Source organism: Conger conger, chromosome 17, assembly GCF_963514075.1.
Source record: "Conger conger chromosome 17, fConCon1.1, whole genome shotgun sequence".
NCBI lineage: Eukaryota > Metazoa > Chordata > Actinopteri > Anguilliformes > Congridae > Conger > Conger conger.
Window position 1 is genome coordinate 31,509,950 of NC_083776.1, and position 72,089 is coordinate 31,582,038.

A 72,089-nucleotide genomic window follows, 5' to 3' on the forward strand; every position below is an offset into this window, starting at 1 on the left:
GGGTGTAGAGCCAGGTACGACTCCCCCCCCCCCCCCCCCTCCCCCGCCTGGGCCCCCTCTGAACTGTGAACCCTACTCTGCGCTCTACCTGTCCAGAAAAAAAGAGGGTGGGCCGTGTGAACACGTTGTCAGTCAAACTTCAAGGACATACTAGAGGATCGCAGGGCCGAACGTCCCCTGGAAGCAGAGGTGGTCTAACGTGGAGGCACTCGGAAAAGAAAGGGGAATTCTACTGGCCACTGAAGCTGAAAAATACCCTGAAAATGGGCAGCGCTTGATTAATTCAATGAGTTTTCATCCCACAGTGAATTAAAGAACGGTGTTAACGCCCCAGTGTAGCTCTAGGCTTCATTTTGGAGGAAGCAGCTGAACGCAAACAGGCCAAAAAAAAAAAAAGGTTCATTATGTCTCCCAGCTGTAAATATCCTGACCTTGGTTTCCTGAACAGATGGACCATGGAGCATTTTAGTGCCGCTATAAAGCACGTCCCCCAGTCCCTTCCTCTCAGACCTGTCACAGATGTACCGTCCATGGAGAGTGAGTGTACTAATAAATACAAACAATAACCAGCATTTATGGGGAGGCTCCTCATATACAGAAGCCACTGTATAATGTACTCTGAACAGTTTGTGCGTGCGCGACTGCGTGCGTGCGGTAGTGTATGTTAACTCTAGCATGTAAGAAATATATGAAAACAAATTAAATGAAAATACAGAGGCCAACAAATGAAATCGTTTATTTAATTTCAGGGATACCTCACCAATACCTTCAACCTCTAAAAGCAGGGAGTCTGCCAGCTAGAGAATGTGGCTCAGCCTTCATTTTGAGCGAGAGATTTAAGAACACATTCTTCTTAAGGGTACTTAGGTCTTCCGGTACAGTTAGGGAAAAAAAAGTAACATTTGTTTAAACAAGTTACTCAAAGTGAAAGATAAAGAGGTCCTGTGAATGTTAAGTGGGCTGAAACTAAAACGTGCAGCACTGCCTTGAAAACACACATGCTGAGACAGCCAAAGGCATCTTTTGTAGACTCTTTGCAGCATAACTGAACTTTTAACAGTGTAATTCTCAGGAGGAAGCCAAAATCAATTAAAATTACACAAGTCGCAAGTCTTCTTTTATTGGCTGAATGATTGGGCGGAGCCAGTCGTTAATTTTAAATTGGTTTTCTAATATTTAAATCTGTAACCTTGTGTCCGTGATGTTGTGGTTTTGGGGAGGTTACCGAAGAGGTTGCACTGAATAAGTTGCTACTCCATGTTATTGATCTGATGCAGTTTTGATCCGATCTACATCCGATTTACATGTTGACCGAGTCAAGGCCAATACCGCATTCTGATATAACAGAACCACACATAGCAGGTCCCCTTGAGAAAATCCTACTGTACGTTCCACTTGAAGTTGCATTCTGTTTAAATACTGTATACTGTAACAGGCAAATATCATTCCAAGATGATTTGATCTTCTTTTTGATCAGCCTTTTCAATGGCGGTTTGAAAAAAAGCTACGCGTTACGCTTATCAGCGCCAGGCTGTTTTTTTCTTCATCATCATCCCAAAGCCATCCAGATTTAATGGACATGGGAGCATAGACTTCTGAAGCCAAGACTGGTCTTTGGAGGTTTCTCTCATTCGTTTGAACCCTGGCCCCAGGACACCATACCTGCTGCATTTGAAGATAAAAGGACAGCCAATGAAGCTTTACCACATAAAAAGCAAGGTTAGATAATGTATATTCATCGTCATAGCACATGCATTATTCACCGTGATGTTGTTACCAAAAATAAAAACTCAAAACAGATTGAGCATCGCAAAGCCAGATCAAGTACCTTGTCAAACCATGCTGCGATGAGCATGTTCTGAAACTGTCAAATGCTGTTAATTTCTTGTGCAGTCGAGCAATATGACAATATTTTTATGGAAAGAGTGCCTGTGAGCATAGAAGCTGTTGTTCCTGTGTGACTAGGTAAGATTATCCATTCATCTGTGTAGACAACCGCATGGGACCAAAGTGTATAAAACCGAATTCAGAATTCAAATCTCGGGTTTGTAGTAGGCTATCTGCATACCCTAGTTCATCCTTGCCAAACTCATGGTTAGCAATAAGTGTCTATTAAAATACATATGTGTTTACAATTTCAGATTCCAGGATGGGTTTGCCTATGTGGGGCACAGCAAAGACACAACCAGCCCCCCAAAAAACGTATGTAATAATTTCACAAAAATTTAAAGTATTTAGGTTTCCTATTTAAACTGAGCATTTAACTCCTGATAGAGATTTGCTGCTGCAACCAGCTCCAGGGCACTCACCAGGAAACCACTTTCTTTGACCTCATACTGCTTTAGAGTTGAGAGTGTTAGTCTTATTATTGTAGCTGTAGACCAGTGGCGGAGTTGGCATAAACTGCCACCTCCAAATGGACCCCCACTGATTCAAGATCATGATTCATGCCAAGTCGTTCCTAATGGTCTATTAGCACATCCCCGCCAGATGAGTGGAGTCATCGTCAGAGTGTGTACCAGGCCAGACTCATAGCACCATTAGGTTATGAGCAGCCTGGTCAGACTCATAGCACCATTAGGTTAAAGGCAGCCTGGTCAGACTCATAGCACCATTAGGTTATGAGCAGCCTGGTCAGACTCATAGCACCATTAGGTTATGAGCAGCCTGGCCAGACTCATAGCACCATTAGGTTATGAGCAGCCTGGCCAGACTCATAGCACCACAAGGTTATGAGCAGCCTGGTCAGACTCATAGCACCATTAGGTTATGAGCAGCCTGGTCAGACTCATAGCACCACAAGGTTAAAGGCAGCCTGGTCAGACTCATAGCACCATAAGGTTAAAGGCAGCCTGGTCAGACTCATAGCACCACAAGGTTATGAGCAGCCTGGTCAGACTCATAGCACCACAAGGTTATAAACCAAACACCTTATGCTAGGACATGACCATGGCCAGCGGCCATCATGCTGAAGCTGCACATGACAAGTGTCTTCCTCATACTCATGTCTGCCCAGGCTGGGCTTGTGGGCGACGGTGTGAAAGCTGCTGGCATTACATGATTTAGAGCAGAGCGTCTGCTCCTCTACCTCCCCCCATCACAGCATCATCTGTGGAAACGGCAGCATGAGGAAGGCTATATACAGCTGGCTGTTCCGTATTGGGGAGAAAACAGGGGGCGCACACTAAAAAATAATTAACGGGCTTTAATGTTGTTTGCATCTCCAGAATACACAAAATGACCATTAAGAATCACACGGATACTGCAGCCCACAATCTCACTCCTATATTACCACAAAGCAGGATGCAGTACATCCGTCAAGGGCACTCTGGGATCTGGAGTTTTTTTGTTTTTTTCCAGGGGACACAACTGTTGTTTCAGCTTCAACCAATTATTTTCATTAGACAGATTTATGATCACATTTTTGTAGTGAGCGCCTCATTTGTCACGTAATGATGCCACTCAAAATACTGGGTGGGTGGGGGGTGGATTGGGTGTGGGAGGTTACCAGTTGGCTTGTGAAATAAGAGGGTCATGCATACCCCGCTCTTCAATTTTTTAATCTCATTAAAATGTTATCGTTCGCAGAGAAGAGCCAGACATGTCAATCAAACAAACCTGTAGTTCCTACAGCACCTCCTGGTTCCGTTCGCTGATCAATACCGTGGGCCACATTTCCCCATTCCCACCAAATAAAGCAGCAGGTTTAACAGCCGGGGGGGGAGCACACCTGCCAGACTGCGTAAGACTGACAGCAGGGGCCCCAGGAGCACAGCGACTCGGTCTTCCACAGTCACAGCCCGGCCCCAGCACGGAGCAGAGAATCCAGCAGGGTATCGACCAGCCAGCTGACCTCTGACCTCAGCACGCACAGCAGGGCCGGGGTCATTTCCATTTCAATGCACACAATTGATTGAAACAAAAGAAACACGAACAGAAGAAATGGCCGTAATGTTTATTTGGGTATTTTTTCCAAGTCATATATTGAATTTCAATTCATTTCGGGATTTGACTGCAATAGAAAATTGCCTCAATCCCCTCGCACAGCAGGCAGCGTTTTCCTCACAGCACCAATTGGATTTACACTTCCCCCACCCCCCACCCCTCGCAACCCCCAATCCCCCACCCAAAATTCCCTCCACCCAACAAAGACAGATGATTGATGACAAGAACGACAACCAGACATTACACCACACTAGGCGGAGATTGCCTTTCCGATAGACATTCTCATGTGACCAAGGCTTCAAAAAGGCCCTCTTTGCTCCAAGTATGTTCTGGTTGAAAGGTGCAAGAACTTGCAATCAGCAGCAATTTCTCCAGACCTCCAACTATCGCCTGTTAGCACTCGCACAGAGTTATTATTACAGCCGACGCTGCCCCGGTCATTTAGAGGCTCTCTGCAGTCAGGGATTTGCCCGATGTGCCCATGTGTTTCACCCCAACGTGTGCTTTTCGCCAACATCACGCGGGGTACCGCTCCAAACGACATGGCATCCATTTCAACGGTAAAACACAACTCCTAAAAACAGGTTTCTCCATCAGACAGCTCAAAAGAAAAACTAGTGCAGAGTAAAGAATCCTGCTTACAATTTTCTCTATTTTTCCAGGAAGTGTGTGGATGGGTGCATTCCGAGAAAGCTTCAACCATCTGTTCCCCGAACATACCATTATGGAAGAACTATTTTTTCCTTCCCCGACTCCTACACACTGGGGTGAGCGAGTACTCTTCACAACGATAACATGAGCGACATAACTGCCTTTCAGAAGATTCAATACAGCGGATATTCAACTGGCCATCCTGTGTGAAGCCCCTCCAATCCTTCCCTGTCTCACAGTATAGCACAAGTTTCCACATTTCTGAAAGATGCATTTTATTTGTACAAGAAAACATTTCTGCTACCTTTAAGTAGATTAAGCACACAGCATGAATCTCGAAAGCCAATCTGTTTAGCTTTGGGAGTTTGTCGAGTAAAAATTATAAGTGAAAAATAACTGCAAAAAAGAGGTTCAAGCCATTGGGTAAGCTACTTTCTGAGCATGAAGTTTTCATTTTAAGCATCAAATATGCCGCCTCTCTGGAATGTGTACATTGTCACATCATGCCATTATGCGCATAATCTAGCCTTGCCTTAAGGCTGGTGCCTATAGTTAATTTAAAGCTATTATCACCCAACACCAATACAACCCCAATTTTACTTTGCAGTGTTAAAGGCTACACCCAGTGTCTGTGTGTCGGTTAAAACACTGAATACCAACAAGATAAAAATCAATAGGAAAAGTGCCTGTCAGGTGGTACATCCTGTTAAAGCTCTGGTTTTCCATGCAATGAGGTCTGGTACGGAATCTGGTGTCAGAACCGAGTGTCTGCCAGCGACAGGTAACAGGTAATTAGCCACAGAGAGGATGAGCTGCAATTAGCAGCACCTCATTACCTGGTGAGCAGACTGTCGGCAACGGCCACACAGATTACGTGACCGTGTTCTTCCCTACCAGAGACTCTGGCATTTCCTTAAAAACATCACAAAAAAACCTAATGTTTTTGTTTCTCAGCGGGGAGACACCAAACATAAATGGCCATTACCGGTGGGTGGAAAAAAAAGAAGGAACAAATTGAATTGGATCCTATGTTCCGTGGGCTGCACAAACACAGAAGATTAGTGTGCATGAGCTCTTAGAAAACAATGCCATCTATCCTCTGCATTCTCGCCTCTCCTTATTAAAAAGATCAAAAAGAAAAGGGGCACTGCATTCAGAGATGCCCGCTTACAGTGTTGATATTTTAGAGGATTGTTTATCCAGAGGAGCTGGAAAGAGCAGCGGTAATTTCTCTCTCAGAAGCAGAGGCCCCCGCCGGGAATTCAAATCGCTGCGAGAGGCTTTTTTTTTTTTTTTTTTTTTTTTTTTTACAAGGCATTCCTTTGGATTCTTTTTTACACTACAGCAACCGCTAAGAAGGGAACAGAGCCGGAGACAGGGGTTGAGGAATTGATTCACTGGCAGGTTGAAATTCCAAACAAATCTAGTTGAAAAAGAAAAAAAAAAAGAAAAGGAGAAGACGACTCAACCGCTGAGCCAGCAGGGAACGCTTCTCCACATAAACTCGACACCCCAGTGCTGCGGGCGTATTCCGCCCTGAGGTTGTGTGCAGCTCAGAACCTCTCCGAGCTTCACTACCGCGGAACAGGTACCACATCTGAGGTGTTTTGGTACACTGTGACTTGCCTCTGATGTCAAGCATAACCACTCAAACCATACAGCAACAGGCCACGAAACCGCATGCACGCGTGTTCATTGAGCTCGGCTCAGAGTAAGATTGTGTGGTTTTATGTCAGGGTGTTTCTCAGGTGAGACAGGTTACCAGTTACCCATCACAGAGCGATGACACCTCTTCATCCAGTGGTGGAATAATGAGGTGTCAATCATGACCCGTGACACCACAAATGGGTGGAGCTGCCATATGCTACAAGTAACTGTGAGATCTGAATCAATAGTGGTATTTTGTTGAGAATGAAAGGTCAAGAACAATCAGGGCAGTGATTGGCAACAGTAAATTGCCGTTACACCCATTTTTGACATCATGATACATCGCATCATTTAGCAGACACACATACCCAGAGTGACTGATTATGTGGGAGAAGACTTGGTTAACCATAATCCCAGACCATTGAGCATGCATTGCTAAAATCATTGAAGCACCGCTGCAAATTAACAGAGCTAAACATGAACCAATATACAAACCTCTAATACATAGAGTTACCATCCATAACAGGTCCTGCGAAGAAAGGCCAAAAACTATAGAAATCCCATGACTTGGGGCAACAATGGCTCAGGTGGTAAGAGCAGTCGTCTGGCAGTCGGAGGGTTGCCGGTTCTAATCCCACCCTGGGTGTGTCGAAGTGCTCTTGAGCAAGACACCTAACCCCCAAATGCTCCTGACAAGCTGGTTGGTACCTTGCATGGCAGCCAATCGCCGTTGGTGTGTGAGTCTGTGAGTGTGTGTATGAATGGGTGAATGAGAAGCATTAATTGTACAGCGCTTTGGATAAAGGCACTATGTAAATGCCAACCATTTACCATTTACTTGAACTAGTACAGTAGAGGGGAACCAAGATGGTCTGTAGAGCAGGGTCTTCAGTTTGTCTGATACCTCACTCACCACCGAACACGATTTAAAGACTTATCTATACGGTCGTACTAATACTGCAACTTTACCTTGCATAATACATTATTCATAGTAATATAAAGGTAAATTAAATAATAAAAAATAAAAGTTATACTGTGAGATTGTTTATGCAGCAACCACTTGGCCGGAAAAATAGATTTTATATCTTGATGGAACTTGCATATATGAATAAAGGTTGAATAACAAAATAAAGGGATCCCTTGCCATACAGATTTGGGCATACAGAGGAGTTTAAGTATTTGGACAGAGGTACCTTTTCTGTTCTTTTGGCTCTGTAGATTGGATTTGAAATGAATGAGTTTAACATGCAGACTGTCACCTTTAATGTGAGGGTATTTACATCCATATTCAGTGACTGGTGTAGGAATTATATTCAGGTTACACCATCTCCCCTCAACAAAATGAAAGCTAAAAAATATCAACCACTGATATTAAATTTGTCAGATTTAAAAGTTCCAATACATGCAAACTTTGTAATATACATAACTAATGTAATATATCATTTACTGAAATAGTGTCATCTTTAAAACTGCTGTAATATGCAATAATTAGTTGGTGTTTTGTTAATGTGTTTATTTTTCCTCAGATCAAAGAGAGTACAGTCCAGTCCTGTTTTTTATCATGACGTGTCAAATAGATAAAGTGTCATTTCTGTGATATTACTAAGCATTAATTTTTCAGTCTGTTTTTAATGGGCCATCTAGGTAATTTGTAATGTCTGCATCAAACAAATAATGATTCAATAATAGATTACAAAACTGGCCATTAATCATGCCGGCATGACAATTAGTTCTGCTTCTGATGCACAGTAATAACATCACAAAGAATATCCACAGTTCAAGATGGACACGATAATATATGTAGCTGATAAATTGGTCGGCAACTGAACACATTCTGGATCTCTTGAATCATTTTACACAATAGTTTCAAAGCAAACAAATTAATTCATGCCATTTTCATGAAGTGACTTAGCTTGCTGCATAATTATCATGAAAGGTGTTATAAGAACTGTCATATTATTTCTACAGCATAACCCCCACACTGGTTATGATTATGCATCATCATACATTGCAGTACATGTTAAATTATGGAATTCTGGAGCCTGGAGAAGATAATTGTGATGCTTTTACCGGCTTCTTTCTTTCAGAAAAAGATGTTTTAAAATGTATCTACTGTTGTTCTCTCCCCGAGGCCTGATATTCATTACAGGGTCACGAGGCCACATGCAGCCCATGAACCCTTAATTTCAGGCTTACATTACAATCCTATCTCCATGTAGAGTGCAATCACACATGATTGTCAAGCAGTCAGTGTCTAGCAGATTGGGCAGTACACTGACCGAGTGACAATTACCTGGTCCAATACATGGCAGTAAAACACACACCACTGCCAAACATGCAAGAAATAACAGTGCAAACAGTGCCCAATGGTAGCAGCAGCTATGGCAGCAGAATTACTTCATCAACACTGCAATCAGTTCCCATGATGGATCCAATTGTTGTCGATAGGAAAAGTCTGCAGACTGAGAATGTTTTTTTAATTAGTCGAGGAGTGGGAAGGATACTTCTGCATACCCAACTAATATCCATCTACATATCGGATCAGATGATGCATCGATTTGTCAACAAAGAAAGGAAAAACTGCAGACAGAACATTTTGAATGAGCAGATCCAACTATTATTCTAATGCATCTCTGTCATAAACTGCATTGGGGTTTCCATTTCATTCATTTTACTTTGGGATAGGATAAAAATAAAAAATATAATAATAATAATAATAATAATAATAATAATAATAATAATAATAATAATAATAATATTCAGGAATGCTTGTGGTCTGTGCAGCTCTCTCAATGATCCACTCAATCCAGACTAAAGAAATGACAGCAGAGTAAGGAATTAAAATTAATCAGCAATAGCCAAAATCAACGTAACTGCTAGCCTAAATAGAATCATTACCAACCTCCTGAGCAATCAGCCTTATTTTCAGTTTTCTTACAGATTGAAAACATTTCTTCTGCACCATGATAGGCCAGATCTAGAAAACAGCATAAAGAGCTAAACCATGTTTTGCCTTACACTGAATAACAGGAACCCTAGGCTAAACTCATACCTGCCAATCTAACTGGAATGGAAGTGGTCTGAGACTGTTTCTTGGCACAACTTCAGACCTTAATTACTCACAATCTACACACACGATGGATAATATTTTAATCCTAAATACCTGCATCTGCTCGCTAAGCAAGGGATACGAGCGAGTCAGTTATGAGGAAATAACTGCCCGACAGGGTGTGCCGTCGAGCGGAGTGTGAAGACAATGCTGGGAAGAACTCCAGTGCCGTTTAAATGGTAAATGGCAGGCATTTATATAGCGCCGTTATCCAAAGCGCTGTACAATTGATGCTTCTCCATTCACCCATTCATACACACACTCACGGCGATTGGCTGCCATGCAAGGCCCCAACCAGCTCATCCGGAGTATTTAGGGGTTAGGTGTCCTGCTCAGGGACACTTCGACACAGCCCGGGTGGGGGATCGAACCGGCAACCCTCCGACTGCCAGACGACTGCTCTTACTGCCTGAGCCATGTCGCCCCTGTTTAATACAGGAAGTGTGTGTTCATCTGTATTCATGCTCGACTAAGTGCAACCGTCTTTGTGATTTCAAATTAATCATCGATACATGTGCTGAGAAATTTAGCATGTCAGTGAGTCGTTCCTCTCTTTTTAACCTCAACTTGAAAGCCAGTGTGTGCAGCCATATCTGTGTTCCCCTCGCCTTAAGCTCCCAAAGCCACTGCCTACAACGTCTATGGCAGAAATGATTGATGGGAATTGTATTACACTGTCAAAGAGGAAGAATGGTCTTGGCAATTGTGATGAATTTAACGATTCTGGTTGTGTTGTAGAATTCACTTAATTTTTCGCCGTCCGTTTCACGGCCAGGGCAGCGCCGTTTCTCTTAACCGGAAAATTCCACGAGCCGCGACTATAACGCAACCGGACAAGTGCAATTTGAGCACAGGCCTTCTGCTGACATTAACTGACCGCTTCATCGCACATGAAACGGCGGCAGACCTCCTTTTAACCGCTGGTGTTTAAACAACAAGACACCCTGCCTTCCTAACTGCCTTACTGACACAAAAACTTCGACGGTGCACGGGTAACGATGACATCGCATCTGGCGAGCATTTTCAGCGGAATTAGGCAGCTGTCACAGAAATCCAGCACTCTGGTTTATGGTGGGTGGGGCACTCACTCTCTTCTGACATTTATTTTTGTTAATTATGAAAAAGAAGCAATAACAATAAATGAAACGACTTTTAAAAGCACTTTTCACAGGCTATAGATGACACACAAGTATTCAGAAACTACAGCTACAAATGTAAAAACATCTATGCCTTCATTTTAGTAGGCTTACATGCAATAATGTTGTTTTTGTTTTTCTCGTTTTTGTTTTTAATGCTGATGCTGTCATTGTGGTTAGTGTTGTTGCTGTTAATGTTGATGTTTTTGTTGTCACTGTTAATGCTCAATATTGTGATTGTCGGCACTGTTGTTTGGCCAGCAGCTAGGTCACACTATAACATTATGCTTGATGGCTAAAGATAAGCAGGATGGGACTTGGTTATTGCTTGGAGGCAAAACCTATTCTGGAAAATGGAGATTGGTGGTGTTAGTGGGCCATTGTGAGTTAGTAGGCACATTCCTGTAAAGCAGAAAGCCCAGTACAGTGATGAGACACTGGGGTGACTTTCGTTGGTCATTAAAGATCCCATGAGAGTCATCGGGAAAAGGGTCCTCAACCTCACTCTCTCACCTTGGCAATGTAATCATCCTCCATGTTAAGTGGCTGAATAAGTCCCTGCCCTCTTGTGATGGTTTTTTTCTCAGAATGGCAACAGACCGTTTTTAACAGTTCCCTGCAATTTTCTCAACACAGAAAAGCCTGCATCTTGTACCACACACCATGGGTCCATGATAGTACATTTGAAGGTGATAAAATGAAGTCGATGAACCTGAAAAGTTAGCATCATCAAATTAACTGAATCAACTGGGGCGACATGGCTCAGGCAGTAAGAGCAGTCATCTGGCAGTCGGAGGGTTGCCGGTTCGATCCCCCGCCCGGGCTGTGTCGAAGTGTCCCTGAGCAAGACACCTAACCCCCAAATGCTCCTGACGAGCTGGTCGGCGCCTTTCATGGCAGCCGATCGCCGTTGTTGTGTGAGTGTGTGTATGAATGAGAAGCATCAATTGTACAGCGCTTTAGTTAAAGGCGCTATACAATGCCTACCATTTGAATAGGTATTTTACAGCATTTGAAAACTTATATATTATTTAAGTCCAGACTGAGACTAAAAAGTCCTGAAAGTCTGGGATCTTCACATTAACAATGGATCACTGTAATTTAAAAGTTCCAGCTACGTTCAAATGCTTTGGGCTGAAAAGTAGTGTCACGGCAGTTGACAATCTTCTCGCCCTCTCTCAACCTGACACCTCTGTGTAAAGCTTTAATCAACTCTGATATACAGCCATTTTAAGTGAGAAAACAGCCTGACTGGCAGGATGATGTTTTAGAGGGAAAATGAGAAATTAAGAGTACAAATGCTTTCACGGACAACAGCCCAACATGAAGAGTTTAGAGCTTTACGGAAATGTTGATATGCTGGTCCTGCAACAGTGCTGTAATAAGCCATCTGAAACAATTTATTGGACTTTTTCCTTTCTGTGCAAATTATGAGCATAAATCTGTCCCAAATGTTTTATGCGCTATCAATCACAAAACTCACTGGGTTTGTGTAACTAGCAGCCATTGATGAATCTGAAAGCAAAGCCTTATAGCTATGTGGAAATTAGCAGGAGAACTCTTAAAAAAACTAAACAACAAGCATTAATGGTTGTCCATAGAATAAACAAAACAGTTTATGAATCTGTATTTTGTGCTAAATCTTCCCTTTCACAATCTGGTTGTTTTATCCCAAGAACTCATATGCGCTAGAGCCTAGGTTTGATTTTAACATTTGTGGACACATTTGACCACTGTCAGCCCACCTTTCATCACCCTCCGCTGGCTGTGTTGGTATTCCAGGCTGCTAAGGGGACTGCCCCACCTTACATCCAGACTGCACGTTCGAGCTGCACGTTCACGCCTGTTCTCTTTTCTGGTTCCTCAGTGGTGGAAGAACCTGCCTACCACTGTCAGGACAGCAGAATCCCTCCCCATATTTCCACGCAGACTAAAAACACCTTTTCAGACTGTACCTTAGCCCTGCCTCCTGATTTACCCTTCCCCTCTTATATTTTTTATTTACATTCCCCTTTTATACCCTACTAGGAATCTGCACTTGACATAAAGCCCAACTCGGACAGGAATAGTTTCTCCAGGGGGGTTTAGGTCATTTTGTATATTACAGACGTACCCAGTGATATAAATCCCGTCAGAATCGAACAGGTCTGTGTTTTTCCCGCTCCAAATTACAGAGCAAATCCCCTACTGTGTCGTTGAACTCAGGGGTACTCTGATCAATGTATTCCCATCCCATTTGAAATCTGTGAGTTACATACATTTATTTTCATACATTTTGACTGCCGTACGGATCCGTAGGATCTTTAATAATAATAATAATAATAATTATTATTATTATTATTATTATTATTATTATTATTATTATTATTATTATTAGTAGTAGTAGTAGTAGTAGTATTAGTATTATTAATAATAATAATAATAATAATGCAAATATTATATTAATATTATTATACTTATAAGCACAGTGATAGAAATGTCCAATATGCCTGATATTTTTTGCATTTTTTAACAATCTTTTGCAGACAGTCACAGTCACACCCGTCAGTCAGTCACAGTCAGACCGACACACCCGTCAGTCAGTCAGACCATCACAGTCAGCTCTGTCACAGTCAGACGTGTAACAGTCACGATACAATACCAGACAGGAGGGCACACCACTTCACTGAAGCCAGTGCTTTACCAGGACGCGTCACACGACAGTCTCTTCACCTCTTTTCCTCTCCACGAGGCTCTGCCTCTTAATTAATTCACTTGGGGAGATGAGAATTGCAGATCCAAAAGGTGTGCCCGCTCCGGTAACTGTTCTCTGCTTGTCACGAACTGCACATCTGTCTGGCGCAACATTCAACCTTGACAGATAATGGCCCTGGGCAAGTTAAGAGACTTTATGGCGGTGCTTTGGGACAGACGATCGTTCAGCTTTCAAAGCACCTGCCAAGGAGAGGTTACACTCCATTTCAGTCTCATCCAAAAGTACACATACGCTAACTCATTCCTTTGGGGGGAGGGGTGGAGTGGGAGGGGGAATGGAGAGAGGGAGGAAGAGGGAGATGGTGGGGGGGGGGGGTGTTGTCCTAATTTAATTTCAAAGACAAGTTGCACAAGCAAGCCTTTTGTTGATTTTGTGTATCAGAGAGTAACTCCACTCCTGTTAGGGCGGGGGAGCATTAGGATACCGCAATGGACCCGGTGGAAATAGCCCACCTTGCAATTATTACACTGGGCTTGGGTTCTTTCATCATCTTTCTTTGTGAAAAACAATCTGATTAATTTGGCTGCGTGTGGTCGAGGAACGCTCCCTCAGACCGGCGGGTAGAGATGCAGTCATTTTAATGCGGCTCTGTTCCTCCTTCTGGGCCTGTGCTCGTTTAAGACTGTGTGCTTTCTAAAATTGATGTGCAGGACAAATGTCAAGCCTCGCCTGATTGCTGCATTGCCATTTACCTTCCGTCTACCATTTCCTTTCTGTCTGTCTTTCTCCCCATACCCGCCTACCCCCTGGTACACCCGCCTACGCCCCGGTACACGTCAACACACACACACACGGTCAGTACAACACATTTCCACATGTTTGGATACAAAACACATGCAGAAATGCACTCACACACACACACACACACACACACGCTCACTTAGGTGCACACACAAACACATACACCTGCAGATACAGGCACTCATACACACACACACACCCTTATATGCACACAGAAACATAAAGGCATACATGCACTCATACACACACATACCCCCGTATATGCACACAGAAGCAAAGGAATACAGGCACTCATACACACACACACACACACACACCCTTATATGCACACAGAAACATAAAGGCATACAGGGACTGAAACACACACACACGCACATTTACTCTGGGCAAACGTACATGCATGCATTTGCTCAAACACGCACAGTTTGCCTCCATTTCTCGCACACTCCTAAACGCATCTTCATTTGTTTCGCTTCACTCTGCATGACACCTTTCACATACAGGCGTGGTATCTGCACAAAATATTCAATTTTCTTGTTCGTACACCATTTTTCACAAAATTGAATATAACAAACCTTCAGCGGGAAACAGAGCTTCTATTCTCTTCGGAAAAATCGAACGTACGGCTCCTAATAACTGCAGTTTCTGTTTCAGCTGTTCTTGTGTGAGAGAAAGCTACCCCGCTATCAGTATCTCGCGCTCGCTCACAGCCTTTTGCAGGCTCCTTCATTTGCTCTGTATTGTTACAGAAGATTACAGGGCTCTGCCCACATGAAGGAGGGGGATAATCCAGCCATAAAATTACATTATTGAACTAAAAGACAGCAGGATGACATGGCAGCAGATGGAAAGTAGGTGAAGACTTTCTGGGGCTATTCTCAGGGCCCCGAAACTGTATTGTAGCCTTTACTCTGTAGATTGGACAACCTGCACAGATGTAATATAAATGAAAGTGCAGGTGTCAACAACAAAGAATACATACAGCAAGGCGGCCAGTAGTGTAGTTGTTAAGGTACATGACTGGGACCCGCAAGGTTGGAGGTTCGATCCCCAGGTGCAGCCACAATAACATCCACACGGCTATTGAGCAAGGCCCTTAACCCTGCATTGCACCAGTGGAGGATTGTCTCCTGCTTAGTCTAATCAACTGTAAGTGGCTTTGGATAAGAGTGTTGGCCAAATGACATGTAACGCAGTAATGTATGTAGCAACAATCGGCTGGTGGCAGTCCAAATACAAATATGATGGTGTGCCCCCCCCAGCCCTGTGTGTTCACATGGTGCTTATGGTTTTTATGTATTCTGCCTGTAGCAGCTGCAAGTGCTCCCATTGGAAGAAATCTGTGCACTACTCTGATGGGTTCTGGAGAGAAAATGAGTGCCACCAGGCTAATAAACCGGCGTACGGCTACATTAATGTTTTTAATTCCATTTCTGTCTCCACATAAGTCAATTACCATTTGTCACTTTATTGACTCACCCCATTAGCTGAGCTAAAGTTAGCATAACGTTAGTAGCCCATTTAGCTAGTAAATTACATTAACATTGCTAATCCAGCTCACAACTTTGCCCGCGCTACACTTACATTTGCAGCTAGGAAAGTAAGAAACCATGGTGACAGTGAAGTATCTGCATCTCCAGCTGTGACTCCAGCTGTCAAAGTGGCTCTTTCACTGCGCGCTACCCCGTGCCCATTCACACTGCTAGTCCTATGCATCTAGTGTGAGAAAATAAAAAAAATTCTCACAAAAATAAAAATCTATTCGGAAAGAATACATACATTTTCATAGAAACCTGTGAACAGCCTGAACGCTAGCATGAGCCACACCACACGCCATGCTAATTAGACAGCCCAGACAATCCCATTAATTTGTTTTCTCAATCCCTGGACTGTGCTTCGGAGAAGACAAAAAGGGAGGGAGGGGGAGAAAGAAGGAGGGCAAGCGAGGGAGTTGGATTTTTTGGAGGAAAGCAGAGGGAGTGAGGCTTTTTGGAGAAAACTACGGGAGGCTCACTTCAGCCTTAAGAAGCACACAGCCCCCCCCCCCCCCCCAAAAAAAGAAAAAGAAAAACAGCAACCCCTTTATTTGGCAGCGCTCGGACTCTGCTGGGGGAAACGGAGAGAGGGAAGCGTTCGTGGTCGGTGCGTTCTTCGTCGACCACGGCAAGTAAGAATCCAGGCCAGGGACGTTATTCTAGCAGCGACTGTGCTGGAGAATACATTAAAGACTGTCGGCGGGCTCTCCCCCTCCAGAGACCGACCCTCTCTCTCCGGGTTTACTTCTGGATGGATTATCTGGTTTGGCTCTTCTTCCGGTCAGGCCAGCCAGAGCGAGCATGCATTAAATGACATTACAATCACTCTGCGGACACTCTTGTTTAGAGCACCGCACTACTGAACAACACAAGCGTTGCTCTCAGGAATACAAAAGTGCAGTATTATCAAGACGGCACCACTTAGAATCAATACGCCAAGGCTAAAGTTAGCTCGACAAACCAACAACTGGTACAGTAAACAAAAGTAAACACCACGACACGGCTAACAGAAGTCTAAACAGCTGCAGCAATAACATTAGTGTCCTGAAAGGAAATCCAGAAATAAATAAAAAGGACAGCAAGCACCGTTCCAGCATCGGTTCCAGAATCACCTTGAGGACGTCTGGTGTCCCAGAGCCCTGTGTGCATTTCCTCACACTCACACTCACACTCACACTCACACTCACACTCACATATTCCCTTTTCCCACAGAAATGGCACACGGAGAGAGAGAGGCCGGGGACTCCTGGGGGTCACTGAAGGTAGTGCCAGGGGTCCCTGGCCAGATTTCATAAGCAATCACGATAACTTGAGAAAATATTTCAAAATATAAAACTTTTGAAAAATATAACCGCTTTTAACAGATGCGGCTGGGTAGGGGTCCCTGGATGAAAATAGAATAAAGAAATGTAACTGCAGTTTAAATAGAATAGAATAGGATTAAGAAATGTAATTGCAGTTTTTTGTGACCCTTATCATATATTATCAATAGCTTCCTCAGCAAATAAAAACAAGAGCCTTTTTTTATTTATAAATACAATGCAAGTCCTTGCATTTGCACAATAGGGGATTTCATTATTATGTTCTCAGAATCGCACTTACACAGAGGCGGTGAGGATGCGGCATGGAGCCAGGACAATATGTCCCTACTAGTACAACAGCCTAATGGAAAATGGCACATTTTTAACCTCAGGGCAGCCTCATCATGGGTGGAGTCATCTTACACTGAACTCCGGCCAATGATAACGGTGCATTGGCAAGGTTTTATAGCGACGTATACCTTCAGAGCCGCTGAACTTTGATTTATGATCAATTCCACACAGTGCTGGAAATTGATTATCCTCCGCTAGTGTAGCTCAAAAAAAAAAAAAAAACATCACAGAATGTGATAACGCACATTTTCAGAACTTGAACATATCCAGAAATCTCAGATATCCCCCCCCTTTAACAACATATCGATTCGATCATTACAGAATGCCGCGTGGTATCCAATCTCCAGAGCCCACGCCGGCATTGGCAATATGGCCTTTGGTTCACATATGTTCTGGAGAATTGGCTCTGGGACTACGCGCAGGAGAGGGAGTAATAGGCTGTCTCCCAAGAAATGAATCAGTGGAATTAAAAACGGAAAATTACCCAATATCAATTGCAGCCAGCGAGTTGCAGTTCCCAGTTTTGTTCTGTTTTTTTTTTTTGTTTTGTTTTGTTTTGTCGGAGGAGAAGTGGCTGTGTAATTTGTGAAGAAAAAGGCAAAAAAGATTTGAGGATCTGCTATTCCGCAGCGTTGGCTTACGCTAAAGACCCCATCCTGTGAGGATGGATTATCTGAAACCCCTCTCACAACTGGCAGGAGGGATCATTGTATTACGCAGCTCACTTCATATAAATCTTCACCCGTTTTTAAATAAAGGGGTGGGGGGAAGGGCAGAGAGAGAGAGAGAGAGAGAGAGAAAGAGAGAGGGAAAGAGGGAGAGAGAGATAGAGAAAAAGAGAGAGAAAAAGAGAGAAAGAAAGAAAGAGAGAGAGTGTGATATTGCAATACCAGCCTTGCAGACACCTTTCTCTGCGTGACTACATGAACACACCATACGCTGAGATTAACTGGGATTTTGTACAAAGAAAAACACATAAATATCATGATGGAATCATGATTACCAGGGAAGTACCCAAATTAAATAATCATCATTATTCTTGCTTTGAGTAGCAGTCAGGCATATGCAGGCATGTCTACGCATTTCCCTCTTCGTGTAGTGCCCTCTAACAATATGCATGCCCTTGAGGCGAACAAAGGCTAAATAAAATAAGCAATCAAATGAGCTAGTTTATTTTATGCACTAAAAATGTATTTTATGCAAATACAATTGCTCAGAGAAAAGTTTTTTGGTTTTTTTAACACATAGTATTCATTTCCAGGGTGATAACCTGTCAAAATTATTCACAGCTCTAATAGTCCCTTTCAAGCGAAAATAAATCTTCATTACCACACTACCTTTCTGTGTCACGAGCTTCACTGCCATACTGCAACACAATAATGCCTACATCAAAACAGCAAAGAAACTGAACTGGACACAAGGCTACAGCTCAGCAAAAGCTATGTCAGTCTCCAAAACTGAACATTACTGAAAATGTGTAGTTTCATTTGAAGAGGGCAGCCCACAAATGTAGCCTGAATGAAAGATCCTGATTGTACAAAGTCAATGTTCTCCAGTTGGATAAAACACTATAGGAGACTATTCAGAAATCTTATCCAAGGTGTGGGAAAAAAGGTACTGAAAAAAGAGGTGCAAAGGGGTGAGAAATACAAGTATCATTTGAGAAAAGTATTATTTTGACTGTCTCCACAGAATCATTGTTAAAGTAGACATCCCTGACTGGGAATCGCAAGACAGTTCAGTACGTATTATTTATTGCATAGTCTTTTAATAAGTCAATAGTTAACAGTTCAATAATTTTGGAGGGTGCAGTATGTATATAATTTTCATTGCTGCTGTATGTATTAATGTACCTAATTTGTACTGTTGATGGCCTTACCCAGAGTGCTTTATGATTAATGTAGCATGGCACTGCATGCTAAATACGGTCATAGAAGAAGCTGCAGACACAGATCCGGCAAATAGCATCAACAAGCATCAAGACAAAAAAAGAGAAATAAATTCCTTTTCTAGATTCCAAATGCCATACAATTAGCCACAAGAGGAACACACCTACATCCTAATAAAATAAACATGAAACCTCGCATTAATCAAGGAAAACAATCTTAGGGCTTATATGCTGACAATGATAAACATTAAGCCACCGTATTCCTCGTGATTAAGAGAGAACTGAAGAAGCTACAACACAGCACATCAGAATCCACTTAATGGTTTGCATAGAGCCAGATAAACAAGGCCAGTTAAAATTCTGTGAACGACAGGGAGGTCTGAGCAGGTCTACTTCTTACGAGCGCTGCGAGTGTTGACATGAGAACTGCTCTGTTTACGATGAGAGGCACGAGCACCAATTAGCTTATACGCGGTTCATAACACGGCACAAGGGGCCGGGGCATCAACAACAACAACAACCCACAGAGAACAATCTAACAAGAAAGTGCTAGACACACAGAGAAAGCAGAAGTTTGATGGAACCTATAATAAAGTATCTTCTTAGTACCTAGTTCTATTACCTGCTTCTAAGCTAATACAATTGCCTGCACTTGCTGCAAATTTAGTTTGACTTTGTTGATATCTTTTAGCTGCATGAAATACACCGCAATTAATGAACCCATTTTCTGTGAGGTAGTCCACACTCAAAACGGTGTCCATGTGTTAGAGCCACAGCAGAAGTAACCTGGTGAACACAGCCTTAGGGTTCCAGACCGGGGTTCTGACCCTGCTGGCTCCCAGTGCCAATAAGGGGGAGGTTGGAGTTCCCATTCAACAAATCATAGCACTCTTTTAACTTGCAAGGCCAAGACCGCCAATCATATTTCTTGTTCGCGAGAGATCTCACCTGACCCCCAACAAAAGAAAACCCCTCCCTCATCCACACACACACCTTCACCAATCAGCATGTCCAATCGCTTTTTGGAGGACTAGTGGCGTTCAAATGGGCGTTAACAGAGGATGGAGCGAAACAGCCAGACACAAAACGGGGCCTTTCATGCAGGCGGCAGCCCCGCAGCGACACGGGGTGTGAGGTGTCTGTTTCGCAGCCCTCAGAATAAATAAATAAGTGATGAAATGAAGAGATGGATGAATAATGAGGCCTGCCGCTGCTGTTTGCGTTTCAACTGCCGGCTCATGCACTCCAGCAAGGATCAATAAGCGCTTTCGCAAATCTGCTCATTGTGTTTATCCCTCCTTCTCTCTCCCTCTCCCTCTCCCTCTACCCCCCTCCTGACCTTGACTGCCGTCGGCTGGGTGCAGTCGTTGGGTTACCGAGGTTCCTCTGCAAGTTCATCCGCGTCGGCAACGAGGTTGTAAGGCATTATTTGCAAAATAAAACGGCGATATCAGCCAAGGACTTTCTGAGATGCATGATTAGCTGGAGGGGCACTATTTAGTCTAACCACTGTTGTGCTTAACGCACGCATGTACCAGAAGAAACTTCATCAATTCCCAAGTCCTCCTATAGTAGGTTGTAAAATTAACTTATTGATTGCAGCTGCTTCTGGTTTGTCACAATTTCTTAATCTTGGCAAGCATCCCACCCCCATCCCCACCCCCAGCTCTCTTATGGGTCATTATAGCATTCTCTACGGTTTTGTTTTTTATACACCATTATGGATGCAATCTACGTATATTCCCAATTTGAATTTTGCATCTAAGTTTGCATAGTTAACGGGCATTCAGTGCTTTAGTCACGTTGCATTTGTCCTCACTAGGCTGGGAATGTTGTTAGGCTGGTCTGGCCCTGCTGCTCATATTAAGAGTATGCACTGTTCTCTTGCACTGCCAGACTAGTGCATCTCTGAAATGAATGTAATGGCGGCTCCATTCGGCTTTAAATGTGACACCCGGAGTGGATGTTATTTGTGGTTCGTGCCCAAGTGAAAATATAGTATGAAAACTGCCAGGCTGGAATTGTGTTTGTTGCTTCTCTAAACAACTGTGTGTGTGTGTGTGTGTGTGTGTGTGTGTGTGTGTGTGTGTGTGTGCGCGCGCCCAATGCGAGCATGCGTGCGCGAGTGTGCGTGCGTGCGTGCGTTTGTGTGTGTTCGCGTGTGAGCATCAGTGTGTGTGTGTGTGTGTGTGTGTGTGTCATTGATACAGGAGCATTTGGTAAATATTCTGCACTGCATTCCTGGATTGGATCCAACGTCCGATCTCTCTGCCAACACCATCATTCTACACTCCCGAAATGAACATCAAATCTCTGACTTGTTGCTGTGAATCTTCTGAAATTAAAAATCTGTCTTCCCCTTTCCAACTAATACTTACAATGGGGAAATTACATGGCATAGGAAATCAGGATGAATTTCCATGCATCATTATGACACGGTGGAAACTGGACCGAAATACAAAACACAGCCTTATCTTAAACGTGGCCAAACGGTAGAGTAGTGTGGGAGAACTGATTTAATGTGCCATTCCTCAGGTTCACCCTTTTTAATGCTCAGATCAAAAAACCTATTACTGAAGAGAAGACTTCCCCAGTCTGCCAGACACTGGCACATCGCCATTCTATTTCATCCTGATCTTTAGAACAATTTATACTTGTGGGGGAAGATGGCAAATTTTGATAGCTTTTCTCCAAAAACAGATTTTATTATAAGTCTGTGGGTGGGTGTGTGTGTGTTCGTGTTCATGAGCAAGTGTGTCCCCATTTTAACAGTTCAACAGAATTCAGGAAGAGATGAAAAACAGTATTGGTGCATTGATCCGCTCAGTATCGACAAATAATTTCCACACAGAAAGGTGCACTTTGAGCTCTCTTACAGTCTTGCCTTGAGTCTGTTTGCTTTCACGCCCTGTCAACAATGACACCCTCCCTCTTGTCACAGAGTGTCTAAACCTGTCTTAATCAATCCGTGTACAGATTTAACAACTTCTCAACAAGTTCTGCAAACGTTGACAAATGGGGCCCCTGGTCTCCGTCAATTCTTTCAAAGATGAAATATGCGCTTTCATACGGAGCTCTGAAATTTCATATGCGCATAAGTGTTCGGATTTATCAATCATGCCTTTGACTCTGATATACATCAACATTTCAGCAAAAGACCGTTGATGGGTCACAAATTTCCCCTCCCATTATGTACACATGAATGTGCACACTGAAGTTTAACTTTAAACCATGCCCCAAACTCACTATGCAGTATTTCTGGGGGACAAAAAAGGCATTTATTCTCTTTGATAACTCAGTGGAAGTACTTCAAGTATTTTAAAACCCAAAGATTTCTCAAATCTAAAAAATAAAGGCGAAAAAAAAGGACAAATTATGTCCAGAGATGAAAAATATAACCTATAAACAGAACAGACAACAGCATTTTGCAGCCAAGGAAATAGGATTGTAAAAACCCCCAAAAAACATTAACACCGAAGTTCAATTCCATCTGAAACCCAACAATATAATTATTCTAATTATGATTACACATAATAACAAATTGCGCAATTATGTGCAATTGGTCACACGGGACCATAGCCATTGCTTTCATCCGTATAAAAAGCATAATGACCTGCGATAAGGAACATGTTTATTACGCCATTCACAAATGCCGTATCTGGACTGTGCCAGTATAGACGACAATATGATGACATCAGTGTTAAATGTAAGGGTTACATTTCCATAGATACAGAGATCTGAAATTAAATGGGACAAACTGTTGATGTCATTCATAATTAACATGAACAAAAGGGTTTCAACTACATCGAGAATCTGTTTTCTTTCCTAGTAGAACGTGACTCATTTTACTCCATCTATTGGTTCGAAGCACTAAAAGCTGTGGATTTGATTTTTGCTGTGCGAGTTTGTGTTTGGGTTTATTTGTAATAACATAATGACAGACGTAGCGCTCAGCAAACAGACTGCTTTTCACTGCTCGCAGTCCTTGCATCTATCCAAGGTTTTCATCTCCCTCCACAATACAATAAAATGTTCCTGTCATTCACAATCTGCACGTCTGCATGTGCCGCCTCTTTGGCGTGGGCGCCATTTTTTAGCAGGATGGGTTGAAGAGCCGATGGTTGAGGAACTAGGGGGCCTCACTGTCAGCTCTCGCTGATGACATCACTGAAGTGTCATCAGCCAATGAGCACCAGGGGGCCACTTTTTACCGCAGTGGAGTCTCTGATGATGCCATCACTCATGGTGGAGAGGCGCCCAGCAGGGCCGCGTCAAGTGGCTCCACTCTGTGCCCCAGACAGCTGAACTCAGCGGGACGCACTACAGACTCTTCCAGAAGTGGAGCCCCCCTGCATGCTGACACACCCTCCGAAACACATCCAGAGACAAAGGAGGTAATCTACCTACTGTCAACCCCCTAAACCTCGACCCAGCAGGGTAATTCCTCCCAACGGAGTACGCAACCTAGAGCTGGGCTCTGCTCCACTTCAAGTCAAAATGCTACATGCTAATTTGAGGAGAAAAAAATAAAAAAAGAAACCTTGCAGAACGTTGACTGATTTTTCCAATTTTACGAATTGAATTTAAATCCATGACAATTTATTAGAGGACTCAACCGAGATGGAACTTGGACTCTGCAATGCAGTCTCCCTGCGCACCCAGACCAGGACACACGCCAGACTTCACACACACAGCGCTTTCCTGAGCTTAAAAAGCAACAAGTGGTGAACACAGAATGGGAAGGGTGGATGAGGGACTTCCCCAGCATATGAGAAGCACACACAGGACACCACACAAACCACAACAAACCATTTGATGACCTTTCAATCATGATTGCTTTACGCCATTTCATGTAGATGAAATCATGACGTCACAACAGCAAAGAACTTAGTGGATACGGTTCAGGAATGTGAATAGCCGGCACTATTTTCTGTGTCACTTAACCAAGGTACAAACACAAAGTCAATGTTGGAATATAAAAATAATTTATGAAAACTGAACTAAATTGTTATATTTATATGTTCTCATATGATACTAGTGACGGCACGGATGGTGCAGTGGGTAGCACTGTCGCCTCACAGCAAGGAGGTCCTGGATTCGAATCCCCGTCAGCCGGGGCCTCTCTGTGTGGAGTTTGCTTGCTCTCCCCGTGTCTGCGTGGGTTTCCTCCGGGTACTCCGGTTTCCTCCCACAGTCCAAAGACATGCAGGTTAGGCTGATTGGAGAGTCTAAATTGCCCATAGGTATGAGTGTGTATTCCTGCCTTTCTCCCAATGTATGCTGGGATAGGCTCCAGCCCCCCTGCGACCCTGTTCAGGATAAGCAGGATAAGATAATGGATGGATGGATATGATACTAGCTAATGTAATGATGTTAAAGTAAGATGTCAGCACCCCCCTAATGTTGTAGCTAACATTAGCAAGCCAACATCATTAACATGAATAAGCAGTGCAAACTAGCTAGCGTTATTAGAAACCCTATTACTGTAACGTTACCACCAAAACTAGCTAGCTAACTAGTTTTACAACAGGCAGTTTTACAACAGTTTATCCCTGTGTTTCCCTATACAGCTGCCGATGAGCACCTGCTGTTTATAAGCTAACATTAGCTGCCAACAACATTTGTGAAGGACATGAGCAATACAATTAGTGAGTTCCGGTATTGTCCCCCCAATGTTTCCGACACTTTGAAACTTATATCAGGCATCTCTGTGTCAGCTGTCATTGACTGCCAAGCACCTGAGGCCGCTCTGTCAACAAACTGTAGGATCTGGGGTATCTGGGTTATCTTCCCTTTAAAGAATTGGAAAAGGCCGAATCCACTGTGTGGCAGATTACATTTGGCATTACAGTCCCAAACACAACACGATTTCGGCATCATAAACTATCGTTTCCACACGCCATCTTTTTTTTAAAAGTAATGTTACTTCGTTCCGCGGCTGAGTGGCCACCCAGAAGTATCTTAGCGACCTTTGTTTACAAACGTTGTGATTTCATCTATTACAAATGAAAAGATGAAGCTCGAAAACCTTTTGAATTACAAATCAAAAGACCACTCAACACAATTGCCGATCATTTTTTTAAAGAAAGCTTAAACCTCCTCCCCAGTTTCTCAATGCGTATCCCAGCATGCTCTAGGGCTGTGCACACATACAGGTCAGCAGGGCCAAAGCCAGGGCATCTCTAAGAACAAGGACGGACATTCACACAGAGAAAATTCCTCTTCTGCTCTCACTGCCTGCGAGAAACCTCGGCATGTGGATCTCTGCATTCTTCCCCACAGGTGTGGCTCCATCCTGCTCCCGCTTCTCCTCCCTAAAGCAGGGGAGCAGGTACACCAGTGTGGGTGCAGCCTCCGGGCCAGGCTGAAGGGGCTTTGGAGCAGTGGGCTCCTCCTGCCCGCTCACCTCCTGACCCATCTGCAGGCGAGCATGCTGCTCCTCCTCCTCACCTCCTCACCTGTCAGCAGATGGCGGGGTGTGACCTCCTCAGTGTGGGTCGCTCGCAGGAACAGAGGAGCCAGAAAAGAAAAGTAAAAAAAAGAGAGAGAGAGAGAGAGAGAGACGCACACAAGACCCCCTTCGCATCCCGAACACAGCCAGGCCTGAGCTCCCCTTAGGAGACGTGCTAATCGTGCTCTTTCCGCACCGAGCAGGAGACGCCGACAGCGAACGAGAAACAGACGAGAGACAGAAAGGCCGCAATTCTCACAGGAGGCTTACAAGCGGCATTAAAGGCAATGATAACAGAGCACGAGAGGCCTCCTAACATCAATTATTAACCAGATTTATATGCCTTTCATCCATCGCCACTGCAGTGAAGGAGTGGGAGAGAGTAACCTCCGCCACCTCCAATGAGTCGCACGGAGAGCCGGGGGACCAGTCTTACAGCGCCGTGCTCTCTACACGGAGCCAAGGGCCTGCTCGCTCGCTCACTCACTCACTCGCTCGCTCACGCACTCACACGCACGCACTCACACACTCACTCACTACACGGAGCCAAGGGCCTGCGCACACACGCACTCACTCACACACCCACACTCTCACTCACTCTCTCACTCGCTCTCTCGCTCTCTCACTCTCTCACTCACTCACTCACTCACACACTCACACACTCACACACTCACACACTCACTCTCTCACTCTCTCACGCACTCACTCACACACTCACACACTCACTCTCTCACTCTCTCACGCACTCACTCGCACATTTGCACACTCGCTCACTCACGCACTCACACACTCACACACTCACTCACTCACACACTCACTCACACACTCACTCACTCACTCACTCACTCACTCTCTCACTCTCTCACTCAAGCACTCACTCACACACTCACTCACTCACTCACTCACTCACACACTCACTCTCTCACTCTCTCACGCACTCACTCGCACATTTGCACACTCGCTCACTCGCTCACACGCTCACACATTCACACACTCACTCAAGCACTCACTCTCTCACTCACTCACTCACTCACTCACACACTCACTCACGCACTCACTCACACACTCACTCTCTCACTCACTCACTCACACACTCACTCTCTCACTCACTCACTCACTCGCTCACTCACGCACTCACTCACTCACTCACTCACTCACACACTCACTCTCTCACTCTCTCACTCAAGCACTCACTCACACATTCACTCACGCACTCACTCACACACTCACTCTCTCACTCACTCACTCACTCACTCACTCACGCACTCACTCACTCACTCACTCACTCACACACTCACACACTCACACACTCACTCACGCACTCACTCACTCACTCACTCACACACTCACTCACACACTCACACACTCACTCACGCACGCACGATACTACAAGCGCTCAGGAACACCTCCTACAACAGGCATGTCTACATTTCCATATTACATAATACACATTCAAATCAAATAAACCTCGTCTGGATTGCACATGCTTTGTAATCCTTGCCATTTTTGAATACATATTGGGCATGTTTCGCAGACATAGATTAAGTAGAGCCCCCTAGACAAGATACTCCATACAAAACCAAATTTAGTCCAGGATTAGGCTTAATCTTTTCCTGTGAAACCGGGCCATTATTTTGTACAATAATTTTTGTACTAATTCACTACGATACTTCTATTACAGATCTATGATATAATGGAAACACAATTTAGTGCATAAAATAGCTGCTGGAATCCATGGTGTGTGTTGGACAAAAATTGAGGAACAGTCCGCAACCCCTTGGTCATTAGAGGGCCTGATTTCGCGATGCCCAGCCCTGTAGAACACTAATGGCAGAACCCATCTACCCGCACAGAGTATCCATTTGTTCTTGATCAACCCTGGACCAGTCCAGCCTAGCACCATCTTTTAGGCTTAATTTCCCTACAGCAGCCAGAACAGAACTCCGATATCAGCCCATTATATCGGCTCCACTGTCCTCACCTGACTGCATTAAAGCGCAGTGAAATGCCTCCCATGCCAAAGGGCACACTTTGCTGGGCTTTTTAATAAAAATAAGGAAGAACAGAGCCGGGCTCCATTACAGCGGATGCGGTTTTCACACTACAGTTCACACACACACAACACAGCTCACACACACACACACACATACAGCTTACACACATGCAGTGGGGTGCAAAAATTTGGGCACCCCTGGTTTAAATGTCTGTTACAATGAATCTGTTTGTGACCAAAAGCACACCTGAACTCTAAATGGTACAGTTAATAAAGAGACCTTTTTGCACATTTTAAAGCACATTTTAGGAAGGAAGATGGCCTTGTGCCAAAGTTTGGGAACCCTTTTGGATTATTCCTTGTTAGTTTAAAAAAAATTTTTTTGATTTACTCGTTTTTCTTCAATGAGTCAGGTGAGTATAATACCAGGGCTGAACTTTTTATTCTGAATGTTTTTTTATTCATGCCTTCTAATGTATCCAACTGCAGTGGCTGTTCTGTCTGGTGTTATCAACCTTGGGTTCCTCTAAACAATAACCAAGGATTTCAGAATGAAGACAATTCATTTCTAGAAAGAAGGAGAATGCTACAAAAACTCTCAATGTTTGAAACTACCAATTTCTACCGTCAGAAACATTATTAGAAAATGGAAGATAATTGAAAAGTTGAAGTCAAGGTAAGGTCTGGAAGACAAAGACATTTTAGAATGGCCACCAGAGTCCCCAGACTTGAATATTATTGAAAATCTGTTGGGAGATCTCTAACATGGCGTACATGCAAGAAGAAAAATTCCAAAAGCGAGAATTGAAAGTGTCTTAGCCGGCTACAGGAAGCTGTTATAGTTTCCCGTGGATGAGTTACAAAGTACTAACTGGCAAAGTTCCGAAACTTTCACACAGGGCCTTTTTCCTGTAAAAATGTTTTAATAAAAAGTAATCTCACTTTAAAACTTGTCTCATGTTTAACGTTATACCACTTAGAGGTCAGGCTTGCTTCAATCCCCTTAGATATTCATTGTAAAAGGCTTTTTGACCAGGGGTGCCACATTTGTGCACACTACTGTACAGCTCACACACAGCTCCACACCCTGGCACACATTTCACATTCATTGCTTCTCCCTGGCTACCACTCGTTGGTCCATGAATACCAGATCAGTTCAGGAATAGATTGAATAATGAAGAACAATACGTTTTGTCCACAAGCACCATAGATCAAACCATGAGCACCACAGATTGGTCCATGAATGCCATAGATTCAACAATGACAACCATAGACAGGTACCATAGAGCACCTGTCTACAGTACCATTGGTCCATAAGCACCACAGATTGGTCCCAAGTACCACGGATATTGGGCACACCACATGATGATTAGAGATCTGTCGATTTTGGGCGAGAACCAGACTGTGACAGTCAGCCACTCCACTGTGAATATGTCATTAGAATAAAAAATGTGGCATCGCATATTTAGAGCAAACCAATGCGGCCAGTGATGATTTAATTAGTCATTTACACATCAGAACATTTCATTTTTCTTCACGGAACCAAGATCTGCTGGTATGTTTACTGCAGAATTACACAAGTGTTTCTACTTGCCTTCATGGACAATTAAGCCAGTCATTTCACATTTTCCCCAATTGACAACATAATGGTTAAAATGTTCAGGTCTACTGCTTTCGTAAAGTCGACTAACTTTCATTTTTATGTGCTCAATGCTCAGTTCCTTTAGGCAAACAAGGCTAAATTGGTCACATACATTAATGCCAATGGTGAGAGCGAGAGAGACAGAGAGACTCTTCGTCTACATTGTGGGGGAGAAACAGAGAGACCAGGGGGAGAACAGTGAAGCCCAGAGAGGGGGCAAGAATGAACGTCCGTGCAGGTGAAGCGTGTGTTGGGTTAGCCGTGCACTGGCTTGTGGAAGGAGACTCAGGTGCCCAGCAACCCGCTGGGGGGTTTACCCAACACTCTTTACAGGAGGGGGACGTGCAGAACAAGCCGAGCGGTTGCCAGGCAACTAAATATGTGCTATCAGGAGCGAATCCGCTTAAGGTCAGAGTTAGGCAGAGTGTGCCGTACTCAGCAGACACGCGCAGGTGAGTCACGTTTGAATACACCTGTAATCATCGACTCCCAGGCTCTGCAGAAATACACCATCGTGATTCCATGTGTTCCAACATATCAGAATAGGGTATGTGAGGTTGAATCCCGAATGCGTCACAAACCCATTAGCACACACGCTTTTTCCTGCTGGACGGCCGTCTTACGCAAGTTCACTCTAAGCAATCGTTAAACTATCATGACCCACCAATAAGCATCATCCATCGTGAAGAGGAAGCATTTTTGTTAATTGCATGCCAGTTTACTGGGCATGGGCTTTGCATGTGTCCACATATGCGCTTTGAAGGCTTTGTACTGCTTACATCACGCCTCTCCTTTGAGAAGATTTCATGTACAGACGCGTTTATGCTGGAGCTCTGAAGTGCTCCACCTCCCCCTAGTGGTGTAATGTCATCACCGTAATAGGAGGAGCAGGAAGAGGAGGAGGAGAATCAAATTACGGAAAGGTCTGGGCAAATGGATGGAACTAGGCATGTTTTTTATTACATTTTTGAGCGTGGCATGACCAAGCTTTCCAGCTGGAAAACAAGTTCACCCTCAAGCGAAATGTTTTTATCATTCAATGAGATCATAGATCAATACAGACTACATCTTACCAAATTAGTTGATATCCTTTTGTACATAATCTTATGAAGGCCAGTTATGGGTGTTCCCTTGGGCAAGGATTAACTCCGGAGCTTTTCCGAGCACTGTGACTACATACCATTAATGGCCTCTGTACGTTTTCAGAGGCAGTTAAGACCAATTAAATGCACACTTTTCTGATAACTGATGCCTGCGATTCTTCATCTCCAGTCAGCGGTTCTCAAGTGACTTTACAGTCATGGCAACACAACATGCCCTTTGTAGAGGCCACAGAAGAGATTTAATATAACATTACAGCAGGGATCTTCAACTGCCTGTTCCAGGGAGAGAGACTTTTTCTTTTCTTTTGTTTTTCTTTTTTTACAGGCTAAACATTTTCTGTGAACTATTTCTAAAAATAGTGTACTGTGTGTAAACAAAGGAGATTCCTTCTTATTAATAGCAGCTGTGCATATTTCATGTCTTTTGAAGACAGATGAAGGTCTCACTTTTTAGGTCACAGTTATCAAAAGACCACCCGTACGTCGATAGTCTGTGGCATCCGGTCCAAGGGCCACCCACTGAAAGGTCAGGTCATTGCCCACAAAGATTTCCCCATGAAAACATTCTAATATTTCACTACCGTGCAGCTCAACATTTGCACAAAAAAGTTGCATTTTGACAGAATGATAGAATTGAGAAATGTATCCATGGAGCAGTGAGAGGGCGCCCTGCTGTTCGGATGGCACCTTGTCTCCCACATTAAGCCGTCTCACCCGCTTAGTGGGCCAGTTTCACAGGTACAGATTAAGTTTAGTCCTGGACTAAATTGAGTTTTGTGCAGGGAATCTCCATTCCAAATTGAATAGAATAGTCTAGGATTAGGCTTAATCTAAAGTATGTCTGTGAAACTGGCCCTATAAGTACTGTGTGCTGTCAAATGCTAAACTTTCAAGTTGCATTTTGCTGCCAAATGAATGTAATGATTTTGTTTTGTGTATAAAACTAATTGGTTTTAATTATGTCAAGAAAATGCATCCAAGCCACTGTATGATTTTTTTTTTTTTTTTTTTTATCTCTAATCAATTCTGAGCTTGCCATAATTGCACCTAATATTTTATTGAGATTTGAGAAATAAACAGGTTTGATGTGGGAGGTCCATAGAAATGACATTAATTAACTTCTATTGATTTGCAAGTACCCCGATAATCAAGAGGTAAAGGAAAAAAACCTATGAGACTGAACAAGTCTTTTTTGTAATTCATGCAACATTTCATTTACTCTTTTTTACTGCTCCCAGCTTCATCACCTTGGTAATCTTGTTGTTAATTAAAAAGCAGAACAATCTGGTGCTAGCAGAAAAGGAGAAGCCATTGTTTGAAGGTTGGGTGCTATGAATGATCTTAATCAGCGGAAAACTAATTAAAGTTGTACTCGAGAGCTAAAAGAAAAAGGTGCTTAATTTGTTTTGCTCCTTTTTTCCTTTGGATCCCCAAAGTGTAAACTGTGACATCTTGAACTAGAAAGGAAATCGTGCACTTAATTGTTCAAATGACATCAGAAGAGTACTCCAAGGTGACTTGACCGGAATAAAGGGAATGGGAGGGAGTGTGTGTGCGTGTCTGTGTGTGTGCGTGCGTGTGCGTGCGTGCGTGTGCGTGAGTGTGTGTGTGTGTGTATGTGTGTGTGTGTGTGTGTGTGTATGTGTGTGTGTGCGTGCGTGCGTGTGCGTGAGTGTGTGTGTGCGTGCGCGTGAGTGTGTGTGTGTGTGTGTATGTGTGTGTGTGTGTGTGTATGTGTGTGTGTGTGTGTGTATGTGTGTGTGTGCGTGCATGCGTGCGTGCGTAAGTGTGTGTGTGCGTGCGTGCGTGCGTGCGTGCGTGCGTGTGCGTGTGCGTGAGAGTGTGTGTGTGTGTGTGTGTGTGTGTGTGTGTGCACGCGCGCACGCATGGGGCCGAGCCAGTTTAATCTCTGCCAGAAGGGATATTACTGTAATTTGTAACCAGGATTGCAGAAGCATTGCCCCTTTAAAGAAAGCAAATGAGGTAGCAAGTCAACCATAATATCTGCAGATTTGAGATCACTATTTCCTTTAAAGCAGCTAAATAATCTCCTTTAATCAGCTAAACAAGTCCATCCTTATGAATCACAGATAATCTGATCATTGTTCGGATACAAAATGGCTGCAATACTTATCTCTAGTATGCCGTGATTGGGTTGGGCTGGGTTAGGCCGGGTTACCAAAGTTGAATCTAGTTTTGGGAATGAAGGACGGCTGTACTCTAGGGGTACTGTCAACACTGACATTCAAAATAGAAATATAAGAATTATCGACTGTTTTCTCCTCACATGACACAGCCCTCTCCTCTGGCTGGCCGCCACAGAGACTGCAGTCTTAAAATACATATTTATATTTAGTCATTTGGCAGACCTTTTTGTCTGAAGCTCATCACTTACAAAAATAACAAGGACAGCAACAAGTACCAGAAAAGTAGACAGAACTTCACTGAACAAGAAAGTCAAATCTTTTAATATTTCAGCCTTATAACACTTATAGCACAATTCAACCAATAACACTGACATCCATTACAATTATTGCAAGTAATAATTTCAATGGTGAATCAATGGTCAGATGAGTCGATGGCAGCATTCATTCTGAAACAGAAAGAATGAGCAATGGACCCACTTAAATACATTCCTATACCGGGTTCACAATTTACATCTGAGTGTGATGAAAAGGCTGAAGTGTCCGATTTATCCTTTGACATGAAATCATTTGACGAACAAACATCCTCAAGCAGGGTCGTGAACTATTCATACGTTTTTCATATGCATTCAGGCAGCTGGATATTTAGTGAGACAATTCAAGCTAAGTTTATCATTAAAGGGTAAACGTGGCTCTCGTGGGATCTGAACATGCCACACCATGGTTATGCATACAGCTCCTTAACCATTATGCTACACTTTTAGAAATAGATTATCACAGATTCTTTACAAACACTGGATATTCAGGTCTATAATCTAAATATTGACAGTTGGGTTGCGTAATCAGAACTATTCCAATTTGATGTACAGTATCTTCTGAAAATCCATAAAAGCATGGCTACTAGTACACTGTAGTAGTAATGGAATTTGTAAATCAGAAGAATCTGTGAAATTACTCAACCATTTAATTTTGAAGATATAGTGTATTACGGATAAGGTATTTTCTTCAAACAGTGGATGTCCCCCCTATTTGTTTTGATTGTAAGTTCATCCTTCAGCAAGAAAATTGGAATTGATCAGACCAGCCGAATCTGTGCTCAAATACAATCCACCTTTCAATTAAAATGACTTCCCCGTGTCTTCCTCCATTAAGAAACCCACACTGCATTAATTTGAGCTCCTTTAATGCAACTGCAATCAGTCTAGAACAGGAGCTTCACTTTGGAACGGATTTCTTATTGGAATTCGACCAAACATTTAATGGGTAACGGCAATGAACCCATCAATTTCTTTTAAAATAAATGTTCAGTCACCTCCCTCCGACGGGTAGGACGAGATTGTCTCTTCGAAAATCGTTGGCTTTCCTTGCCCTTGAAACCAGCGCGTACCGGCGAGTACACATACGAGCTAACCTTCAAAGAGGAGCTAATCCCTGTGTTAAAATGTGCACATTTGGCATAACGGTTTGAGTGAAGCCGACATCTCATTTCAGTACTCTTGCTGCCATCTGTAGAGTGGTAGATCGGGGACTGCGCGCATAGTACGCGCTGCTCCCCCAAATAAAAAGCACGATTCGTGTTTTTAATGTCATTTTGTGCTTACTCTGCTTGGAAACTACGACTGACGCTCACGTGAACACCAGACCTATCAGCCTACAGGAGGCAGGACTGCCCTGCTTTTTCTTACCTGGGTCTGTCATGAAAATATAAATAAAAACACAAAAACAGTACGTAACAGTACGTATTTACGTAAGTGGATGCTTACCACTAGAAACGTGAACATTTACACTTTCAGCACATGGACAGTGCATTTGACAGGTTATCAAAATGAGTTCCCACAATGTAGATATATAGCCTAATAACTAAAATATTGGCTCAATTTGTTTTACCATGCCAGGTCTGACGCGGTGAATCCTTGAATCGCCGCTTGGGGTCGCAGCATGAATAATTGAACTCACACTTTGTTAAACCCATTACATGTTTAAAAGAGTGGTATGAGACCAACTTCATTCGCCACAAAAGCGCCGATTGGCAACCATTAGATTTTTGACGTCGCAGGATATCGGGATGATTCGGATTTCGTTTTTTAATACAATGATAGTAGGCATGGGAGTTGAATTTCCGAGCGAATACAAAGACATACGATTAAAACTGCAGTTTCCACAAGGTGGCAGCATCGCCACATGTAATGACAGCACATACAACGTTTTAGAAGAATACAATTTACTGTGGAATGACCTTCAGTGGAAGTTTCAAGGTCTTAGACTACTTCAGCTAAGTGGAAGCCAGTACCAATACAACATTTCAGTGCCAAAACCAATAATAATCACGTAGCTGACCAAACGTAGCTGACCAAACACACAAACTGCAATTGCATGAAGTGATTATTTAACAACATCGAGTTATAGGTTTATATAGACTTGCTATGCATCATCTGATTTCTGATAGATGAACGCTGAGGGAAATAATAGGTGGAATGTGTATTAATAGTGATACAAAAGCCTCAAAGCCGCAGTATTAGGTTAACCAGGGGCATCAACCGCCAAATGCTTGTGTTTTTGGTGTTTGGGGGTGTTTTTATTGTACTTATATTCCAACTGCACATTCCACGGTTTTCATGCAACACATTCAATATGATTATATTTGCGTGCGTGTGAGAGTTTCCAAAGCCACTTCCCAGTTTTCGAATCCATATCCGAATGTGCGGTCATGCTGCCCAAACAACTAGCTACACGAAAGGCAAACAGGAGCATCTGACAATTATATTCAAATCTGTTGACGGTTTGCATATTTCCATATGAGCTTATTAAGCATACGGTTAGCAAAATGTATGGATGGGACATTTCCCTAAATAGTTTCCCTCGTGAGTCAGACGTGAACATGTTTATTATACTTTGTATAAACAGTGCCATAAACACCAAGCCATTAAAACAATCTTCAGTTTCCTCTTATGTGGTCAGGAATGATATATTGCTTTTATTTACAAGAAAAAAGGTCTACCCCTTGAGCCGCCTTCTCTCTGGGATAATCTTCTGCCGTAATTTCTGTCGGGATCTTCAGAGATGGCCCAGCTCCCAGTGGGGATTCTTTCCGCGTGATCTCACTCTGTTAAAGTATTTCAATTCAAAATAAATTAACATAATAATCTGCCTACTAATGCGAGCGTCAGTCCACTCTTTTGTCGTGTGTACATTTTAAGGCGATTCGTGGAATCTACAAACGTAGCCCACTAAACATCTAGCTGCATGTCTTTTAAGAAGATAAATTGATTGTGCGTTTCCCTTGCACTTGTTGAAATAGGCCGCTAGCTAACTACTTATGAACTGGACTACGGTGCTGAATGATTGATGGTCGTAAAACAGATAACACATGATTGCGCGTTTCACATTGATGAGCTCAGACTAGCTATCAGCTAGATAAACACAATTGCGGTTTTTTTTAAATCAGTATTTCCACTTAGACTTACTACGTGCTTTACTCCAACTGCAGGATATTATAACCAGTCACGGACAGCCATCAGCTTGGAACAACAACTTTGGGGAGCCGGGGTGCATTGCCTTTTTAAGTTGGTCTCACTTATTAACTCTGACAGCAACACAAATATTCACGACAGAATATGAATGGTGTTCAGTTCAAACTCCCGCCTTCCTAATGGAAACGGGACGGGATTTGCAGGAAAACTGACGGTCGGTGTGTCCCCCTCAAAGTGAACGCTGAATGGGCAAGAGGAGGCGCACATTGGCCTGTTGTGTATACTCACGCTTGTCCCTGATCCTGTACAAACCTCTCACGCTTCTTGTAGAACATGTGATATGCAGTCTATCTGTGTACTGTATTGCACACGTGTCTACTCACATGTGTTCCCTTAATATTTATGCACTGTTTTATAGGCCTCACTTGGTACTTATTATATGTTGGACTTATTGGTCTTCTGCTGCTGTATCCTGTCCATTTCTTCTCTTCTGCATGTTACTGTTGTAATGTATTGTTATTTGAGTTACTGTCGCCTTCCTGTCAGCTTGAACCATCTGGCAGTTCTCCTCTGACCTCTCTCATTAACAAGGTGTTTACACCAGCAATCATTCTATGGTCAATTTCAAATAGATCACAGTTCTTCCCCATTTTGATGTTTTTTTGTTTTGAACAGCAACTGAACCTCTTGACCTTGACCATGCATGCTTATATGCATTGGGATGTTGCCACGTGATTGGCTGATTAGATATTTGCATTAACAAGCTGGTGCACAGGTCTACTTAATAATGTGGTCAGTGACTGTATACAGTATATATCAACACAAATATAGCTGCCTCTGCAAAATGGTGGAACACATTCACACATAAATACCATGAAATAGAATCAGAATGTCTCATATTCATCTTTAAACCAAATGTCTTAAATAGGCTATATAGCAAAAACACCATTTCATTTTAATTCCCACATTTTTGGAGGGTATTGTATTGGGGAGAGATGGGCACTGTATTGGTGGGACTGTATTATTGCTATGCTATAGGGTCACGATTCCCTTTAGATTTTGCTTTGGACAAAGATGTAAGCAGAAACACCATACCAAGTTATCACGTCATCTAACGACCATTTTGGTGGTGGTGTGTATGCAGAACTCTGATTGGTCAAAGAACTGGCCTGAGAGGCTCACGCTTCGTACACATTTCCTGTGATGTCACCTGACGGAGGCCGCCATCGAAGTCCAGGGCCGTGGTCATTCATATCGATGCCCTGGACTTCAACAACAACAGCCCAATTTTCAAGCACAGCTTCCTCAAAATGTGACTCTTTGTGGTTGCCAAAGGGGGTTCTGCTACAGCGCAGCTTGACCCAGACGAGGGAATGAAAGGATAAGTTGTTTTGGGGGTATTACTGAACATGTGCCTGCAGAGATGAAAGGAATCTAGAAAATCGATTGATTATTCATTCATTATCCTAACCCGCTTATCCTGAACAGGGGGGCTGGAGCCTATCCCAGCATACATTGGGCGAAAGGCAGGAATACACCCTAGACAGGTCGCCAGTCCATCGCAGGGCACACACACCATTCACTCACACACTCATACCTATACCTATACCTATACCTATCGGCAATTTAGACTCTCCAATCAGCCTAACCTGCATGTCTTTGGACTGTGGGAGGAAACCCATGCAAACACGGGGAGAACATGCAAACTCCACACAGAGAGGCCCCGGCCGACGGGGATTCGAACCCAGGACCTCCTTGCTGTGAGGCGGCAGTGCTACCCACTGCACCATTTGTGCCGCCTAGCGATTGATTATGAAAACTATAAATATTATGAACTGAAAATTCACATTTATGATCTGGGAATCCACTCTGGCAAACATGCGTAGGCTAAAATGACTGCAGAAATCTCTGTCCTAACTGAAATGCATGACATTATCCTCTGGACAATGTTTGATTAAGAGCAAATGAACTTTACAGAACAATGTAAATCTTCCCTTCACTTCAGCAAGGAGGCCAACATGCTTCACATTTAAAAAGTTCAAATCCTCAACTGAATCAAGGGCAAAATTAGCAAGGACTACATGCTGCCCTCACTGCTCTTGACAACTGGATTTTAAATGCTTATATTATAGTTATTCTGTCTAAAAAATGAAGCAATGCATTGGGCAGTTTCCATTCCTAATCCCTGCGTTAGATGGTTGACTGGAAATTTCATTCACCTAATTGGACTTTTGGAGGATTAAAATTTGTATATCTTTGAAGGAAATGAATTGCACGGCTGGCAAACAACACTGATACAACATAACTTGTGGCGTGAGTACAGTAAGACCTTTTCTAGAAAACGGGATCAGCAGGCAGTCAACTATATTTACATTCTTTTCATTAAAATGCCTAATTTGGTCTTTTTGTGCGAGGTTTGCGTTTCGGGTCCCTTTGTCGGCAGTCCCCAGTGGGGGAGGAGTTCCCCGAGGCCAGCTCCCAGCACGCTTCTCTGTGACAGCCCTGGCACTTCGTATCAAACGGAGAAAAAAGAAGCGATTGCAGCAAACCCCAGCCAAATGAGCTCCCTGCCGACACGGCATGCGCACCCCCCGCAAGGAGAACGGCCCTGTCTCGCGCCAACGTCCCTAAAACCAAAGGTTTGCCGCATGCGATTCCCGGGGGCGGAGACGCAGCGGACGATGCAGCGATGCTCAGATACGCGCAGCCAGGAGCCCGGTGAACGCCACGGCTCCCCCGAGTGGCACAAGAGCTCCCCACTACTTCTGCAGATCAAACAAACCATCGCACCCCTCTGAAGATCTGACGGTCCCGTTTGAAGCGCACGTTTGGAGACGGAAGTAGGCTTTGTCTGCAGGCCTTGCCGGCTCTCTTAATGCGGAGCCTGAGTGTTTTCAACCGAAGCTCGTCAGCAACCTGGCAAGAGAACTCCAGATGTTAACCGCATGATGGGCTTGAGGGAGATTACTGTAATTTAGCTACAGATTCTATAGAACCCAGATACTCAACTCTAGTTTATTAAGTGTCATGACTAAGGACAGTACTGTGGGAATGGTGTTGTGTTTGTAATATAGCACATAATCTGGTGAATCTGCTGTAACCCCACACAGTCGAACTCAGCTGCTGGTCTTCCTTTGCTCAGGCTATTATTGGCTAGGTTCTCCTGACATGTGCTATGAACAGTTAGGAAGTAGCAACTAAATCTGACTTCAACTGCTGCTAGGTGCACTTGCAGTTACACTGTCTGACAAATAACATCAACAGAAGATGGCCACTGCTGGTTTTGTCAGATTCTTATTCATGGAATTGGATTTGTTATGTCTGTGTAACTTCTGAAGTATGGCCTTCTGATTTTATTCATAAATCTGAGCAAGTGAGGGAAAGTGATTGTAAATTATTTTATTTGATACACCACAAATCCATGAACTGTAATTAATACAAAACACAAAATAATATATGAATTCCTCATATGAATAATGAAATTCCATTAAACTGAGAAGTATTGGGACAGTGGGCGGACTATGTGTGAAAGGGCTGTAACTCCTCTGCAGATCAGCCCGTATGGTTGACAAATATCCTCATAACCATTCATTGTTTTATTTCAAATCCAATGTGCCGGAGTACAAAGTCAAAACAACAAAAATTGATATGGCATAAAACACACTGCATACAAGGTTTATAGATTTTACTAATTTAAGGTACAAATCAAAGTTTGTAAAAGGCATTAATGGCATTTTATAACGTGCAGGACCAAAATGGGAAGATACCACTTGACATAATAAACTTGCTACCTGGCTTACTTTATAAAAGCAAACAAAGAAACAAACAAATAATAAATAAATAAATAAACAACTAAAATACCTGGGGTCCATATGCGTCAATAGAAACAACAAAACCAAGGACTTGAAAAGATGCAATACAGTTCTGCTTTTTACACAGCACAGCAAACAGACTATGAGGCATTAAACATGTACATATATTACCCAATGTTCCCTTCTCCTCTAACCTCATTGAATCCCCCTATTCCCCCAGGGCTGGGAGGAGATGTTTGCGCACAAAATGTTTACTCCTCAAGAAGTAACTGTCAATCCCTGCAACTGGCTCACAACAAATTTACAGGAGGATAATCTCTTCCTTAATCTCTTCCTTAGGGACGGGGTTGATCATGAGTAGCCCTGCCCCAACACCAACCACCACTGCTGTAAGTAGAACCTGCTCTTCCTCTTTATGTTCATTTTTCATACCACCTCATCCTCTCCCTCATGCCACAACATTCTCTTCCTCATGCCACAACATCCTCTTCCTCATGCCACCACATCCCCTTCCTCTTCCTCTTCCTCTTCCTCATGCCACAACATCCTCTTCCTCTTCCTCATGCCACAACATCCTCTTCCTCTTCCTCATGCCGCAACATCCTCTTCCTCATGTCACAACATCCTCTTCCTCATACCACCACATCCTCTTCCTCATGCCACCACATCCCCTTCCTCTTCCTCTTCCTCATGCCACAACATCCTCTTCCTCTTCCTCATGCCACCACATCCCCTTCCTCTTCCTCTTCCTCATGCCACAACATCCTCTTCCTCTTCCTCATGCCACCACATCCCCTTCCTCTTCCTCTTCCTCTTCCTCTTCCTCATGCCACAACATCCTCTTCCTCATACGACCACATTCTCTTCCTTATGCCACAACATCCTCTTCCTCTTCCTCATGCCACAACATCCTCTTCCTCTTCCTCATGCCACAACATCCTCTTCCTCTTCCTCATGCCACAACATCCTCTTCCTCTTCCTCATGCCACAACATCCCCTTCCTCTTCCTCATGCCACAACATCCTCTTCCTCTTCCTCATGCCACAACATCCTTCTCTTCCAACATTACTCATTCCTCTTCCTCATACCACCACATCCCCCTCCTCCTCTTCCTCATACCACATCATCTTCTACCTCCTCGTAAATGATGAGCAGTGCAGTTATGTCCAGTATCCAGTGTCCAGTGCATATATGGTGTGTGTATCACCAACTAAGGATAATACTTCATTCATTCATTCATTCATTATCCTAACCCGCTTATACACCCTGGACAGGTCGCCAGTCCATCGCAGGGCACACACATTACATTACATTATTGGCATTTGGCAGACGCTCTTATCCAGAGCGACGTACAACAAAGTGCATATCCATAACCAGGGATAAGTGCGCTGAAAGCGCCTAGAGGAATGTACACACACCATTCACTCACACCTATGGGCAATTTAGACTCTCCAATCAGCCTAACCTGCATGTCTTTGGACTGTGGGAGGAAACCGGAGTACCCGGAGGAAACCCACGCAGACACGGGGGAGAACATGCAAACTCCGCACAGAGAGGCCCCGGCCGACGGGGATTCAAACCCAGGACCTCTTTGCTGTGAGGCGGCAGTGCTACCCACTGCACCATCCATGCCACCAGGATAATACTTGTTTATAGTAATTGAAGCAGGGAATAGCAAATTTTAATAATATCTGTAAAGTAATAGTAATATTATTATGTCTGTTTTTATTATTATATTTATTATTTCTGTTTGCTTCTGCCTTTTCTCACTTCTGAGTGAACTTCCTCCTGTCTGGTGTACAAATTCACATTGCCTTGGTTTATTAACAGCTTTACTGTGTCCTTTCCTCAATTTCAGTCCGTACTTCACAACATGCATGGAATGTAAAACAGCAGCATTTCCAGTAACACACATCAGGGTTTAAAGGGTAGGAAAACAGGGTGCATATTTCAAGTATCAAAGGCCAACAAATAACGTTTATGACTTTGTGTTTGTGTCATTTTTTTTCTAAAATTATCACTTTTAATCACACAAAATGCATTCAGTATATCTCTTATGGTCTACTGAGCCACCAAAAAGTGCAATAAAGCGAAAGTTAAAATGTATTGATCATTGAGTTCATCCCACAGAACATCAATTCTACTGGTTCATTATTTTTTGCTTCAAGTTTTTAATTATCCAAAAACACATCTGACTGACCACAGTAATAGAAATGATTTAAAATTTATTTCAATAAAAAAGAAACATATTTACATAGATCCCAAATATACATATAATTATTTCCATATTAACATATGGGCAACATAAAGTGTGTTTCAGGTTAAACATTTTCCACAGACATTTCACAGTAGTGCAGGTTTGGACATGTCTTCACATAGTCATCCCCACTAAATCCCAGTTCACACTCTTATGTACCAGTAAGCCAAACAGTGGGAGGGAAACGCTTCATCTTTGGTAGTCTTTACAGAGAAGGTGCTGAACAGATTTCAGTGAATACGATACCAAAACATATATACAAAACATATTGAACATATATACAAAACATATTGAACATATATTTAGTGCATTTCAAACATTTCATCAGTCCCGGACCATATGGGGGCGACATGGCTCAGGCAGTAAGAGCAGTCGTCTGGCAGTCGGAGGGTTGCCGGTTCGATCCCCCGCCCGGGCTGTGTCGAAGTGTCCCTGAGCAGGACACCTAACCCCCAAATGCTCCTGACGAGCTGGTTGGTGCCTTGCATGGCAGCCAATCGCCGTTGGTGTGTGAGTGTGTGTATGAATGGGTGAATGAGAAGCATCAATTGTACAGCGCTTTGGATAAAGGCGCTACATAAATGCCAACCATGCCAATCATTTCATCATGTTGAGCGCCCCCTGCAGGGCTGACAGATACACTGCAGTCTGTGGCTGTTAAACGGAAGTGGCGACCGTGTTCAGAGCTGCAGCTGGGACACTGTGGTCCATGCCGGAGTGATGGCCCTGCTGGGGGAGGGGGGGCGGTGGGCTCCCGTCCTGAGGAAACTGCAGAGGGGTCCCACCTCCGAAGGCGCCCGCCCCAGAGCCCGACTCGCTCCAAGACGTGGCATTAGCGTGGGGGCTGTAGCGCACCGCGGTCACCTGGGAAAACGCTATGGTGTAGCCCCTGCTGCAGGCCACTGTGGTGTGAACTGGGACTGCACAGTACCGGGTCTGAGGATCCACCGCGAGGGTGCTGGCTGGAAACAGAACACAGGAGTATTTTAATATCAACGTGAACATGAAATACGCACATAAGATGCACACGTAAATGCTATTGGTGGGGTCTATGCTAGGAAGGGTCTCCATTGCAGTCTGCAGAGACCTGTGAACATGTGCTAAGAATATATAGTCTCGGGACGTTGGGCTCCCATCTGAAATAAGTTCCTGCAGATACAGTTCTCCTCTTCTTTAGGTGAGCATTCCATTCGCCAAATACTCACTCTGGATCAGTCCATCTGGATCTGAACTGGTTACTGATGTTAAAGTGAAAACAAAAGCCAGCCAGGAACCAGCCAGACAGACCCCTTGACCATTGATAAGTCTGTAGGAACGTTCAGTCTTGCACACATATGCTTGCTCTGGAGGACGGCTTTTGTTTTTGCGGTTTTTGTGATCATTAGCAGAGGTGGGAAACTCACCGTTTGACTGGGGAGGAGGCCGGCTGCCACCTTTCCTGCATCCATCTGCACTGATATCAGAACCGCTGTCATTGAAGTCACTGTCTCCTTTACCGCTGTCCCTCACGCTCAGCTGATCCGCGCGCCCACTGTGAGGAAAGAGAACGGCTTTAGGAACCGCACTGCACTGAGTATTCATGCACCCTGTCACTCATCACGCTTCTGGCCAAATGTGAAAAACAATTCAAAACATCCTCCTCTGGCCCACTTGCAGTGTGCATTAATGTTAGCCAATCGTGATTTGAGTTTGATATAAAATATATATAAAATATACACTCAGTGAGCACTTTATTTATTAAACTTATTTTTTAGACTTCTTCTGCTGTAGCCTATCCACTTAGGGGTTTGACATGTTGTGTGGTCAGAGATGTTCTTCTGCATATAACTGTTGTAATGTGTGGTTATTTGTGTTACTGTCACCTTCCTGTCAGCTTTGACCAGTCTGGCCCTTCTCCTCTAACCTCTCTCATTAACATCTCTAAAGAGTTTGTGCGTGAAAATCCCAGAAGATCAACAGTTTCTGAGAAAATCAAAACCACCCTGTCACGCACCAACAATCATTCCATGGTCAACGTCACTTAGATCACATTTCTTCCATATTCTAACATTTGGTCTGAAAAACAACTGAACTTCTTGACCAGGTCTGCATGCTTTTATGCATTTAGTTGCTGCCACATGATTGGCTGATTGAATATTTATACTAACAAGTTGATGCGCAGATCTACCCAATAAAGAGGTCAGTGAGTGTCTGTAGGTGATATATATGGCCACTGGCCTTACCTCAGCTGTAAACTGTATTCCTCACACTGCCACAGTGATATCGGCTCAAAGGACTTGTTGAAAGAAGAGAGGGACACCTGGAAAATAAGAAAAGCAGGTTATTTGTACCATGATGCATTTTTTCACCGAGTTAAATTCGACAGCAGTGAATGTGGTGTCAAAGCTGCCTATCACTCATTCTGCGCGAAGGCCTTACCTTAGACTGCGAGTCTCGACTTCTCTCGTGATAAAGTTCGCTGGATTCATGGCTTGATGACGTAATCTGCTCGTTGACCAGGACTCTGGGTCCGACGAACACGTTAGAATCCTGTGATTTGTGCGTGAGAAGAGGGCTCCTTCCGGAGTTTTTCTTGGAGTCGTATTTCCCTCCCTTGCAGTTTAACGTGCAGGATAGCGCAACGGCCACAATCGCAATGAGCAACAGGGCACAACCACCGCCCAGTATTAGTATAATAATGAGTGAAACGTCGAGTTCGAACCTCTCTTGGTCGATTGACTGCAGAATGGCCACAATCTGATCTTCCAACGGTTTCATTTCTGTCACCACAAAACGTATAGTGGCGGTGCTGGAAAGAGGAGACCTCCCGTTGTCGCTGACAGCAACCTTGACCCGCAGCACGTCCCCACATGAGGACGTCAGTCCGTATCTCAAAACAATTTCCCCACTGTCCTTGTTGATGGAAAAAAGCTTTTGCTCGTCTTCCAGAATCTGGAAAATGAGCTGGCTGTTCACGCCCTCATCTGCATCTCGAGCCCTGACCCGGACGACTATGTAACCAGGTGGGGCGTTGAAAGGTACAGGAACTTCAGCAGAGTCGTTACGCAAAACGGGATGCGTTATATACGGAACATTGTCATTTTGGTCAATTACTTTAATTCTTATTAATGTACTACTCGACAGTGGAGGGGAACCTCTGTCTGTAGCTTTTATGTTAACTTCGATTTGTTCCATTGATTCGTAATTCAAAGACCTCACAGTATATAGAGACCCCGAAACCGGGTCGACTGAGACAAAGGTTGATAAAGGCGCACCACCGATGTCCCCGTCAATGAGTTGGTATGTGACATTTCCGTTGTCACCTACGTCGAGATCACGGGCAATCACCGTGGCAATGTATGAACCAGGGATATTGTTTTCAACGACTGAAAGTTCGTAAACCGCCTTACTGAAGAGTGGTGCATTGTCGTTATCGTCAGTCACTCTAATCGTGTAGTGTTTCATGGTTTTGAATGGGGGAGAGCCCAGGTCTTCGGCCACAACAGTAACGTTGTACTCTGGAATTCGTTCTCTATCCAAAGTCGCTGTTGTCACAATCATGACGGTGTCGCCATAAGCTGCTTGCAATTTGAAATGCTCGTGCCCGTGTAAACTGCAACGCACATGCCCGTTTGAGCCAGAGTCTCTGTCCGAGGTGCTGATCAGAGCCACGAAACTCTCCTTAGCGGCGGATTCCGTAATGTAGGCGACACCGTCGCTCATCGAAGTCATCGGTTTGATGCTGATTTCCGGCAAGTTGTCGTTTACATCTACAATTTCTATGACGACCTTACAGGTGGACGGGATAGAGTTTAAGCCTAAATCGTTAGCCTGGATGTTCAGTTCATAGGACCTCTTTGTCTCATAATCGACCAAAGCCTTCAGAGTTATGGCGCCAGAGAACGAGTCTATTTGAAACATCTGCTTTACCTCGTCCAGTGACTCTTCTACAAATGCGTACGCCACCTCACCATTTATACCATCGTCCAGGTCGAAGGCGTGTACATTAAGAATAAAAAAACCTACAGGCGCGTCCTCATAGAGCTCCACCTTTAGGGAATTCTGTTCGAAGGTCGGGCTGTTGTCATTGAAATCCAGCACCCTGATATTAACTGTCATCGACCCTGTCCTATGGGGACTCCCCCCATCCATAGCCGTCACCTGAATTGTGTAAAAGTCCTCTGCTTCCCTGTCCAATCTTTTCACTAAAACTAGTTCAGCGTGTTTAATCCCGTCGTCCGCTTCCCGCGCCTCGACGCGAAAGTAGCTGTTGACAGAAATCTGGTAACTTTGGATGTAGTTACTCCCCACATCCTGGTCCACCGCGACAGCCAAAGGAAACCGCGAACCCACAGCCATGTTCTCCGAAACCTCCAAGTAAGTCTCGTTTAGTGGGAACTTGGGGGAGTTGTCATTGATGTCTTTCACCTCGATCTCCACGTGAATCAGATGGAACTTTTCCTTGGCAAAGGCGACAATGTCAAACGTGACCAGGCACCGGGGTGAGCGGGGACACAGCTGCTCCCGGTCAATGGTCTCTCCAACTGTTAAAAGTCCATCATTCTGACGCATATGAATGAGAGAAGAGTTTGCCTTCTGCATAAAGCGAAAACTTGTCTGCGGGTCTTCGGCCGGGTCGATCCTCAAATCCTGTGACAGATTTCCTATCTCGGTGCCAGGCGAATCCTCTTCATATGTATAGTATTTCGTAGTTGTACTTTCCACTGTGTATATTATAATAAAGACTATGGCGCATGCACTCCGTATTACCGGTTTAAACATGTTAAATTCGTTTGATACATAAAGTAGGAAATAATCTGAAGTCACTAGCAGTACCGAGCTGTCCCAAACTTCAGTCTGACCTCCACACACTTGCCCGTCGGATTTAACACGCGCTCTATGCAAATCAGTTCGTCTGTTGACCAATGATCTTCAGATGATCTGCCAAACGGTACCCAGTTGTCGAGTACACTTTTGCCTTTCTCTGCAAACGGGAAAATGCAATTTGTTATACAAATGGCCACGTTTATATGTCGACTATTTACATATTTATCTTCATTTGGAAGACAGCAAATTTTAACATTGCATTGTTTCTGTTTTAACTTTCGCAAAGTATTGTTTATGCATTCAAATCACGGTTCATGAAACTGCTGCAGTCAGTGCATTGACACAGTCTTATAAATTAACAAGAGTACATACAATTAACGCAATAGACGCTTTAACGTCATCTTCACATGCTATACTTCATCTCAATTGACCAATGTCCTTTGATGGTTGATGGACTACAAATTAGTTCTAATACAGTTTATTAATTTATTATTCTACATGAATAAACTCCTTCTTGCATGTAATTCCCACAGGGTGTTGGATTATACAACCAACACAGTACAGTGTTCGCTGTTAAATCATTTCTGACATAGTGCATTTGATTCCTCTTGGACCTTGTTATAGAGAAATGAACACCGATCACTTTACATAGTGATTATAACAGCAACAGTTTCATCAGAAATGTGAACAGAAGCTCATTATCATAGTCGTAAGAACTACAAGAGTAAATTTAAGCCTTAAGATCAAATGTATTTATAAATTAGGCCTATGCATTTATGTGCACTCCGTGTACAGAATTTATTGATCAGTGGACCTTACAAATAAGTGAACCGGTGTATCGTGGGGAAATGATCTGCGTCATTAGACCGACATTAGTTTGGATACATGCAACTCAAGACTGCTATGTCACGCTTAACAGCTAAAGTCAATAGCGAGACGCGGCATAAATGGAGCTAATGGTCAAGTAGCCTGGATTTAGAATAATCTGCAGGCAGTAGCAGGGTTTCTAAAGATCATATAGAGACTCCTGTCCCCGTGGTTTGCGAAGGAGTCAAATTGAAATGGGCTATCTGCCAGATACTCATGCAGGGCAAATCACCACGTAGCTCAAGCACCCTCAAGTTTTAAACTGCTCTAAGTACGCAGACTAAAAGCTTAATTGCCGTGAAAGTAATGATACACTTTGCATCGAATGTGCCCGACCTGGCTTATGATTGTGTCACTTTTTGCCTATTCGTTTTTTCCCATGGGCTAATAGAATGAATAAGCTGCAGAAGTTCTGGTAGTGTAAGCAATTGCAAGTGGCAGGAGAGCCATACTTTTGCAACTAATATTTTAAATCGAACTTCGTTTAATAAATGCTATAAACGCTAACCATTAATTTAACCATTTGAGAGCTTATCGTTTGCCCATAGTTTGACAGGCTACCCAAACGCGACATACGGTTTCTTGTTTATAACCGCAAATGGCGGGGGGTTTTCCGAAAGAGCGTCGAGGTGTTACCTCTTAACAGGTTTATGCTAAACCTGTTTAGTAGCCGAGCCACGTGGGAGGGCACACGTACGGGAACGTTCCTTATTCCAACTATAGGTGACACAATTGCAAATGGGACAAAAGGTTTAATAGGTGCCAGCAAGTTCTGAGTAGAAATTAAAGGCTCCGAGTTGCCTCTGTATTCCTGTATAACTCTTTAATGTTCACGTCTTAATGTTCCTTCACTTTTTAAGGGAGCTGGTGAATCGTGGTTGAAACGATTGCTGCCCTAGGCGGCACACTCGTTAAAATAACATCGTTCAGCGATGGCATCATAATGATGTTAATGGGAATTATCCAGGGTCCCAGACATTACAACTGCGGTCTCTAATACAACGCACACCCTAAAATCCACTACCCGGGGGATACCTGTAAGCCACCATCATTATTTTGTTTAAGATTAAGAAATGTCATGGAGTTCTACATTTCATTGTACAGCCTGTTGTAACATAAGGAATGAAAGCGTAATGAAACGGAACTTGGTGTGTTTTTAGTGAAGACACTGAAAATTCACCAAGCTGAACTAAGCTGACAACCAAACCTTATCACATTGTGAGGACGGAAAATTAGAGACTTTCATATTTGTCTGTATCTAGCTCCAGTACAAGAAGGTGGCCGTTGCAGTCACAGTCTATTACGACTCCTGATTACATCTAATTTACACATGCTTCTCGAAGTCCCGTTGTGTCTCGCTGCAGAGTAACCAGGAGAACAAACAGCTTAAGAGAAGGGACTTACATTACATTTACATTACATTAATGGCATTTGGCAGACGCTCTTATCCAGAGCGACGTACAACAAAGTGCATATCCATAACCAGGGATAAGTGCGCTGAAAGACCCTAGAGGGAAGTACAATTTCACTGCTACCTGTACAACAAAGATAAGGACCAGGGCCTATTTGGATTTTTTTATTTTTTTATTTAACGAACAAATAAACAAACAAACAACAAAGCAAAAGTGAGCAAACGTAACTATCCAAACACTGCTTACCAAGCCAACTAAAAATACCGATACACAAAGTAAATCACAAAGACAACAATTAAGGTTCAGGTAGGGAGGGACGGGGAGAGGTGCTGCTTGAAGAGGTGCGTCTTCAGTTTGGGCTTGAAGGTGGGGAGAGATTCTACAGTTAGATAACTTAGATAACAGTTAGATAATATCAGCATCCTGCTCAGACCTGCAGAGTGAAAAACACAAGTTGTGGCTCTAGCTACTAGCAGATTACACGATAGGGTACTGTTAAAGTGTATTTATGGCAGCGTGTGTATGCGAAATGGCAATATTAGGTCGCTTTCACCAAAAGGGAAAGGCCTTGTAGTCGCTATGTGAATACCAAAAACTATTCCTAGCGAGGTTGCTTACTTTACTTTTAGACCACAGTCTTAAATTGGAAAAGATCACGACCCTCCAGTCTATATTATGGTGCAGGCAATTTAAATCAAACGACAAGCCCATTATTGGTTTGTAGTTCCAGTCGCAGCGGTTTATTGTTCGGAGCACGGGAGCAGGCGTAAAGTGCAGCCTGCAGTCGGTCACAGATACGGTCTGTATAGGGATTTTGCATGCTTCATTGTGTTCTGTTGGACGACCCTGGGCCGCGTTTGATCCTGTGCGTTTCAAACTCCCCCTGGGGTTTGATAATCAAGTACTTGGTTTTAAATTGTAGGAAGAGCCTTGTTTCGGGTGAATTGCTTTACTACTGCCGACTCCAACCTGTTCGGTTAACATATGGTACCCGACTGAAACCTAAATCCGCGGTTAGATTGTGGCCTCACGTAGCGTCAAATAAAGTGCCATTGAAGTAAACAGCCAAAATCCCTTGAACAAAGACAAAGGAATCTCTGAACCATTACCCGAGAGCTCCTCGGTCCTTTACTTAAATTGATCTCGTGTTTTTCACTTTCCCTGAATCTAATGGCTTGTATTTGTTCGCTAGTGGAACTTTATAACGGGCATATGAAGTGTGTAGCCATCAATCCTTTTGCGATGTCGCTTTAATCTCAGAAGAAGATAACAGCCTCAGGGATCAGTTCAATTTAGTTCTTGATCCGCTGACCAAATGGAGATCTTACGTTAGTGTTGATAAAACACAGGTTAACAAACGTGTCAGGCTAACCGTTGGCTATAGATCTCTATCCAAATTTAAATTCATGCTCATGGGATGTCAGAAATTATTCAGGAATAAACGTTTAAATCGTGTATACGTGTCATGTTAATTAATGTATGACTGGCCTATGACGTACGGACACATCATATGTGAGAACTGGGCATAGCAAATCGTTTTTGCAACACTCACTTTTGACTTTACTATGCCTCCAGTTACAAATATCTCCACATTTGTATTATAGCATAATTCTAAATATGCAGCGATAATATGTTATACAATTTAAACTTTACGTAGGCCTTTACTATATACATCTGTCTGCGGATAGGCTGTCCGTCTGCTAGCATAATGACCCGGAACCTTGACGACGTTATGCTCTGCTTGGATTATACAGAAGCAGGCCTACAGTAGCTACACTTGAGCTCTCAATGACATCAGAAATGGTGGGTAAAGGTGCCACATTAATCATTCTAATACGCATTATTAATCCTTGAAATTACAACTAATAAAACCTCAAATGAGCCGAGTGGCGCGATTTGTTTTAGAATATTGTTTTTGCAGACAAACATGCTACCCGTTCCCGTTTCTGGTTTTAATGTGCACTTCATGGAAATATGAAAATAGACAGCAGGGGTGTTGCTAAGTCATTAGTTAGGCCCTTGTTGCGTCGGATTGATAGGCTTGTTTGCCACTTAGGGCCATTGATCGCCGGGGATCACAGCTCAAACCGCGTGTGGTCGCATTAAGCGCATTAAAGGAGGACGGACCATCTGCCCTGGTGGTAAATGTATTTAATTAAAGAGTAATACGGGAACCCTTAGCCTTGGGGATCACACAGAACTCCATCCAGACTCCAATTTTTAAAAATTCAATTGCATGAGATATGGTGAATTTTCTTTTCACCCATTTTGAAAAGGGTGAGCTTTTGGGTCCTTCGATGGTGCATTCCTCATGAGTCTGCTCACAGTTCAACAGAGGCCTTCTGCCTAAACCAACGGTGTGAACGGTTTCAAACTCTGGGACATCCGTCCATCCTTCATGCAACCCAGCCAGGATTGGGGAGGGGAATCCAGTGCAGGGCACGCGTTCACTCACACATTCATACCTACAGCCTGGATTGTGGGAGGAAACCAGAGCACCCAGAGGAAAGCCACGCACACAGGGAGAACATGCCTACACACAGACTGGCCCGGACCGGATACAAACCTGATACCTTCTAGAAGTACATTACATTACTGGCATTTGGCAGACGGTCTTATCCAGAGCGACGTACAGTTGATTAGACTAAGCAGGAGACAATCCTCCCCTGGGTTAAGGGCCTTGCTCAAGGGCCCAATGGTTGTGCGGATCTTATTGTGGCTACACCGGGGATCAAACCGCCGACCTTGCAGGTCCCAGTCATTTACCTTAACCACTACGCTACGGGCCGCCCCTGTAAGTAAGACTTCCCGCTCCATCACTGGAAGACGTTCCTTGAAAATATTGCCCATTAGAAATATCACGACAGGCAAGTATCTTACATTTATTTCAGCATTAGCATTGTACTGTAGGGACAAAGCCAATGAATTCCCCCTGTTATGTGGACCTAGCAGAGCTCTGCACTGGAGAAATCAGCACTTCCTCAGTGTGTGCAGCAGTGTGCTGTGGCAAATTACAATAAACAGTAAATGCCTCCAGGCAAGGGAATGCTGGCCAGTCTGATTAGAAAGGTTATATTATTCTCAGGGACTTTATATTAAAAAAAATGAAGCATAACTATGGCAAGTCAGTGCACTTTTTTATGGTCCTGCCTCAGTTCATCTTTATCACCTCCCTCCAACCCCCCCCCCCCCCACACACTCACACACTCGCCTGCCTGAGCCCTAACACCCAGCCAATAATCCCCCCCCCCCCCCTCCCCCAAATTGCTCCCTTAAAACTCCACAGAGGTGTCTTGTTTCACCCCCGAGGGGACGCGGGGCCAGTTGCAAAATGGGAAGGTGACGTTTAATTTAAGCCATTTGGGCTGCCTGAAAGCCGGGGAAGGCTTAGCTCAAGCGCTGACAAATGGTGCGCGGAGCAGATGCTGAGATGACCCAGGGTCCCGCAGGAACTCACACCTCCAGAGCTCAGGCGCAGAAGAGGCTCTGTGATCAGGCCGAGCTGCAGTGGGCAGAGCCGCTCCCTGGGCACACATCCCCCTGCCGTGATGGATCGCCGCTACCTCCACTGCCCTTCATTCTGCACTCCAGGAGTCGCTAACACTTTTTGTGTGAAAAATTGGACATTATTTTTAACTATACTTTCAATACATACGTCATTTAAAAAAAAAAAAATACACAGATGACCAAAAATACACAATACATTAGTGGCATTTGGCAGATGCTCTTATCCAGAGCGACGTACATTTGATTTAGACTAAGTAGGAGACAATCCTCCCCTGGAGGAAAATGGGTTTTTTTTTTGCTGGGCAAAATGTAATTGTCGGGCAAAATTTATTACAAACAATTATGGAAAAAGAAATATCACATAAGTAGTGATAAGTTACATAAGACACTTCAATTGTGCAGGAAATTCTTAGACTCATGATTGCTCCTAAATGAGTATTTCTCAACATAATAACATTTTTGCCTAAAAAATTACTTCAGTTTTGTTTCATTCAATTTAAAAGAGCTTCTCAGCTGGCTTCTCATCCATTTCTGATTAGACAGATGTATTCAATCGTTTTCTTAGTGCGGGTATAAGAAAGTTTTCAGTATCGAGTCTTGATTCTAGGCTTTTGATTGCCTTTGGAGACTGTCATTGGCATTTGTCAACATGAGGACCAAAGTTCTGCCAATGACAGTCAAGGAAGCCATATGAGCCTGAGAAATTAGAAGGGAGAAAAAGTAAAAAAATAAATGAACTGAAACAAACTGTTTGGAACATCACTAAGATGAAACTAAGAGAGCACTGGTGTATGTTTGGGATCATAGTGCTGTGGGATGAAGCACTGTCCGACTTGGAGGCATTTACTCAACTTGAACCGATAAGATGTGTCAGTACTCTTCAGAATTCATCAGCAGTTACATTATCAACGAAGGCACTTGAGCCAGCACCTGTGGTATAGATGCCCCCATGTTTCACACATGAAGATGCTTTGGATCTTGGACAGCTTCTTTTGACCGACACACTTTACTCTTGTCATCACTCTAATGTTACACTAATACTAAGTCTTATCTGTCCACAAGACCTTTTTGAAGCTTACTAGTGGTTTGCGTCTTGCAGTGTAGCCTCTGGATTTCAGCTTGTGAAGTCCTCTGCAGACAGTAGTCACTGACACCTCCACACCTGCCCACTGAAGACTGTTTCTTTTGATCTGTTCGACAGATGTTTGGGGGTTTTTCTTTGTTTTGGTGAGAATTCTTCAGTCATCAACTGTAGAGGTATTCCTTGGCCTGCCAGCCCCTTCAGTACTGGCTCACCAGTGCTTATTCTTCTTAATGATGATCTTTTTAATGATGCAATTCCTACACGGATCACCCCATATTGATGTAAATACAAATTAATTAACAGTCTGCATTTTAACCTAATCTTCACCGTTTCATTTCAAATCCGATGTGCTCGAGTTACAGAGCCAAAAGAACATAAATTGTACCACTGTCCAAATACTTACGGGCCTCACTGTATCTGATCAGCCATTTGGACAAGCTTGAAACAGAATTGTACTGCAAGACCCATTATTTTGATGAAATGCATTAGAATTTTTTTCAATATCGATTCATTTTATATCTCAATTATTTTGGCATGCATTTGCAAAAAAATGCCAAACCTCAAATTGTTCTCAGTGGATAATTTTATTGTTTTGAAAAGTAAATGCAGCACAAGTTAATATGATATATATACATTCACTGAGCACTTTATTAGGCTTATTAGACTTTTTTTTTAGACTTCTACTGCTCTAGCCCATCCACTTAAAGAGTTATGATGCGTTGTGTGTTCAGAGATGCTCTTCTACATACCACTGTTGTAATGTGTGGTTATTTGTGTTACTGTCACCTTCCTGTCAGCTTTAACCAGTCAGGCCATTCTCCTGTGACATCTCTCATTACAATGTATTTTGCACCAGTCTTTGCAAACTCTAGAGACTAGTGTGCATGAGAAGCCCGGGAGCAGTTTCTGAGATACTCAAATCACCCTGTCTGCCACCAACAATCATTCTATGATCTACTGTATGTCACTTAGATCACATTTTTCCCCATTCTGATGGTTGATGTGAACATTAATTGAAGCTCCTGACCCGTATCTACAGGATTGTATGCACTGCACTGCTGCCACACGATTAGCTGATTAGACGAATAAGTAGGTGTTGAGCACTGAGTGTATGTACAAATGCTTGATTTTATTTCTTTGTATTATTTATTTATTTAGGTTTTTTGAGGTAGGTTTAATCATCAAACTTGGCAAATGTTAATATTGACTTTTTTTTTTACGGAGAAGACGATCAAAAGACAGATTTGCATTCCAAAAAAATATCAGGCTCTGCCACACACACACACACAGAGCATCCAGCCACCCACCCAAGTTTCACTCTCTCGTGTTCAATATGAGGAAACGTGGAGCCCCCTCATAGAGGCTGAACTGAAAGTGTGTTTGCTCTGCATGAGTTCAGTCATGTTGCCTAACAAACAATAAATACATTACCTTTACATTATAAATGCTTTCACTTCGTTGTATACCCATAGGTAACAAAGTATTTTTTGTGTATTCTCTTTGGACGACCACTATAAATGATTTAGACATTGTACATGGACAGAAGTTGTAGAGCAACAGAACGTGGAAAACAGATTTCAGGGCACCATAATATTTGGGACACATGGCTTACCAGGTGATTGTAATTGCTTGGGTGTGTTTAATTGCCTCTTTAATACAGGAATAAGAGTGCTCTCAACGCCTAGTTTTTCATCTAGTCTTTCAAAACTGTTATTGTCGTTTGTCAATATGAGGACCATAGTTGTGCCAATGAAAGTCAAAGAAGCCATTATGAGACTAAGAAACAAGAATAAAACGGGTAGAGCCGTCGGCCAAACCTTCGGCTAACCAAAATCAACTGTTTGGAACATAATTAAGGAGAAAGAGAGCACTACTCCCAAAGAGACGGGCAGGCCAAGTAAGACCTCCACAGCTGATGACAGAAGAATTCTCTCCATAAAATAAAAATCCCCAAACACCTGTCCAACAGATCATAAACACTCTTCAGGAGTGGATTTGTCAATGACCACTGTCCGCTGAAGACTTCATGAACAGAAACACAGAGGCTACACTGCAAGAAGCAAACTGGTTAGCTGTAAAACCAGGATGGCCAAGTTACAGTTCTGCCAAAAAGTACTTACTAAAAGCTACCTCAGTTCTCGACAATGGTCTTGTGGACAAATGAGACAAAGATTAAGTTATATCAGAGTGAAGAACAAAGTATGGAGGAGAGAAGGAACTGTCCAAGATCCAAAGCATACCACCTCATCTGTGAAACATGGCAAAATGAATAATGAAGTGTATATACACATCCTGTCTGCTTAATTTTAAGCAAATTCCTAAAAACCCATTGGCTGGTGGTTGATTCTACAGAAAGACAGTGATCCCAAACATACTGCTAAAGCAACAATGGAGTTTTCCAAAGCTAAAAAATGGTCAATTTTCGAGTGGCCAAGTCCACCACCCGATCTGAACCCAATTGAGCTTTAACATGCTGAAGAGAAAACTTAAAGGGACAAGCTCCTGAAACGAACAGGAGCTAAAGATGGCTGCAGTACAGGCCTGGCAGAGCATCACCAGAGAGACATCCATGAATCGCAGACTTCAAGCAGTCGTTGCATGCAAAGGATATGCAACAAAATATTAAACAAGACTACTTTTATTCACTTACTATTCACATAACATTGCTGTGTCCCAAACATCATGGTTCCCTGAAATGGGGGGACAGTGTATGAACACTGCTGTAATTTCTGCAGTGAAACCAAAACGTATAAAAATCTTACAATGTGCACTTTAAGAAATTGTAGGGGACCAAACGAAATTGGACAATTGAAGGCTGAAATGTTTATCAGACAGATTCAGATGTTAAGTTTCATCATTATTTCATGCATAAAAGAGCAAACAAAATGTCTGAAATACATCTGCATTTGGAGGCTGTTGTTGTAGTCTCAACATGAGGACCAAAGAAGAGTCAATGCCAGCAGAGCAGGACAGCATCAACTGTTGTACAGCACTCTATACATTTCGTGCATCGGGACAAATCAAGAAAAAATGTCGTTGTCCAAAACAATAAGGGGCTCACTGGAATGCAAAACGAGACAATACTTAAACAAGTATAGTCTATGTTTGACCTAAAACATGCATGTCAGCCAAGGCAAGTCCAAAGGATGTTTGCATTTTAAAATATAAAATTGTCCATAGATTCAGAAGGTGAGATCGGTCTTAGCAAAGAGCTCCAGGGGCTTTCGGAGCCTACACAAAATATCGATTGTTCTGCGTATATTTATTATTAGGCTATGCATTAATCCAATACCAAATTCATAACTATTGTCTGTTTTGCATATATTATGGAGGAAATACATTAAATTGGTTCACCGTAAGCAACTATCAAGTATATTAGGGACGAAGCGACATCTGCAGGACTCCAGCGGAAGTTATGTTCTGTAGCGAGGTCAGCCAGGAAAACAATATTTTCAGTAGGCTATTCACAGCAAAGTAGCCTATTCACATTATAAGAATACAAGAGTGCTGATTGAATTCACATCTTTTTCAAAGTCTAAATGGTCAAATCGGAGTAGAGGGGCCATCTTCATTGTTGGACAATGAAATAATTTGTAAACAAATTAATGAACTCTAAAGGCTCTACGTAATTGCGAATAGGTGGAATATTAGGCGACGAACTGACCGCTTTGCCACTTCCAAAAAGCGCGGCAAAGCTGACACAGAAGTGATGAGAAGGTCCTTCCCGAATTTAATCCGACCTTCATAAATATGTAAATATTTCAGTTTACTTTGTGGCCTACTTACCGTTTGCACAGCATTCTGCTGAATGTTTTAATTCCAGTTAACTATATTTCAGAGTACACATTTTCAACCTGAAGACAAAGGATGAAAACCGTTTAAAATAATTTATATTCGTCGTTTCCACAATGGACACATCGTTAAACATGACCATGATAGACCTATATCCTAATACAAAATGGAATGCTACCTCAAGGCTGGACTATATTTTTAATCCTATACCCTCCTTGCAAGCTTGGCTTTTCAAGTGTTATGCCGAGAATGCACTCCGCTGATAAAAACACAATCATTCCACCACTGTTCGTTCATTCATTTATTCATTTATTCAGCATTAATTCATTTGTTTGCTTCTTTGCTTTTTAACCGTATGTGAAATGTAGGCTATGCTCCGTCGCACATTCCACCTTTCGTTTTGTAGGTTGTTCTTTTGTTTCGTTCTTCATCTTTGCCTTCCAGGACTCATGTCCTCCAGATTATTGTCGGACGGTTCGAACTCCCAACCCCTGTAATGCACTTCGAACGGCGAAGGTGCAACACCTGTTTGATCGGCGCTCTGCTTCATGCCCAGAGCTCCACCCCAGCCCCATTCGCAACCACGTTTTATGACATAAGCCAGCACACAGCTGTGGAGGTGTAAGCAATGCATCTGTCCCGATTAGGTGATTTTTATTGCCTACTCGACACACTGCCATTTGGAAAAGCAGATATCTAACGTAACGTTGCAATAGCGAACAATAAGCGCCGTTTCCCGCAGTAGGTTATCACCCAGCGTAAGTAGGCAATTATTTTTGGTATTTGTTGACGGTTTTAATTCGTGTGATTCCAGCCCGCGAAATGACTGAAATGAATGACTGCATATGCACTTTATTTGCACGGTATGCCTACAATGTACTCCATTTTACCGCCTTTGCGGTAATATGCCAAACGCAACAATAGCCTACACATCATATTTTATTTCTTATACCAAATATGTCCGAATATTCCTGGTAAGCGCATTAAGAATACGATGTTCACTGTAGACTAGAATTGCATGAGATCGATTTGATTAGCATCGAACAAGTAAAACATGCGTTTCCATTTGTAATTTAAGAATCCAGTCCAGTGAGTTGCGTGACACTCCAACACACGATGGCGACAGAGAGAAAGAAATGACACCCACGTTTTATGCCGCCACTCGAGTCGACTGAAATAAAACCATCTTCATTTCAAGAAAGGGAAAACGCCAGTCTATGCAATGAATTGTTGGGATACATTACCATAATGTCTCGAACACAGGCGTGAATAAGCAGCGTCTTTCTGCAAATTTGGTCAAAAATGGTAAACAGTTGCTGTTTGACGCCTGTCTGCAGTCGACGGAATTCCTTACTTGTTCAATCAGCCTATGATTAAATGAAAGACACAGTCTGCGTCTTGTGAGGAGATCTGAAAGTAAGCGGTCTATGTTGGATGGTTAATGAAATCACCTGCTTACATTCCAATGGGGGCGACTATAGGGTATTTAGACTGAGCAAACATGCATTATCAGATCAAATATCGGTCAAATAGCCGATTTTGAACAATCTCTTAATTGTAGCAATAAACTCAGCAATCAAAAACTAATCCTATCCTCCAATTCGCCCAGCACAAAAACCCTGACCTACCACAATACACTCATCCCTATAAGGTTTTAATGAAAATGTGTTAAGACCCATGTAATTAATTGATTGAGGGTTACTCGCTAATGCAATTGAAACAAAGGGGTTTATAAACAACTATTAGAATGAAACGGTCGTAAATAAAAAGGGATTACAGATGTTGATCTTACTTTAATACTGCAAGCCCATTTAAACCCAGCAATTAGGTTTATGAATTGGAGGTGGTTGGGGTTCAAAAAGTGGTCAGAGGTACAAAAATACACAGGTACATCCAAATCCGTAGCCCTCTAAGTTAACAGAATCAGGAACGGGCTGTACAATGTAGCCTATCAGCACAAAGTGCTCGCATCAATTCAAATAAAATCATCCGTCCCTCTGGAAGTGGGACAACAAAATCATTACATAGTCATTACAAGTTTGCTAGTTTTGTGGAAATTAAAACAAGATAGACTTATTACATTAATGCTTACAAGGGCTATCCACAACAACATAATTGCTGAATAAAGATAACTTATTATCTTCATTATTTATATAGTTTTTCTTTGGAAGATACATTGGTTAAATTTAAGAGAGAGAATTCTTAGGTAGGATACACAGCCATGTAACTGAATTTATTGAGGACAACACATAAGTAACCCGGTTTTAGTGACCAGCAAGATTTCACTGATTTATCCCACAAAATCCAAAATCCAGGGAAAGAGAGATTAGCAGTGATGGCTTTTTGCTGCCCTGAGTGACATTACGACAGCTTCAAGGGCCTTGACACAGCACAATAGTGTGGGCCTTGACACAGCACAATAGTGTGGGCCTTGACACAGCACAATCATCCGGGCCTTGACACAGCACAATCATGTGGGCCTTGACACAGCACAATCATGTGGGCCTTGACACAGCACAATCGTGTGGGCCTTGACACAGCACAATCATCCAGGCCTTGACACAGCACAATCATCCGGGCCTTGACACAGCACAATCATGTGGGCCTTGACACAGCACAATCATCCGGGCCTTGACACAGCACAATCATGTGGGCCTTGACACAGCACAATCATCCGGGCCTTGACACAGCACAATCATGTGGGCCTTGACACAGCACAATCATGTGGGCCTTGACACAGCACAATCGTGTGGGCCTTGACACAGCACAATCATGTGGGCCTTGACACAGCACAATCGTGTGGGCCTTGACACAGCACAATCATGTGGGCCTTGACACAGCACAATCATGTGGGCCCTGACACAGCACAATCATGTGGGCCTTGACACAGCACAATCATGTGGGCCTTGACACAGCACAATCATGTGGGCCTTGACACAGCACAATCATGTGGGCCTTGACACAGCACAATCGTGTGGGCCTTGACACAGCACAATCATCCGGGCCTTGACACAGCACAATCATGTGGGCCTTGACACAGCACAATCGTGGGGGCCTTGACACAGCACAATCATCCGGGCCTTGACACAGCACAATCATCCGGGCCTTGACACAGCACAATCGTGTGGGCCTTGACACCCCATCCCTGCACAATTACTACATCAACACCTCCAGAATCGAACAATCGATCTAGTCAACACTTTGAATGACTCTACCTATTGTAGGCTTGCAGCTCTCATGTAGAAAAAGATATTCATCTCATGTTCTAATATTTCTTCTGGAACCTGTCAATCAGGGCCTCGGTATCGCCCTCCCCTCCCCTCCCTTCTCCTGCCCCCATGAGGTGCCGCTGTCGTGGGCAGAAAGCGTTTGTGTGGGGTAGACGGGGTTAATTGCTCCCATTTCTTTGAAAGGCAGTTATTTGAAAGGAGGGGGCCCTCAAAGTAAATTAACTCTCCCGAAAAAACGAGCCACATCTCTACGCTTTCTTGGAACAAGAGCAGATAAAACGAAGCCTTTTGTGAACATCTTAAGAGCTCGTCTGTCCTCTCCAGTTCTTTGGAGGGTGCTTTCTTGGAGACTTCAGTAATTAATTGTCTCAGTCTAAGAAATTTCCACTTCAGCTCGGCTGTAATCTCCCTGGTGCCCCTCTGTGTTCCATGGTGTGCAGCCAAGCTTAATTGATTTTTTAAAGTATGGAGTTAATTTCACATCCTGATATTAGTAACATTTTAAGAGGTGGAATTAGATTAAATCAGCTCCATTTTAAGAGCCTTTTTCTTTCAGCTGCATAAGCGAGCTGGGCTGTATTCTAGCACTGTCGAACATACGTACGACTTCGGAAATAAAATGGTTGTTTGTGGTCTCATTTTCTGCAAAGATAGACAATCAGACCAGTTTGGGTTGTGATTTCTCATGTCTAGTTTAAAGAGTCACAGCAGCACAACAGACGGAACATGACGGTCAATTCATCAGCGACAGTAATTAGGGATTAACGGTTTGCTTTTCCACCATAATTGGGTACATGGATTATAACATTTTGGGTCCCGCAAAAATGATTAATCAGATAATATTCTTAGCGTGGAACTGTAATTCTGTTTTTTTCCCAAAGTGTTACAGTCTATTTGCCAAATTAACAAAAGGCTTTATTCTCTGCCTCCTGTTTAATAATTGAACAGTTGTCAGGGGCAGAATTTGTTAACAGGGAAGACAATGCAGGTCTTTTTTCCCCCTCAGAGGTAGTTAAGCCAGAGATGCAGGGAGATGAGACGAGAACGCGAGCAGAAGGGGCCGGTGAGGTAGGGCTGTCATGGCGACGGCAGCCGCTCCACGCTGAGTGCGTCTCTAAGAACAGTCTTGCCTTTCCCCCTCTGGCCTCAAAGGAGCAGGCTGTGAACACATTATACACAGGCAAATGGGGCGCATGTGTGTGTGTGTTCCCGTGTGTGTGTGCGCTCGTGTGTGTGTGTGTGAATGTGTGTGTGTGTGTGTGAATGTGTGTGCTCCCGTGTGTGTGTGTGTGCATGTGTGTGCTCCCGTGTGTGTGTGCTCCCATGAGTGTGTGTGTGCGTGCGTGTGTCTGCGTATGTGTGTGTGTGGGCATGTGTGTGCTCCTGTGTGAATGTGTGTGCTCCTGTGTGTGTGTGTGTGTGTGTGTCTGCGTATGTGTGTGTGTGTGTGTGGGCATGTGTGTGCTCCTGTGTGAATGTGTGTGTTCCTGTGTGTGTGTGTGCGCTCCCATGAGTGAGTGTGTGTGTGCGTGTGTCTGCGTATGTGTGTGTGTGTGTGAATGTGTGTGCCCCTGTGTGTGTGTGTGTGTGTGTGTGTGTGTGCGTGCGCGTGAATGTGTGTGCTCCCGGGTGTGTGTGTCTGTGTGTACATGTGTGCGTGGTACACGTGTGTTAGCTTGTGTATGCGGATGTCTTAAATAATGTCTTTGTGTGTGTGTATGTATAAAGGAAAGGGGAGAATAATCTTGTAGGGACTTGTTTTTGGTATAATTAAAGTAAATTAAAGGCAGAAAAATAAGGCTGTTCATGTGTGCCGTGTCCTTGGCTACGTGTGCCTTCCTTTCAAAGGCCTGTAAAAAAAGGACTAAAGTTATCACCATAAAGACCGATTCTATTATTTTCTACCACAGGGAAATTGTATTTGACTTTGGTATAATTAAAGTAAATAAATAATTGACACAGGCAGAATCCTCATCCCAATTTCACAATTTTTGTGTTGCACATTACCATTAATTGAATGTCTGTTTTTGTGTGTGTGTGTGTGTGTGTGTGTGTGCCTGTCTCTTCAGATTAAAGACCACACCACTGTTGCCAGTTTTACAGAGCCAGAACTCACAGAATGATCTTGGTTTAGGCACAAAATGGCAGTCTTTCTCAGCATGCTCTTCCCTGTATGGGTTCCAAGGTAAGGATTAAGCAAATCTTTCACATGCCAGGTACATGAAGATGGGTAGAGAAGTTATAGAATTCAGAGAAGAATGCTCTATCCAATTATAAAGCAGAAGACTTGGAAAAAAATGAATATGCATAGTGGTGTGCAAAAATGTGGGCATCCCTGGTCAAAAAGCCTTTTACAATTAATATCTAAGTGAACAGAATCAAACCTTACCTCTATGGATCCACCTCCATGCTTCACAGTTGGGTGTTCACAAGGTGTTCTTCCCTACAAAGGCTTCACTCTTTTTTCTCCAAACATACCTTCTTTGCTGGTGGCCAAAAAGTTCAATTTTGGTTTAGTCAGTCCAAAGCACATTGTTCCAAAAGGCTTCAGACTTTTGCATACTTCAGACGCTTAATTTTGTGTCAAGGTCCTTCTTTCTGGCAACTCTGCCATGTAGGTCTTTGTTGTTTAAAGTATGTTGTATTGTTGTCCTGTGAACAGCTAGAACTGTGTTTGCTACTCTTTTTTGCAGTGATGTGTGGGTTCTTCTGACCTTTCTCACCAGGGCTCAAGCCATTCTATCTGAAATAGTTCTTGGTCTTCCAGACCTTGCCTTGACAACTCTTCCACTTATCTCCCATTTTCTAATAATGTTTCTGACAGGGGAAATAGGTAGTTTGAAACATTGAGAGTTTTTGTAGCCTTCTCCCTCTTGGTGGAAATAAACCATCTTCATTCTGATATCCTTGGACAACTGCTGAGAGGAACCCATGGTTGTTAACACCAGACAGTCACTGCAGTTGGATACTTTAGAAGGCATGGAGTTACTTCAGAATAAAAGGTTCAGCCCTGGAATTATACTTACCTGACTCACTGAAGCCCTATCCAGTAAATCACCTGGCTCTGGGCCTTAATAGTAGTGACAAAGAATAATCCAAAGGGGTTCCCAAACTTTTGCACAGGGCCACAGCAAGAAATGAACATAAAAAGCATTCTTGATTTAAAATTTTCTGAAAGGTCTCAACGGTCAACTTAGAGAACTAGTTAGAGTTTAAACCAGGGCTGCCAAAATCTTTGCAACCCACTGTAGCTGAAACTGATATGAAGCAACTGGTCAGTATTTCTATTGAAAATCTGTGCAGACAAGCAACAGAAACATTTTCTAGACAAAAGATAAAGAGATGTTATTTTTGATATGTTAAAACTCACTCTATGCACTGCTGTTCAAAGGAATGACTTTTTCTTTGCAGGCCTTCTCTCTGTGATATGTTGCATAATGAGTTGAAAAATCTGGAACTATTAAATTGAAATGAACCTCTTTTCGCAAATACAATGAATATTTAATTCCAGCTGAAAAATAAGGCTGTTCATGTGTGCCGTGTCCTTGGCTACGTGTGCCTTCCTTTCAAAGGCCTGTACGAAAAAGTACAAAAGTTATCACCATAAAGACCGATTCTATTATTTTCTACCACAGGGAAATTGTGTACAGCCTTACTGCAATCTATCATTTATAAACAGATATCTTTCTGTGCTCCCGCTAGCAGCACTTGCTGTGTCTTATGAATGCATTCAACAACTCAGAGGTTGTAGAGCAGTGGGGCTTTTGTTTTAAGCCGTTTGCACCGAAGAAATTGTGGTTTAATATTTCAACCCGCTTTCTACAATTCCAAGCACCTGAGAATCCTCCTCTTTTTTTTTCTCTCCAAGAGGCACCTTTCAACCCCTACCCACAATGCAAAGCGGCCCGGCCGTTCCTGCAGGAACTGCTTCCAGTGGAAATCACATAATCAATGTGACGGATGTAGGAGAGATGAGGAAGGATATTGATTGACCACCCTTGGCCGCACATTCTCTTTCTTTCCCTCCCTCTAAAAGCATAAGAAAAATCTACCACCCTTCCAGCGCAGACTGACTCCCTCATTAGCACACTCCTGCTTTGGTGTGTTTGTGCAGAAAGACCATGGTTTCCCCCCTCCAGTGCTCTCCTTGTAAGTCCTCTCCTCTGATCCAAATGGCTCTGGCTGAGGCTACACCGCGAGCATTTCACAAAAGCTGTCCGAGCTATTTTTGGGGCACAGTAAATATTACACTTCTTATTTTAAATCTGCTCAGATTTCCAGTACAAAGCAGAAAGCCTGCCTGCTTAGTACTCACTAATACGGTTTCCTGCCGGTAGCGTACTTACTTTTCCAAGCGCTTTCCCCTGGACAACAGCACACACAGAGAAGGATGTATTTGCTCTGCGTTTCCCGCATTGTACAGATGAGACTGATGGGGCGTGATGCTTGTGTGGTTGGACCTGGCCTCAGCTGTGGTTAGATGGTGCATAGATGGAGCGATACAGGACGTGGGTGAGGTTACAGAGGGTGTTGGTGTGATTAGAGATGGCATCATTAAATAGTAATAATTAGTAACAGTAGAGATGAGTGTGATTAGAGGACGTAGGTGGGGCTGGATGTCTGGGTGGTCTGGGTGGCATTAGCGATGTGTGGGCATTGTTAGAGGGTGAGTCTGGCTGCAGTGGGGGATGTTGTGGGTGTGGTTAGACAGTGGGGGCATGGTTAAAAACTGGGCTTTGAGCAGGGATTGGAGCAGATTTTGCCGCCTGTAAACTGGTGTGGCTTGCATCCTGATTGGGAGGGGGGGGGGGGGGGGTCTGTCATGACTTCCTCTACTTCCTGTTTACCGCCTGCAGCTCCCTGAATTACACCCGCTTGCGCCACTCCACCCCCCCTCCTCCGCCCGCCCCCCCCAGGCCCAACACCTCCAGCCACACACCGCCTCTCACCACACATCATATCCTCAGGCTCCTCCAGTCCTGCTTCCTTCCACTACAAGAACATCTCTGCCTTGTTGTCAAAGATCATTTCTCTAAAAGCCGAGCTGGAGAAGTAGAACTTTTTCATCTTTTATTTATTTATTTCTGTTGTCTTTTATTTTATTTTTTGCTACCCCAGTCATTATTAAGACAGAGCGGCTGCTTGGCTTTCACTGCCACACTTATTGTGTGTTCCCGGGATTGTTCTTTATGGTTAATTGGACAGGTTTTGTGTGTTTAGATGGCTGAAGGTTCTTTTTCCTCAGTCACACATTGCGACTAGCCCTGCCGTGTGATGAAATGTGAAAATGTTTTTTAGCTTTCCCCACTTCTACTCTACTCCACAGCCTAAAAGCAGCTCTTAAATTCCCAGCCAGCAGGGCCACAGCGACTGCTGTGTTTGGTGCATTTCAGCACTGAAGTGCTTAATTTAATTCACTGATTGGCTGAAGAGTTCACACGCCTTGTTTCCAAGGCATTACTGGGGTGCTAATGTAAAGAAAACGTGAAAAACTGGCCCTTCAGGTTCAACAGTAAGCCTTTCAACCCTGTGGCCCTCCAGAGTGAAACATGCAGGTGCTGTGGGCCCCATAAGTGCAAAAAAATGCACTTATGATGACAACTATGTTTAGAACAGCATTTCATGTGTATTTTGCTAGTTCTGGATGTGATTCTTTGACTTATGGTAGAACCTATGCACTTGTAAGTCGCTTTGGATTAAAAGCGTCTGCCAAATGACTAAAATGTAAATGTAATGTAAATGTAAATTGTATCTGAAGCTGGTAAGTTTGTCTTCTCTACCAGCCATCAATTGGAGGTTGTGTTATATTCTAGTTATCTGGTAAAATGGTAAATGGTTGGCATTTATATAGCGCCTTTATCCAAAGCACTGTACAATTGATGCTTCTCATTCACCCATTCATACACACACTCACACGCTGATGGCGATTGGCTGCCATGCAAGGCACAGACCAGCTCGTCAGGAGCATTTGGGGGGTTAGGTGTCTTGCTCAGGGACACTTCGACAGAGCCCGGGCGGGGGATCGAACCGGCAACCCTCCGACTGCCAGACGACTGCTCTTACTGCCTGAGCCATGTGGCCATCTGGTAACTCTAAATACCTACACTCACTTGATACATTTTCCCAAATGTACACTTGAAGTACAGTAATGCTCTCTTTAGGTGAGTATGTTCTCCAAGCAAAAAAAAGATACAAATGAATTATATATTGCTGGCTATCCCACCCCAGCGATAAGCATTTGTACCTTTTCCGGCACTTTTCGTCCCTTTATTCCTGATAGTGTAGTTGTTTTTCTAATGGTGAAATTAGCTGCTGAATTAAGGGATGCACCAGCTACCATGGCCAGTGGACCATGAAGTTAGTTTCCTGCCCTGCCTGTGGCCCTCTATGACCAGATATAAACACGCAGACACTTACAGCTCTCCCGGACTGGAAATAAACCCATAGGTGCTGTGGCTCTCTAGGCCCAGAGTGAAACTTGCATGCCCTGTACCCCGCCAGGACCACAACTTCAGATTTTGGCCCTAAAGCCGTTGATTCCCAATGAAAAAGAGTAGGACGGAATGCAGTTTCTTTCATCCCCCAAATATCTTTCTGCCAACACTTTTCAATTGCTCCAGTGAAAACGGTATGTGCAGATATCCCACCTCTCTGTGTCCAGGAGGGGCTCACAACTGAGAATCTGGCGCTGACAACCAAACCCCCTCCTCGGTCCCCCATCCAAACGCACCGGAGCGTGAGCCCTTCAGACGCACTCTGTTGCATGACAAGTTTTCATCCAAAGCAAATTCCAAAGGGCTAGGTCTGTCTTGCACCAACACCCCTGAGCTCACCCTCAATCCCTACAATCCTCCAAAACATTGTTATACTCAGGTCAAATAGCCCCCACCTCTGTCAGCAAGGGGTCTACATGAATGCAAACTGCTTCTCCTTCCCCTCTCTCTACCTCTGTATCTCTTATTGTCCCTCCTATTTTCTTTTTCCATCTGTATTTCTCTCCCTGTTTGTCTCCCTGTCCCTCCCTCCCTCTCTCTGTATTCTGAACGGTCGCAGTGTGCTTTGTCTGAGATGGACATGCCTTGCATTTGGATACAGATATGATTAGGGGCTAGAGAACGGGGCGTCGAGCGGCACAGGTTCAGAATAGGTCGTAGGGGGCGGGTGGTGCAGGCAGCAAGAAGAGAAAAGTACATTAAAAAAAGAGAGACGGCAATTAAGAGCGTTCAGCTGTGCAGCACTGTACACAGAAACAGCCGGGGCCCAGATGCCCCAGTCCCATCGGCCCTGGAACAGGCCCTCCATCAGCATATGGCCGGGGGTAAGGGTCAGACAGATAAAATGTTGCAGCGCTCCGACAATGGTTAACTACACGTGAATAAAATTCTAACACATCGTAACACAGTAACGAATAAATGTCGAGGGGCGGGGGAGAGGGGGTGGGGCAGGGGAGGCGGGGAGGCGGAGCTCCGGGGCCAATATGATGGAAATGCGCCGGGTGGCCCCGCCCCTTCCCTTCCAGTTCATTACTGTCTTTGTGCTGAGCGGAGAAAAGGGCCTTTTCTTGCGTTGTCTGCTCGCAATCTGTGCCCCTCTCTCCGCCAGCTTTCTAATGACTTTCCAATGATGATTTAGGAGAACGAAGCCTTTCTCCTCTCGCTCTCCGCTCTGACATTCTGTGTTGGTTTTGTGTGCGCCCGACTTCTGGAGAATGCAGCTCATTCTTTATCCCTGGTCCAGATGACTGGACAGGACGCCCCCCTCCCAATAAAACCCGGGTCCCAGGATCACCCTGGCCCAAAAGATGTGCACTGAACTTAACACTTTTACACCAATTCTTGGGATTCATGAGTAATCTGTCCCCAGTGATAGCGGGAGACCATCCTTCATGTAGGATGCGCTCTGTCTTTTCATATGGACCATACAGCCTTTATCCAGGGGCATTCAAAGGTCCTTTTTTCACTCACAGCCTGGTTTCATCTGCTCTTACAACGTTGCTGTGGTCTAAGCTTCACGGACCACTGAGCACACATCTTAGGAGCAATCCTCGACTATTTTGATGACGTGATATAATGAGGTCGTGTCTTGTCATTATGATATCATTATCAAAAGGTTAATACGATCCTATGGTTGTGGGATCAGATCTCAGTCAGAACACTATAGTGTACTGCAGTGTGCATTTTCGCAATGCTTGTTCCTGCCATCTTAGTATTCCTACTGCCATGGGATGCGAGTGACAAGCAGGCCCCGCCGCCCCGCCGCCCCACCCATCAGTGTGCTTAAATGCGTATGACAGAGCATCAGACCCAGAGGCACATCGGCCAGTCCGTCACGCGCGATAACAGTGTCCTCAGGACCGGCTTTTTCAGCAAGGCAGGGAGCTTACACAGAGTGTCACCCTGCTTAGCTTCAGCACACCTCCACAGACACACTCTCACTCTCTCTACCTCTCTCACTCTTTCTCCCTCTCTCCATAAGTACGCCTAAAGATAGAATTTTTGTATCGGATTTTAAATCTAGATATACCAGTTTTGTATATACAACATGGGGGGGGGGCATTTCATGTTTCATTTGTAATATTCATTTCAAATTGGTTGGACATGCAATGCTCATAAAAAATGGAAAATGGTAAAATGGTTAAGCGGTACTGGCTGTCAATCAAGGTAACCTACTTATGATCTAAAGTTTGGTCTAAAAATGAAACAATAAAGTGTTGTTGAATCTCGAAATGTCTCTCTTCCGCCTCTCACTTGCAGTAATTCTCTATCTCACTCTTTCTCCGGCTCTGCTTCCTTCTTTCTCTCCTTCATCCCCGTCTTTCTCCCCCACTCTGTCCCACTCGTCCTGCCTTAACTTTCCTCTCATGACACTCTTTCCCTCCAATTCCCTCTCTCTTGTGTGTTGACTCATTCATTCATTAATTTTCCTTTAAGTGTGCTTCAGTCAGACACACACCATGAAGTAAAATAGCAGGTTTTCTCCCCACAGCACCTGGATACACTGGAATAAATAAATAAAGCACAGCATTGTGGCTTCATTCATTCCTGCACTCTCGACAGACAGTCCCGGGGGGCTGATGTTAGCCGCAGTGTTCCAGGACTCTCTCCGGGTTGAAGCTTTTAGCAGGTAGACGTGGGCACTTATGCATACCCAATGCTTTGTTTATCTGCCCCCGCTCTAGCGCATGAGGGCTTAGCCGGGGGTGGGGGAGGTGGTGGTGGTGGGGGGGGGGCACATTTGCCTTCGCTAAATAACCAAATTCTAATTTACACAAGCGTGCTGCGTGCTCCGAGAACCACGTTCGAGTCCATTTGCTTTCTGGCAGCCATTTATGGCGTTTCATTGTTCAGGTGTTTTTCTTCCAGCACCAGGGGAGGCCTAACATCAATACTTAGGTATACTCAAAGAGGCATAAAAAATTAAGGAGCACCACTTGTACCACTTTAGCATTATAAAAGCTTTATTCTAAAATGCTGTTTATCCGTGCCTAATTGGGCCTGTTTTCTCTCCAGGGTAGTGCAAGCTGATGGAGGACTGAGCATAAAATAAATTCTCCGTGTTTATGAAGCCACGCACGAGGGGACGTTTTTCTCTCTCTCTCTCCCTCTCTGAGAGTTCTGTTGCGATTATTTTTTTATTTTGTTTGTTTGGGTCTGTTTGATTCTCTCATGGTGAAGTTTTAAGCGTAAGAGCTGTTGCCAGACAATTCGGACAGAAATAGACTTGTAACATTGTGAGTTGACCGAAATCCATTTTTCACTAATCCACTATTTTTTCTATCTGATCAAAAAATCTGCCTTTGAAGAAAAAAGAGGGTTGAATTCAAATGTTGAATAGCACATTTGTTCATGCATTTCTGAGAGAATTTCGAAAACGGAGCTTATGGTGAAGAAATTGTCTCCTGTAGTTCAAAGGCTTTGGAGAGAGAAAAAAGAGCAGGATTGATGTTTGTGCGGCAGAAACCCTGAAGAGAACTGGCCAAGGGTCTAATCACACACCCCCACCCCCATACCTCCCTTTCTCTCTCTCTCACTCATGCACACACATACACACACACACACACACACATACACACACTTTCTCTTGTACTCACACACTCTCTTTCTCTCTCACATACACTCTCCCTCTCTCACACAGACACACATACTCTCACTCTCTCTCTCTCTCTCTCTCTCTCACACACACACACACACACACACACACACTCTCTCTCTCACACCACATCTCTTCTTTTCACAGTCACAGGGTTTTCTCTCAGCATTCAGACCTGATGAATGAGCCTCTCTCCCGTTTCTTTGCCCTGAAAAGCCTATTCATCCGGGGCAAATATGGGGAGAAACTTTAGGGCTCCAGCTTTCTTCTGGGCTGGAGTGCTCTTCCAGCTCCCCTTCCCCTTTGTGCACTCTCCCCCCCCCCCTCCTTCACGTGCCCAAACGCAGACTGAATAAAGAGGCAAAGAAAGGCCCGCTTCCCCTTTCCCGCTCAAAGTGAGAAGTGGACCAGAGCTCAGGGTTTGACTGACAGCACACTGCCAAAGCAGAGCCGGCCAGACCGGGTCAGTCACTTTAGGAGAGATACTTCAGTAAACAATCATCTCTTACCCTTCAGACACCAGGAAAACTCCTGATGCGCATTTCCAAAATATTCTCAGGGGATCTGCCCGAGCACATCTCAGATGTAAGCAGCATCAAAAAAGAGTCAAAATAATTCACACGCGTATTTGAACGCAAGTCTAGACCCGACATTGAAAGCCATCATTTATTTTTGTGTGTGTGAAGAAGAAACAGACGGGAATGTGAGTGACCCAGCAGGAGCAGGAAACTCAACCCAACCCAACCAGCAGGCTCGAACCAACCACTCATTTTCATTCACAGCCATCAGCGATGTCCTCAAACATCAAACAGGGAAATGCGGTATAGACTACACTCACTGAGCACTTTAGTAGGAACAGCTGTACGCCTATTTATTCATGCGATTATCTGATCAGCCAATCGTGGCAGCACTGCAATGCACAGGGTGGTCTGAGTATCTCAGAAACTGCTGATCTCCTGGGTTTTTCCATGTACAACGGTCTCTAAAAACATCAGTGAGCAGCAGTTCTGTGGGCAGAAACACCTATTTAATGAGAGAGGTCAGAGGAGAAGAGCCAGACTGGTCAAAGGCTGGACACAATGCTTCAAACCTCTAAGCGGATAGGCTACAGCAGCAGAAGACCAATAACTCTAAAAGATAAGTCTAATAAATGGCTAATTAAGTGCTCACTGAGTGTATATGCTGTATATGTGTATTCCAGCTCACATATAGAGTACATAGTCTATACGCCTATTTGGAATAATAATTCAATTGGGTCTGCAAATCCTTGCAGACACCTCTATAATAGGGACATACTAACACTTTTGTAAATGGAATGCAGATGAAGTGCCACATCTTCACACCTACCTGGTATCAAAAATACAAAACTCA

General features: G+C 43.6%; 1 protein-coding gene across 1 annotated transcript; it reads right to left on the minus strand.

Annotated features, from left to right (window-relative positions):
- Window positions 1–42,588: 42,588 nt before the first annotated feature.
- pcdh8 (protocadherin 8) lies at window positions 42,589–46,692 on the minus strand. Its single transcript, XM_061225740.1, has 4 exons — window positions 44,350–46,692; window positions 44,154–44,230; window positions 43,335–43,462; window positions 42,589–42,893 (listed from the first exon to the last, which is right to left on the minus strand). The coding sequence occupies exons 1-4, from the start codon at window positions 46,690–46,692 to the stop codon at window positions 42,589–42,591; spliced, it is 2,853 nt and encodes a 950-aa protein (XP_061081724.1).
- Between the last annotated feature and the right edge of the window lie 25,397 nt (window positions 46,693–72,089).

Coding starts and splice junctions, on each gene's coding strand:
- pcdh8 (XM_061225740.1), bottom strand. CDS start 46,692: ATGTTTAAACCGGTAATACGGAGTGCATGCGCCATAGTCTTTATTATA. Junction 43,463..44,153: donor GAATACAGTTTACAGCTGAG/GTAAGGCCAGTG, acceptor CTTTCCTCACAG/TGGGCGCGCGGATCAGCTGA. Junction 42,894..43,334: donor GCCTCCTCCCCAGTCAAACG/GTGAGTTTCCCA, acceptor TTCTGTTTCCAG/CCAGCACCCTCGCGGTGGAT.